Genomic DNA, 60,948 nt, shown 5'->3' with positions numbered 1-60,948 from the left:
TATTTATATTAACATGGGCTGGGATTTTTAATTGCCATTTTAAAATAAATAAATATTTTGAAATCTCTGTCTTAATATCTAATTCAGCTAAAATTGATAGGTATAATTCACAGAAACAGAAGTTCTTCAGGGTATTTCCAAGAATTTTTCAAGAACATGAGGCAAACGTACAGGTGTGTGAGTATATGCATACAGGATATGTATGCGTGCATATGTGAATATATGTACAACACGTTACGAAGCAAAACGTTTGGCGATCATTGTTCTCTGTGTAATCACATGTCCACAGATATGTTTCAATGTTTTTAAATTACAAAGTTATGAAGAATAAACATGTACAGAGAAGGGAAAAATCACTTGTAATCTTATCGCTGAGAGATGGAAGACAGTTGCTACTGACATTTTGTCCTGTTTTCTCTCAGTTGTGTTTCTGCACATATTTCTCTGTGGTTGATACCTTCTGAATATAAGCTTGGAGTCCCATGTAGTGCCAGCCCACAGGTCCAAATGTGGTCTCGTGCAGTCTGTCTGCATGTGAACTTGGCTGCTCCAAGGCGCCACGAGCGCATGTTCACCTGCTGGTGATGCAGCCCAGGCTCCTGGGGTGTGCCCGTCTCTCTCCATCTTTCCAGGGCTTTCAGGGAGCCTTACTTGGGTAATCCCAGTTACGTCTGGGTTGTCACCTTGTGGGGTCTGGCTAAGGTACGTCTCCAGGTGCTCCTTCCTGCCACGCAGCAGCCCTCAGCCCTCCTACCTTGGTCCCTCCTGGCCTCTGTGGGCTGGGAGGGAGCCTCTCATCCCCTGAAAGGTGGCCATGGCCTTGCAACACTCTGCTCTTGCTCTGCTGACCTCTGCTTGCCTGGGTCAAGGCCCCTGTCCTGACCTACCACCAGCTGACACTAATTTTAGGCCCCCATGGTGTCCACTTCTCTAACACCTGGGGCAGGGCCAGCTCTGTCACAGTCACCCAAGACCCCCCACCCCATCTCCTCTTGTGAGAGCGATGAGGAAGCCTGCCTGGTCCATGTTCAACTCTCAGAGGGAATGAGCCGATAGAGCTGCATAAGACCCTTGGCGAGCCATGGTGTGGCTGGGACCTCAGAAAGTCTAGAGAAGTGGCTAGATCCCCAAGCCCCACAAAAAAGCACTCCAGACTGTCCAGGAGAGCATCAAGCTTGATCTGCCCAGAGCCCGCTGGATCTTGGGGGTTGTCCAACTCCACAGATTGGCCTATCTGCCCTCAGCTTCAGTGGGACACTGTATCCAACTCCACTGATACACATTTAAAAATTGAGGTACAGGGCACCTGGGTGGCTCAGGGGTTGAGCATCTGCCTTCGGCTCAGGTCGTGATCCTGGGGTCCTGAGATAGAGTCCCCAGTTGGGCTCCCTGCAGGGAGCCTGCTTCTCCCTTTGCCTGTGTCTCTGCCTCTTTCTGTGTCTGTCATGAATAAATAAATAAAATCTTTTAAAAAATTGAGGTACAGTACACTGAAGTACCCAGATCTTAAGTGTAGAGTTCAGTGATTTTTGACAAATATTTATATATCTATGTAGCTCACACCACAATCAAAATATAGAACACCGTCATCACTGCTGGAAAATTCTATCCTTTTTCTTTCCACTCTAACTGCTCTCCCTCCCCAAGCAACCACTGTGCTGATTTCTATTCCAAATTATTAGGTTTTTGTGTTTTTTTTCTTTCTGGTTTTCTTTTCTTTTAAAAATATTTTATTTATTTATTTGAGACAGAGAGAGAAAACACAAGTGGGGAGGAGGAGCAGAGGGAGAGGGAGAAACAGACTGCTGAGCAGGGAGCCCAATGCGGGGCTGGATCCCAGGACCCCAGGATCATGACCTGAGCTGAGGGCAGACACTTAACCAACTGAGCCATCCAGGTGCCCCTCTTTCTGGTTTTCAACTTCATATTAATGTATCATAAACTATGTGCTCTTTTGAATCTGTCTTGTTTAGCTATAACACACTTTTTGGAGATTCTCCCTTTGCATCAGCAAACCATTCCTTTTAAAATTGTTGGGTGGTATTCCGTTGAGTGAATACACCACTGTTTATTTATCCATTTTCTTGTTGAGCATTCCAGTTGTTTCAATCTGCAATCAACATTGTTCTCCAAGGATTTGTGTGGATACGTCTTTTCATTTCTCTTGGGTCAATGCAGTGGGGTGGAATTGCTGAGTCATCAGGTAGGAGAATGTTTAACATTTTAAGAAACTGCCAAAGAATTGTCCACAATGCTTGTGTCAATTTACACTTCCACTAATAATGTATGAATTCCACAGCCCAGCAAACACTTGGTCTTGTCAAGTCTTTTTATTTTTTTAAATTTCTATTTATTTATTCACGAGAGACACAGGAAGAGAGGCAGAGACATAAGCAGAGGGAGAAGCAGGCTCCCTGCAGGGAGGCTGATGTGGGACTCGATCCCAGGACCGCCAGATCACGCCCTGAGCTAAAAGCAGATGCTCAACCACTGAGCCACCCAAGCGTCTCTTGTCAAGGCTTTTAAATGTGAGCATCTCTAGTGAGTGTGTAGTAAACCTTGTAACTTTAATTTGGTGTGCTTGATTGTGTATGTATTTGTTTTTGCTTACTGCTTTATTCCAAGATTTGAGATGGTTAATTTGTGTTCTACTTTTTTTCTGTATAGCTTTATATCATCATCTATTTTTGAAGCATTTAAAAATGATTGTGTACTTTATTTTTAAACGGCTGCATAATATTTTAGAATGTGAATGAATCACGTATCTTCTTTTGGCCATTTTAGGTAGTGGAGCATGGAGGTTAAGACCATGGGCCTTGGAGCCAGATGTCTGTGTTTGAAGGGCTTCAGGAAGGTGACTCTGTCTCTCAGTCTTTTTCGGCAAAACTCTCAGAGTTTGTAAGCATTGAAGGAGAAATGCATGTGAAAACCATAAAAGGGTAAGCGTGCAGTCACTGCTTCTTTCTATTAGAAACCACATTGCCATCGTGCATAAAGCTTCTCTGCTTTTTAGGATTACTCCCTTAGGATCAGTATTCAGAAATAAAATTAACTGGGTCAGTGGATGTGAGCATTTTTCAGAATCTTCCTCTTCTTCTTTTTTTTAAAGTAAGCTCCATGCTGGGTGGAGCCCCATGTGGGGCTTGAACTCACAACCCTGAGATCAAGACCTGACCTGAACTCAAGAGTCAGGCACTTAGCTGACTGAGCCACTTGGGTGCCCCACATTTTTTTAGAATCTTGATAGTTATCTCCAAATTGCTCTTTGAAAGGTACTCATCAATCAGCAGCATATGAGAGTGCCTGTGTCACCACTGCATTCCCAGGAAGCAGCGACTTTTGCCAGAGTGGAATGTTCTACCTACACATGAGGGAAGCCATGTTAATAAAGCAGCGATTCAGTAACAGCTGTTCCCTGCCCCTCCAAGTATCAGCTAGCCATTGCCATAGTTATGCTGCATAACAAATCATCTCCAAATATCAATGGCATACAGTAATGATTGCTTATTTCCTACTTGTGGGTTTGCGGGTTGGCTGGTGTGGCTCTGCTTCATGCTGCAGGCAGGCCAGGCAACTGTGCTCCTCATGTCTCTTATCCTTCTCTGGGGATGGGCAGGGACATGCTCATCATGGGTAATGGTGGGGGCCGAGAGAGGGCACACCTCAGCACACAAACATATTTCATATTTTTGCTTGAATCATATCTGCTCACAATCTATTGGTTGCATGAAGGAGATAGGAAAGTGCATCCCACCCACGATGAGGTTGTGGCAAGGATGTAGAAGGGCTGAAGAATCAGGTTTAATAATTCAGACTACAACTCCTGCTTCTGATTGTTGTAAATCAAATAAGTTTTTTTCCCCTTTATTTAAAAAAAATTGAGGTATAATCTACTATCACATTATATTAGTTCCAAGTCTGCAGCACAATCATTTGATATTTGTACATACTGCAAAATGATCACCACAGTGAGTCTAGTTAACACCCTTCACCACCTGTAGTTACATAGTATTCCTTTCGTATGAGAGGAATAAGAGGAAGGAATAAGAGTATGAGAACTCTTAAGATTTATTCTCTTAGCAACATTTAAATATACTATACCATATTATAAACTATAGTCTCCATGCTGTACATTACATCCCAGAACTTACTTATTTTATAACTACACATTTGTACCTGTGGACACCCTTCAACCATTTGGCCAACTGCTCCTCACCTCCCCTGCCTCTGACCACCACCAATCTGTTCTCTGTATCTATGAACTCAGTTTTAATTTTTAGATTCCACCTATAAGTGAGATAATATGGAATTTATCGTTCTCTGTCTGATTTATTTCGCTTAGCATAATGCCCTTGGAGTTCATCCATGTTGTCACAAATGACAGGATTTCATTTTTTTTTTTATGGCTGAGTGTGGGTATATACCACCTCTTCTTTACCCATTCATCCATTGATGGACATTTAAGTTGTTTATTGTAAAAAATGCTGCAATGAACGCGGGGGTGCAAGTATCTTTTTTGAATTAGTGTTTTTGTTTTCTTCAGATACATACACAGAAGTGAATTGCTGGATCATATGGTATTTCTATTTCTAATTTTTTGAGGAACCTCCATACTGTTTTCCACAGTGGCTGCACCAATTTACATTCCGACCAACAGTGCGCAAGGGTTCTATTTCCCTACATCATCACCAACACTTGTTATTTCTTGTCCTAAAATAAGTTTCTTAATTGGACTTGAAAGGATGGAAGAGATTTCTGTTTAATTCGGTATGTTGATATATTAGGAATTCTTATTTTCCTTTTTCAAAAGATTTTATTTATTTATTTGAGAGAGAGAAAGAGAGAGAGAGAGAGAATGATCAGGGGAGGGGCAGAGATAAGCAGACTCTCTGCTGAGCAGGGAGCCCAACGTGGGGTTGGATCCCAGGACCCTGAGATCACAACCTGAGCCAAAGGCAGATGCTTAATGATTGAATCACTTAGGAGCCCCAGGAATTCTTATTTTTCATATTTTGTCAACCCAGTGTTCTTTTAAAGAGAACTTATCAGGATACAGCGTTTTCTGTACAGTTCCTAATCATATGTGGTCTCTCTTCCATCCCAGGCGGCTCTCCATGTAGCACAACTTGACATACTGTGGTTTAGAGGGTGCTGAAAATGCTATGCGATCAGTGAAATGAATCTCTTAGATGTACTCCCACCTTAACCCTGCCCTTGAGTAAATTCAAAGGCAAAAAATTTATGAACACCTTCATTAACTTAGACAAGCTAAACTGGCTTTCTAGTCCAATTATTTTTTTCTTTAATTTTTTAAACTGGAGTTCAATTTGCCAACATATAGCATATCACCCAGTGCTCATCCCATCAAGTGCCCCCTCAGTGCCTGTCACCCAGTCACCCACCCCCCGCCCACCTCCCTTTCCACCACCCCTTGTTCATTTCCCAGAGTTAAGAATCCCATGTTCTGTCACCCTCACTGATATTTCCCACTCATTTTCTCTCCTTTCCCCTTTATTCCCTTTCACTATTTTTATATTCCCCAAATGCATGAGAACATATGTTTGTCCTTCTCCAATTGACATATTTCACTCAGCATAATACCCTCCAGTTCCATCCACGTTGAAGCAAATGGTGAGTATTTGTTGTTTCTAATGGCTGAGTAATATTCCATTGTGTATATAGACCACATCTTCTTTATCCATTCATCTTTCGATGGACACCGAGGCTCCTTCTACAGTTTGGCTATTGTGGACATTGCTGCTAGAAACATGGGGGTGCAAGGGTCCTGCCGTTTCACTGGATCCGTATCTTTGGGGTAAATCCCCAGCAGTGCAATTGCTTGGCCCTAGGGCAGTTCCATGTTTAACTCTTTGAGGAACCTCCACACAGTTTTCCAGAGTGGCTGCACCAGTTCACATTCCCATCAACAGTGCAAGAGGGTTCCCCTTTCTCCACATCCTCTCCCACATTTATTGTTTCCTGTCCTCTTAATTTTCACCATTCTCACTGGTGTGAGGTGGTAGCTCATTGCGGTTTTGAATGTATTTCCCTGGTGGCAGGTGATGTGGAGCATTTTCTCACGTGCTTGCTGGCCACGTCTATGTCTTCCTCTGTGAAATTTCTGTTCGTTTCTTTTACTCATTTCATGATTGGATTGTTTGTTTCTTTGCTGTTGAGTTTCATAAGTTCTTTATAGATCTTGGATACTAGCCCTTTATCTGATATGTCATTTGCAAATAGCTTCTCCCATTCTGTAGGTTGTCTTTGAGTTTTGTTGACTGTTTCTTTTGCTGTGAAGAAGCTTTTATCTTGATGAAGTCCCAATAATTCATTTTTGCTTTTGTTTCCCAGTTTTATGGGTGCCTTCATGGGTGAATCTTGCAAGAAGTTGCTGTGGCCAAGTTCAAAAGGGTGTTGCCTGTGTTCTCCTCTATTCTTGTCTCTATTCTTTATTCTTTAGATCTTTCATCCATTTTGAGTTTGTCTTTGTGTCTGGTGTAAGAGAATGGTCTAGTTTCATTCTTCTGCACGTGGCTGTCCAATTTTCCCAGCACCATTTGTTGAAGAGACTGTCCTTTTTCCAGTGGATAGTCTTTCTTGCTTTGTTGAATATTAGTTGACCATAGAGTTGAGGGCCCATTTCTGGGTTCTCTATTCTGTTCCATTGATCTATGTGTCTGTTTTTCTGCCAGTACCACACTGTGTTGATGATCAGAGCTTTGTAGTGTAACCTGAAATCCGGCATTGTGATGCCCCCGGCTCTGGTTTTCTTTTTTAATATTCCCCTGGCAATTCAGTCTTTTCTGATTCCACACAATTCTTAGGATAATTTGTTCCAACTCTCTGAAGAAAGTCCATGGTATTTTTATAGAGATTGCATTGAACGTGTAAATTGCCCTGGGTAGCATTGACATTTTCACCATATTAATTCTTCCAATCCATGAGCGTGGAATATTTTCCCATCTTTTTGTGTCTTCCTCAATTCTGTAGTTTTTAGGGTATAGATCCTTTACGTTTTTGGTTAGGTTTATTCCTAGGTATCTTATGCTTTTGGGTGCAATTGTAAATGGGATTGACTCATTAATTTCTCTTTCTTCAGTCTCATTGTTAGTGTATAGAAATGCCACTGACTTCTGGGCATTGATTTTGTATCCTGCCACATTGCCGAATTGCTGTATGAGTTCTAGCAACCTTGGAGTGGAGTCTTCTGGGTTTTCTATGTACAGTATCATGTCATCTGACTTCTTCTTTGCCAACTTGAATGCCTTTTATTTCTTTTTGTTGCCTGATTGCTGAGGCTAGGACTTCCAGTACTATGTTGAACAGCAGTGGTGAGAGTGGACATCCCTGTCGTGCTCCTGATCTTAGGGGAAAGGCTCCCAGTGTTTCCCCATTGAGAATGATATTTGCTGTGGGCTTTCCATAGATGGCTTTACAGATGCTGAGGAATGTTCCCTCTATCCCTACACTCTGAAGAGTTTTGATCAGGAATGGATGCTGAATTTTGTCAAATGCTTCCTCTGCATCTATTGAGAGGATCATATGGTTCTTGTTTTTTCTCTTGCTGATATGATTGATCACATTGATTGTTTTACGAGTGTTGAACCAGCCTTGCATCCCGGGGATAAATCCCACTTGGTCATGGTGAATAATCGTCTTAATGTACTGTTGGATCCGGTTGGCTAGTATCTTGTTGAGAATTTTTGCACCCATGTTCATCAGGGATATTGGTCTGTAATTCTCCTTATTGGTGGAGTCTTTGTCTAGTTTTGGAATTAAGGTGATGCTGGCCTCATAAAACGAGTTTGGAAGTATTCCATCTCTTTCTATGTTGTCTAGTCCAATTATTTAAGGAATCAGTACAGTTTAGTAAACATCCCAAATTAGGTTATTTTGGAAGTCTAGCAGTTCTAATGGGGTAACTTGCAAAAAAGATCCGTTCTTGCAGTAGGACCTGTGTGTGATTTTGCTTCTTATTCTCCTTGCTGCTCCCATTATCCCTACCACACTGAGCGCATTTAAGACTTTAATTCCAGACTGAAATTTAACTTTTTAAACAACCTAACACATCAACTCTAAGTTTCTACTTTGTTTTCCCTTCTGTTATTTATTGGATCCTGTATCTTCCCCTTTTTGGATTCTTGGGGGGCAGTTTACAGGTGGCAAGAACCTACACATGCTCAAAAATGTCTTTATATTGATCCCCACTTGAATGCTAGTTCATCTGGGTATTGGATTCTAGGTTAAAAATGTTTTCTTTTTTTCTTTTCAGAACATTATCTTCCGGTGTTCAGGGTTGTTGGTGAAGACGTCCAATGTCAAGCCGATTTTAATTCTATTGTGATAGCTTATTTCCTCTCTTGGAAAGCTAGTGGGGTTTTCCTCTCATCTTTGATTTTCCAAACTCTTACCATGCTGTGTCTCTTACCATGATATGCCTAGATTTCTGAAAATTCTCTTTCACTTTTCATTCACTCTGCTTGGTACCCAGTTAACCCTATTGGTATGAAGACTGGTGTCTCTCTTCAACTCTGAATCCCCACCTACAAACCCATTCTTTCTTTGAGTACTTTTTTACTTTCATTTTATCTGTTTTCTCTCTTTGGAACTTCTGTCATACAGATATTGGAATTTCTTGGTCTACCTTCCACATCTTATGACTTTTTAACTGACATTTTTCTATTTGTTTGTCATTTCACACTAAGCCTGAAGGGAATTCTTTGGTTTGATTTTCCATTCTTTGGTTACTAATTTCCCCTTACCTGTGTTGGTGTTAATATTCACCTCACCTATTCAGTGTTTGTTTTTTCTTAATTGAAATTAATTTTTCATGGATGAAATATATTCTATTATCTCTCTGAAGATAGAAATTATAGTTATTAGAATGTTTTTCTCTATTGATTTCCTTTGGTTGCAGTTTTTTTAATAAAGATTTTATTTATTTAATTGCGAGAGACACAAAGAGAGAGGCAGAGACACAGGCAGAGGGAGAAGCAGGCTCCCTGCAGGGAGCCTGATGTGGGACTTGATCCCAGGACCCTGGGATCATGACCTGAGCCAAACACAGATGCTCAACCCCTGAGCTACCCAGGTGCCCCTGGTTGTAATTCTTCTAGGTTACATTCGATGTTACCTTATTATGGTGTTGGTTTTCTCAAATGTTTGGCAATTCTTGGCCATCTGCCATCTGTAGATCTAAAAATCCCCACTAGCTTGCTTATTTTATTGATCATACTTGCTTTTATTGATTATTGGAGCAGGGTGGGCTCTACTCTTCTGAGAGTGTAGAGGTGACCTGACCTTCTTGAAGGGTCAGTAGTCACTGGGGTAGTCCCTGCCTTGCCTCTCTGAACTAAGTATTCATGCCCTCAGATTTAGCTTGGGGACAAATGCTATGTTCCAACAATGGTGATCTTTCTTTTTTTTTTTTTTTTAAAGATTTTATTTATTTATTCATGAGAGACACACACACACAGAGAGGCAGAGACACAGACAGAGGGAGAAGCAGGCTCCATGCAGGAAGCCCGATGTGAGACTTGATCCCGTGATCTTTCTTATCTTCCCATGCCATTATGAATTTTTTTCCTTTCCTTTTCTTTCTCTTTTGCCTTTTCTAATTAAACAAGACTTTTCTGTTATTTAATGGGATTTTGGTTAGGAGGGAGGTCAAATGGGGGTGCTCAGTCCTCCATCTGGCTCTAATCTGCATTTTTAGCAAAACAACTAAGTTTGGAAGTTTGAAACTAACGACATTAGGGCTGAGAGATTTCTTAATGTAAATATATTTCAGCAGAGTTAATGAAAACTTGGAGTGCTTACAAAGTTGGATATATTACATGTGTGACAAATTATATATAAACCAGATTTCATTTCCTGTTTTTTTCAATCAGCAAAGAAAAAATGGCAAGAAAACCAAGTCTCCTGTATTTTAGCTACTCATTTTAAGGGATAATGCATATTTAAACATTTTCAGCATTTGCTGTTGAAATGGATAAAACTTTACAATAAAATCCCCCCAAAGCATGAAGTTCCAGTCAGCAATGAGCCCCTCGTTCGGATATGGTCCAGCATTTGCCTCAGAGGGCCCGTCGGCCTGGATCTTCTGCTGTTAGCAACCACATTGCCATTCTTCTCACTCGTCTCTCATCACTATGGTGATTCTCGTTAAATAAAGTGAACAGTCCCGATCATGTGCACTGGCGCCTTGTCATTTTTCCTGTGGCTGTCAGTTTCCACAAAACAGCAGCCATCTAGTCAATAAATATTTGTTGAGTGCCTAGTATATGCTTGCTCCTCAAGGCACAAAGATCAAAAGGACAAAATGCTTTCCCTCTAGAATGCTCTCTATGGGGAAGAAAAGGCAAAAGACGTAGATACCGTGGATCAGAACGGACCCCAACTTTGTGTCTTTGTAGCTACTGAACTTAAAAATGTTTTATGTTTGTGTAGGTAGAATCCTTTCCAAATTATTTTTAATTTTTGAATGTGAGATAAATTACAGGGTTCAAAAATCAACTGCTATGAGAAATTGTTGTCATCTGCTATTTCAACTCTGCTCACACCTTCTCTGGGTAACCATTTTTATTAGATTCTTGTTTCTACTTCTAATATTTCCTTATGCAATTGTATATGAATATGTATTTTAATTTTGCTGTCCTATAAAGGGTGGCAGGCTCTATATGCACCAATATAGCCTGGAGATCTTTATATAGGGGTCCACAGAGATCTCCCTTGTTGCTTCTCCCAGGGCCTTAGAGTCCTCTGGGTGGATGTCATAGCACATTAACCAGCCTGTTATTGAGGGCCACTTGGGATGTTTCCAATCTTTTGCCATTCCAACGAACGTGCCAATGAATAATCTGGTACGTCTGCCATTTGTATGCATGCAGGGGTGTTTGCAGAATCAATTTCCAGAAGAAAGACTGCTGCCTCAAAGGGTACTTGCATCTATAATTTTGGCAGGTTTTGCCAGCTGTCTCCCCTTACAGGGGTTAAACCATCTTATTCTTTTCCAGCAATGTCTGAGAGCATCTCTTTCTCCCCCGTGGGAAAATTTCTAATCCTTCCTTGTCTTCTGGTACCAAGTAATCCCACTTGCACCTTCTCTCCACAGTGTTGTATTAGTTGCCAGGTATTATCCAGGTTTCTATTAGCACAAGTAAAGCTGCTCAGAAGTAGACAGTGTGTTCTATTTGCTTTGAGGTGCAACCAGATGAGGAATCGTGGAAGGGAACCCAGAATGTTTAAGGGATGATGTGGAGCACCGGGTGGCTGGAGGCCAGGTCCAAGCTGCTGAGCTGTGGGAGGGAAGATCAGAAACAGATTGTGGAGAACTTGTGCTGCCATACATCAAGAGCTTTGGATTTTTCCTGCAGGCCATGGGCAGCCGCCGAAGGTTTCCTAGTGGAGGGAGGAGATGGTTAGAGCCATGTCCAGGCCGATTTTAATTCCAGTGGCCTGTGCAGGATGCAGAAGAGACTAGTGACTATACTTTTTTTTTTAAAAGATTTTATTTATTTAAGAGAGAGAGCATGAGTGGGAGAGAGACAGAGGAAGAAGCCGACTCCCCGCCGAGCATGGAGCCAGACATGGAACTTGATCCCAGGACTCTGGGATCCTGACCTGAGCAGAAAGCAGGTGTTTTTCCAGCTGAGCCACTCAGGTGTCCCACGACTTTTTGATTCTTAGCACAGACCTGCTGTAGTTTGGTGTGGTAATAAATGTGTAATATTGCTGTTTGGCAGTTGTCTGCACATTGCATGGAAGGGTTCTGGGAGAGAATCCCTGAACCAAGAAGAGTAATTTCTCTATTATGTGTCCTGACTGGAAGCAGTGGAGGGTCACTTTCCCACTTGGCTTCTCAAGAGCCATCCTCATCATTGCCATTCAATGCACAGTCATCAAAACATCGAGTCACTTCAAGCTCACGAAGTGGCCAGAGCCTTTGAATCAACATTTCTTATCTATCCCCTCATCTTGTGATATTATTCCCCACTTTTGGGTGAGAGACGATCCCAGGTCCCAGACGCCCATGAAGAGCAGGTGTCAGATCCGAGACAGGAAGGCCAGCCTGCAGAGGTTTGCTTGGCTGTTCTCTACCCACAGAGTGGCCTTGGCAAACCCCTTCCTCCTGGAGAGTGCTGGGAGCCGCGATGCTGTGTGCGGTTTCCATAGCAGTGGGCCGCGGGGACAGGCGGCCAGGTGGCAGGCCTGCTGGGCTCGGTGCTGGCTCACCTGCTTTGCCGTTGGCAGCCACCCCCTTCGTTCCTCTAGCTGCTGGAGCTACAGAATGTCTTTTGTTCCTCCCTTTGAGTTTGATCTCTGTATCAGAGGACTTTAAAGTTCTGAGCATATAAAAAGTGTGACTTTGTCTCCAAGCGGATTGAGTAGCAGGAATCCAGAATGCCAGGGTGGAAAATTACTGGGGGATGGCGTGTCTCTCTGGAGCGAGGCTAGAACTCAGGGTGGGGGGGTGAGGTCAACTCTGAGCCCTGAGCTTTGGGCCAAAGGCGGCAGGAGGAGCCCCTGGTGGTGAGAAGAGAGGCTCGCTCCCCAAGGGACCCAGGGATCGTCCTCACCAATGCGATGGGCACCAGGCTGTTTGGATTCAGGGTCTGCCATCTTTGTTTCCTCTGATCTCTTCATTTAATTAACTGCAGGAGATTATGCCTTGTTGTAGTCAAGAAATGCTGGTTTCGTCACTGTCCCTGGTTTTCCAGGGAGGACCCATTGTCACAGGATTCCAGGAATTGAGAGCCGTGGGAGGGAAGGGAAGGATCTCAAGTGGGAAGGAAGTCAAAGTCAGGTGCAAGTTCATCTGCGCTTTCTCGGCCAAGTGCTACTCGTTTCAGCAGGCTGTGTGTGCTGTGTGTGCTGTCCTGTGGTGTTGGGACCGGCCAGCTCCACAGGCCTGGGACCCCGGTGGCCCTGCCCAGCAGGCAGGACCAGACTCTGGGATCTGCTGTCTAGATAATTGTGTTGGACTGGAGCTTTATCTAAGGAGTTAATGCGTAGAAGAATTCCACGACAGGGTTGGAGACAAAGGTCCAAAGTCAAGGGCAAGGACTCTGTTTTGAGAATTGAAGATGCTCTGGGCGAGTTCCAGCTGATACTGTCATGAAGGCACCAGTGGCAGGAGTAGCTAGAACATGGAGCAGAGCAAAGCTCCTCTCACCTGCTGCAGACCCCAAAGAAGTGACCTGAAGCCACCTGTTCTTCTGGGACATATTGAAGAATCACCAAACAGAGGGGAACTTATTTAGAAAAAAACTCCATTTAAGCCTGCCTATGAGTCAAAGCAGTTTTATTTTGTTCTTGAGGGGCGAAATCTTCTTTGTCCTAATCATCTGCAGTTAAGTCATGAACAGAGACCAGGAAATTCCCTTTAGTAAACCCCCAAACTAATTAAATGCATTTCTCTGGTTTGCATTCTGACTAGGAAAAGGAAAAGGGAGAAAGGAAAGAGCGGGTAAATTGGCCTGTCCTCGTATTCTTTGGGCAAGTATTCTTGAATGCTTATTGCATTTTTCGGCCTGGAAGTAGGCTCCCAGGGAAGCTGAGTTTGCTGGGGTTTTGGGGAAGCAAGCAGCCAACCAGGTGCTAGCTGGAGGCCTGAGGATCTGGCCTTGTTCAGGTGAGGTGGCTGAGGAGGAGGGAAAGTTGAAGCAGAGGTGCAGAGGTGAGAGAAGGAAGCTCATTCCAGGCACAGAACTGGGGGCTTATCTGTTGGAGTAAGAGGTATGGGGAGAGACGGGAAGAGCTTGCTGGCATGGGGAGTGGACTTCATGCTACACACAGGAGAGGCCTTTAAACAGAGGAACGGGGGGGCCTGGGTGGCTCAGATGGTTCAACATCTCTGCCTTCGGCTTGGGCCATGATCCAGGGTCCTGGGATCGAGTCCCACACCGGGATCCCTGCTCAGAGGAGAGTCCGCTTCTCCCTCTCCTTCTGGCTGCTGCTCCCCCTTCTTGTGCTTCTCTCTTTCCCTCTCTGTGTCCAACAAATAAATAAAACCTTAAAAAAAGATAAATAGGGGAAGGAGACTTCTCAGAGACCATGCAGCTGGTGGATGGGATGAGGAGGACGAATGTATCATGGGGACAGAGAGCCCAGTGACATGGTTGTGCTGAAGCCAGAAGGAAAGAGGTAGAGGCAGAGAGGACGGAAGGCTGGGTGCAGATTCGAGATGGGATGGGCCAGCTGACTGGGAGTGTGAGGGAGGACACCCCTGGGTTTCTGGTGTGGACAGGTACAAGGCAGTCCATGCCATTCACCAGGATGAGGACCCAGTGGGAGGGCATCTTTGTGGGCATAATGGTGGGGGCCGAGGGAAGGAGAATGATGAATTTGAGGTTAATCAACGCTGTCAGGGAGTGTATCAGTTGGGGCCTATACAGAATCAGCCTGTACATGAAAGAGACAGACAGAGAGGACATTGATTTATTCATTGCAAGGCTTACATGGCTGTAGACTGCCGAGACCGGTCTGAAATCTGCAGGGGAAGCAGTGAGGAAGGGCAGACTGAAACCATCAGGGAGGAGCTGACACTGTGGTCCACAGGCTGGATTTCTTCTTACTCAGGAAAAGTTGTGCTTTGCTGAAGGCACGTCCAGATTATCGAGGATCATCTCCCTTACCTAAAGTTAACTGCTTGTAGGGATGAATCATGTCTGCAAAATACCCTCACAGCAACATCTAGACTAGTGGAGAGTTGAATAAACGGGGCAGCAGGACAGTTAAATAAGCTTAGCCAAGTTGACACATAAAACTAACCATCATAGGGGTTCCTGGGGGCTCAGTGGGTTGGATGTTTGCCTTCGGCTCAGGCCATGTTCCCAGGGTCGTTTGATCGAGTCCTGTATAGGGCTCTCTGCTTTAGAGGGGAGTCTGTTTCTCCCTCTCCCTCTGCTGCTCCCCCTGATGGTGGTCTCTCTCTCTCTCTCTCAAAAAAATAAATACAATCTTAAAACAAACAAACAAAACACTAAACTCATAGTTGGCCAGCCACCAAATTGTGAAATATTGAAGTAGTTGGAGATGAACAAAGTGACGAATGTGTTCCTCCCATCCCAAACTCAACCATGGTTGAGTGTCTCCATCACAGATGGGAGGAGGACTTGGCCGGGAAATAGGCACTGGGGGTCTCTAGCATTTGGGGAGGACAGGAAGCCATGGGTCTTAGGAGTACCTAAGGAGAGTGTGAAAGTCATGGACACAGCAAGAGAAGGGTAGCCTCTGGGAACACCATGCAGAGGGGACAGGACAGGCAGGGGATGAGGAGAGAGGATATGCTGGAACCTTGCTCTGCAGAATCCCAGCAGAATCCTGTGAGCTTGTGCAGGGCGAGTCTAGAGAAAGTGCCCAGGAAGACAGACTGGGTGAGCAGGAGAGGGACACAAGGTGTGCTTGGACAGGGAGGAATCACCTCACCCCAGCCCACCTTCAGGGAAGGGCTCTGCTAACAGCAGACTCTGGGGATGTTGAGGAAGGAGAGGTCAAAGCTTCTGCTCTGGCCACGGAGAACAGAGGCCACAGCTCTTTGGCACTTTTCTCAACATTCACCTTTATGAGTTTCTGGCTGAGCAGGGTTGTCCTGGAGCCTCATTTGGGGCTTGTGAATAGGCATTTGAGGATAAGAGTGCTATGGGGAAAGAGCCGAGTAGACAGTCCATGGCAAGGAGAAACGTGAGGATGAAAGGGGACCAGTGAGTCCTTCCGAGAGGGCCTTTTGCAGACTTTGTCTATGACTCAATCTCATGCTGCAACCTGTTGTATATGAGGGTGGGCTCCTGGGTACTCCTCTATCTCCCCCACCCCATAATATGCCAAGACCTGGAGGGCAGTGACACAGATTGACTGTTAACTGGGTGTGTGTGGAGTATCTGGGCACGGCGCTAGGCTCTTGTGATTTGCAGGAAATGTTGGAAGTCACCTGGTCCCTTCCCCCAGAGCAGGGTCTTTCTTTCAGAAAGAATCTTTCTTCTTAACACATGGGAGCCCCAGGACACTTGCAGGGATGGCAGGCACTCTCTGAAATCACTTCAAACGGGAAGAACATTTTCCCTAATGAGCGACTTGTCTCCCGGACCTAGAATTGCTCGTTTCTGGTTTGCCTTCTGAGGCCAGAGGAACAAGTCTCAAGAGAGCTCTTTATGTAGCTCTTTATGGAAACAGCTCTCCTGTCTGCCATCCTCTCTTTCTGGGGCCTTTTTCTTGGTCTCTTTGGCTGCTCTGATGACAGGTTTTAGCCTCCCACTGTTCTGGGCACAGTCACCCGAAAGTCCTTATGTGCTGTAATAAAGAATTCATCTGCTTTTTGTCTTGGGTTGCTGGGATGAAGCTTCTGAGGGCTGGGAATTTCTGAGTGATGGGAGAGTTTTTGTTATTCATGGTGGCCCTTGGATCACACCTGAGTTTATGCTAAGGCAATGACCTCGGGAAGACCAGCCTTGTGATTAGAGGCTTAGGGCTTTGAGCTAGGGGATAGAAGAGGGGCTGGAGGTTACATTTAATCACATGGATAATGATCCAATCAACCATATCCACGTAATGAAACCCTAATGAAAACTCTAGATATTGAGGGGGCCCTGGGTGGCTCAATTGGTTAAGTATCTGCTTTCAGCTCAGGTCATGATCTCAGGGTCCTGGGATTGAGTCCAGCATCAGGCTCCTGCTCAGTGGGGAGTCACTTCTCCCTCTCCCCATATTCCTACCCTTACTCCTGCTCTCTCTCTGTTTCTCTCAAATAAATAAATAAAAATAAAAACAAAAACAAAAATACTCTAGACATTGAGGTTCGGGTAAGCTTCTTTTTTTAAAATTTAATTAATTTATTTAGTTATGATAGTCACAGAGAGAGAGAGAGAGAGAGAGAGAGAGAGAGAGAGGCAGAGACACAGGCAGAGGGAGAAACAGGCTCCATGCACTGGGAGCCCGACGTGGGACTCAATCCCGGGTCTCCAGGATCGTGCCCCGGGCCAAAGGCAGGCGCCAAACCGCTGCGCCACCCAGGGATCCCTCAGGTAAGCTTCTTGGTTGGTGAATGCCTCTAAGTGCAGGGAGGGTGTTGTATCCTGATGCCGGGAGAGAAGACATGGAAGCCCAGTGTTTGGGTCTTTCTGAGACCTTGCCTTAATGTGTCTCTTCATTTGGCTGGTTCTTCTGATTTATATCCTTTATAATAAAACTATAAGCCTAGTACTTTCCTAAGTTCTGTGAACCACTTGAGTGAATTAGTGAAACCGAGGGGATCATGAGAACTCCTAAATTTGTAACCAGCTGGTCAGAAATGCAGGTGGCCTGGGAACCCCTGAACTTGCAGCTTGCATCTGAAGTCAGAGAAATCTTGTTGGGGTCTGTGCTTTAACTTGCAGAGTCTGATGCTAGTTCTTGATGGTTAGCATCAGAACTGAACTGCAGTATTGCATCCTGGTTCAATAATCCCAGAAAAAGGAGTGCCTGGGTGGCTCAGTCAGTGAAGCGACTGCCTTCAGGTCAGGTCATGATCCTAAGGTCCTGAGATTGAGTCCTATGTTGGGCTCCCCTCTCAGCAGAGAGCCTGCTTCTCCATCTTCCTCTGCCCCTCCTCCTTGCTGTGTGTGTGCGCGCACACACACACACACACACTCTTTCTCTCTCTCTCAAATAAATAAATAAAATCTTAAAAAAAATCCAAGAAAAATGTGGTGCTAAGCATGCAAGAGGGCAGTATCCTTAACTCCTTGGTGAGAAAGCCACATTAGGGCAGCCTAGGGCCCCCCAGTACCATGGGCTGGTATGGCTCCCTGTGCCTTCCCAAGTGAGCTGTGGGCAAGATCGAGTTACTTGGTGATGAAGCTCCTTGGACCACCTGGAGGGGTTCAGGCAGGAGCTGAGTTCTAGATCTCTTCATTTCTGTCTGACACCTGCCTCCCCCACCCATGACAACACAAAACTGCACCATTAATGAATCTAGGAGACAGAAGAAAGCTCCAAGACTCAAATGACATTTAACTGTAGCCCAAAGCTGTCACAGTGGGGCAGCAGGACAGGAAGGGGGGATGAGGAGGAATCTGAGGGGGCAGATCCTGGAAGGTGACGACTCTTCCCTAAGGAGGCACTGCTGTGAATAGGATTGAAAATCAAAGGGAAGAGGTGAGAAGGAGTGGGTGGGCTAGGAGGGCACTCAGAAGTGGCCAACCCAGAAAGAACACCTTTGGGAAGAGGATGCATCCCTGGAAGGCAGGCCCAAGATCCCCTGGGGGCACCCAGCTGCTGGAGGGGCTGTTGAAGGGTCTCAGAGCTTGGGAATGAATCCTCTTTTAGTTTTACTTTGCTATTTTTTCCCAGGGTCTTTTTTTTTTTTTTTTTAAAGATTTTATTTATTTAGGAGCACCTGGCTGGCTCAGTGGCTGAGTGTCTGCCTTCAGCTCAGGGCGTGATCCTGGGGTCCTGGGATTGAGTTCTGCATCAGGCTTCCAGGAGGGAGCCTGCTTCTTCTTCTGCCTATGTCTCTGCTTGTGCTCTCTCTCTCTCTCTCTCTGTCAAATTAAGTAAAATCTTAAAAAAAAATGTTTTCAAAAGTGGGGGAAATTGTACCCTAACCTTCCAACACATACTACTACTACTACTACTACTACTACTACTACTACTACTATTACTACTACTACTAAATACCTTAGTTAAGTAGTTGAAGCCATGATGAAGATTACAAAGCAGAAATTTAGGACATTGGGATAGAAATAGCCAGAGAGAAAGAGATGGGTGGACAGTGGGTGGATATTAGGGACTAGTAGAAGTTAGGAAATAGAAGAAAAACCAAAACAATTTCAGAAATGAACAGGGGCACCTGAGTGGTCCAGTCAGTTAAGCATCTTATTCTTTTTCTGGGGGGGATTTATCTATCCATGGGAGACACAGAGAGAGAGAAGGCAGAGACACAGGCAGAGGGAGAAGCAGACTTCCTGCAAGGAGCCCGATGTGGGACTCAATCCCAGATCCCCGAATCACACCCTGAGCCAAAGGTAGACACTCAACCGCTGAACCACCCAGTTGTCCCTAAGCATCTGATTTTTTTTTAACATATTTTATTTATTCATTCATGAGAGAGACAGAGAGAGAGAGAGAGAGAGAGAGGCAGAGACACAGGTGGAAGGAGAAGCAGGCTCCATGCAAGGAGCCCGATGTGGGACTCGATCCCGGGACTCCAGGATCACGCCCTGGGCCAAAAGCAGGCACTAAACTGCTGAGCCACCCAGGGATCCCCTAAGCATCTGATTCTTGATTTCACTCAGGTCATGATCTCAGGGTCCTGAGATCAAGCCCCATGTTGGGCTCTGTGCTCAGTGGAGAGTCTCCTTGAGGTTCTCTTACTCTCTCATGCTCTCTCTCATTCTCTCTACAATAAAATCTTAAAAAATTTAAAAATGGGTACAATTGTAAATATTATTTTATATAAATTTTAACACAATAACATAAATCAATTAAAAATTATCTTTAAATAGCAAGTGATAGGTAGAGAAAACAGATAAGGGAGACTTAATAGATGCATTATTGGAATTTATGAGGAAGAAACCAAAAGAGTGAATCAAAACCAACATTTAAAAAAGTGTTTAAGAAAGCTTCCCGAAACAAAGATTTTAATCTATACATTGAGAAAGCACAATGTATTCCAGAGAAAATTGACACAGAATGTCAATGTTAATACCTATCTTAGAAAATGATTGGACTTTAAAGATAAAGACTTTTGCACAGTCAGGCAAAACTGTTACTTGAGGGAAAGAAAATCAGCTGGCATCACACTTCTCCATTGCTTAAAGTCAACACAGAGTCAGAAGACAGCAGGGTAACAGCCACAAGATTGCCAATAAGAGAAAATGTGAGCCAAGGGTTATTAGTCAAGTTAAACTGTATGAGGGCTAGAGACAAGTGTTAAACATTCAATAACCAACCACAGGGTTCCCTTGAGCACTTGTCTAAGAAACCAAATAAATTAAAAAAAGAAATAAAGATTTTATTTATTTGACAGAGCGAGAGAGCACAAGCAGGGGGAGGGGCAGAAGAAGAGGGAGAAGGAGGCTCCCTGCTGAGCAGAGAGCCCATGGGGCTCCATCCCAGGATCCTGGGATCATGCCCTGAGCCAAAGGCAGCCGGTTAACCTCCTGAGCCACCTGGGTGCCCCTATTATTTACTTTTTAATCAAGTTTTAAATTTTGATTCTAGTTTAGTTAACATACAGTGTACTATTAGTTTTAGGTGTGCAATATAGTGATTCAACACTTCCCTACATCACTCGGTGCTCATGGTGATAAGTGCCCTCCTTCATCCCCATTACCTGTTTACCCCATCCCCCACCTACCTCCCCTCTGGTGACTATCAGTGTGTTCTCTATAGTTAAGAGTTAAAGGTATTTTTAAAACTAGCAAATCAGGATTTTAAGCACACTTAAGTCAAAGGTAAACAAAGATGAAGAAACCGTTAGGCAAGCAAAGTAAAGAAAAAGAAAATGAATGTCTTAAATTGGGATGTAGAGGACAGGGAGAGAATGGGAAAGAGAGGGCTAGAATCACCCTTTCCCCCACTCCATTCATAGTGGGGAGATAAAGAATATCTGAAAAAGAAGGAGGCAAGAGTTGTTATATAAAGATTTAACGTATGGGCACTGTTCATGGCCTGTTAATCTGGTGGTGGCTAACGGGCTCCATTCCAGTGCTCCAGCAGCTCCAGCAACACTGTGGCAGACTGACTCATGGCTCTCAGTTTCAGGTCCTGGAGACACAGAGCCTGGGAGAAAAAGATTTAACATATAATTATTGCATAATTTTAGTTTTTTAAAATTATTTTTAAATATTTAAGTAATCTCGACACCCAAAAAGAATCAAGAATCTCATGCTCTTCCAACTGAGCCATCCTTTATGCATAATTTTAGTAATTAGCAAAATAAAAATACAAACCTTGCCAAAATTAGAACAATAATAAAATAATTTAATGTATATGTAGTAGGCAAGTACATTATATAACAGAATCAAGAAGAAACATATTTTGTATTATTAATTATAATTGCACTAAACTCATCTTTTAAGAGATTTTCAGATTAGATCACAAAATAAAACCTGTGTGTTGCACACTACAGACAAGTCTAAAACAAAGATTAAGAAAAGTTAAAAATAAAAGAATAGGCAAGGCATAATAGCTAAATGCCAAAAAAATTAGAGGTGTACTATTTTTTTTTAATTAAAATATTTTATTTATTTGAAAGAGAGAGAGGAATTGTGCAACCAGGGGAGAGGAAAGGCAGATGAAGAAGGAGAAGCAAACTCCTAGCTGAGCAGAGAATCTGATGTGGAGCTCGATCCTAGGATCCCAGGATCATAACCTGAGCGAAAGGCAAACACTTAACTGACTGAGTCACCCAGATGCTTCTAGAGGTGTACTCCTAATATAGTAAAGATAGACATATCTATACATTAAATAGCAGCAACTGTTGGAAAAACTGGTTAGCCATTTTGAAAAATATAAAGTTGGGTTCATACCTCACAATGCTCATGATGACGAGTATCAAATGGATAAAATTTTGTTTGATTTTGTTTGATTAAAAAAATGAGATCATAAAACTACTAGAAGATCACATGACAAATTTCTTTATGACCTTGGAATGGGGACATCTTTCCTATCACTCAAAGTTAAAAGCCATAAAATAGGTCTGATAAATTTCATTGTATTAAGAAGAAACTTCCATTCTGCTTCTGGAAATTGGAGTAGATACACTTTTCCCTATTCCTCCTAAGTATACCTAAACCTCCTGAAATACAAATATAAGGTGGAGAGGGACACCTGGGTGGCTCATCGGTTGAGTGTCTACCTTTGGTTCAGGGCGTGATCTCAGAGTACCGGGATCAAGTCCCACATTGGGCTTCCTGCATGGAGCCTGCTTCTCCCTCTGCCTGTGTCTCTGCCTCTCTCTCTCTCTCTCTCTCTGTGTCTCTCGTGAATAAATAAAATCTACAAAAAAAAAAAAAAAAGCAACCCAAATATAAGGTGGAGAGAAACAGGCAGAGTGACATAAGACCTCAATAAAGCCAGCTGTCTGTGTTCAAAGGACTGGGAGAGAGACAGCTTACCAAGACAGAAAATTTTTAGACAGTAACCACTCTATGTCAGCCAGACTCCACAGGAAAAATGACTCCCCGCCCCTCACCATCATCAAAACCTGTGTGAAGGGATCCCTGGGTGGCGCAGCAGTTTGGCGCCTGCCTTTGGCCCAGGGCGCGATCCTGGAGACCCGGGATCGAATCCCACGTCGGGCTCCCGGCGCATGGAGCCTGCTTCTCTCCCTCTGCCTATGTCTCTGCCTCTCTCTCTCTCTGTGACTATCATAAATAAATAAAAATTAAAAAAAAACATACAATGATCTTTAAAAAAAAAAAACAAAAAAAACCAAAACCTGTGTGAAGAGCCTAGACTTCCATACTTGCTGAGCTCTAATGAGGTACCCCAATCTATGTCTTCATCACTGGGTGGTGTCAGAGAAGGCCAAATGAGGACCTAGAATTTATTTATTTTTTTTAATTTTTCATTTATTTATTTATTATTTATGATAGTCACAGAGAGAGAGAGAGAGAGAAAGGCAGAGACACAGGCAGAGGGAGAAGCAGGCTCCATGCACCGGGAGCCTGATGTGGGATTCGATCCTGGGACTCCAGGATCGAGCCCTGGGCCAAAGGCAGGCGCCAAACCGCTGCGCCACCCAGGGATCCCAGGACCTAGAATTTATAGCAATGGCACCCTAGCACCCTGCTGTGTCAGTGGAGACTATGTGGGGAGCCTGGACCTCCACTTTCTCTCAGCAATAATAGAGTACCCCATTGCCTCCTTATTGGGGTGTTGTTGGAAGAGACCTAGGGGAGAGTCAGGAATTTAACCACTGCTCAGCAGTAATGAGACCATCCCCTCAATGTGTCAGTGGGGGGCTGTGGGGAACACTACTTAAGGTACCCCTCCTTGACCAGGCTGGGTGGTATCCATAGAAACTTAGTTAGGAGCTGAACTCATAAACCCTGCCCAGCACTATCAAGGAGCCCCTGCCCCACCAGGAAGACATATTAAGTATACATCAAAAATGACAGAACCATAAAATACGCATAGTAAAAACTGAAAAAAAAAAAAACTGAAAGAAAAGATATGCAACTCCACAACTCTAGTTGGAGACTTCAACACATAAATTAAAAAGACAAATTAGACAGAAAATCATTAATACCAACATTAAAAAAAATCATCAGTACCAAGATCTAATTGACATTTACACAACATTCTACCCAACACAGCAGAGTACATATTCTTCTCAAGCATCAGCAGATCATACACCAAAGTAGACCATATACCCTGGCAAAAATATTTCTAACTAATTACATGGAGGGATAAATTGCCTAATATAGATGTAGCTGGCAGATGGTCTTGAGAGATGGCTGCCACTAATTTTTTCCTTCCTTGTACCCCACATCACTTCTCCTTTCCAGAGGTAGAGTTAATTTCCCATCCATTGGGTCTGGGCTCCCTGTGATTCTCTATGACTGGTAGAACGCAGAAATGTTGTTCTCTGACTTCTCAATCTAGGCTTTTAGAGGATAGGCAGCTTCTTGTGTCCTCCTTCTTGACAGGCGGCCACCATGCAAGAAAGCTGACTACTTTGGGGCCACCATACTGTGAAGAAGCCCAAGCCAGCCACTTGAAGGGCCTACACAGGAAGCATGAAGACATCTGACAAGTAAGTAAAGTCTTCTTGGACTGTCCAGCTCAGCCCAGCTGCCAGCTGAACGCACCCAGGTGAGTAAGCCCAGCTGGGTGCAATCTGGGAAGAACCACTAAGAACCAGCTAAGCCCTTTTGACCCTAGAATCCTGAGGAACAATAAATCATTGTTTTTTTAAGCCACTATGGTTTGGAATGGATTGTTACATAATAAAGGTTGTGATCATTAATTCTAACATGAGGGATTTCCCGGCACCATCAAACAAACAATTCTCTGACACCCTCTAGGTGTTCTGTAGTTCAACTCAACTGTGACACTGTTTCCCTGGAGAGAGAGTCAGATCCCACAGGTTAAGGTCCTAGTCCTGCAAGATTGCTCTCTCCATCATGTGCCAGTGACAAATCCAAGTTATCACCTGTGCTTCTTCTTTTCTTTTATTTTTTTAAGATTTTATTTGTTTATTCATGAGAGACACACAGAGAGAGGCAGACATAGGCAGAGGGAGAGGCAGGGAGCCCGATGTGGGACTGGATCCCAGGACTCTGGGGATCATGCCCTCTGCCAAAGGCAGACACTCAACTGCTGAGTCACCCGGTGTCCCATCACCTGTGCTTCTGATTGGAGGTTCCAACTATCCCTTCCTTGGGTTTCTTTAATTTGCTAAAGTGGCTCACAAAATCCAGGGAAACCCTTTACTTACTAGAACACTGGCTTGTTATGAAAGAATAGAACTTATTCATCTCATGAATAGAACTTAGGGGGGATCCCTGGGTGGCGCAGGGTTTGGCGCCTGCCTTTGGCCCAGGGCGCGATCCTGGAGACCCGGGATCGAATCCCATGTCGGGCTCGGGGTGCATGGAGCCTGCTTCTCCCTCTGCCTGTGTCTCTGCCTATCTCTCTCTCTGTGTGTGACTATCATAAATAAATTAAAAAATTAAAAAAAAAGAATAGAACTTAGGAACAGCCAGATGGAAGAGATGCATCGGGCAAGGTATGGGGAAGGGCCACGGAGCTTTCATGCCCTCTCTAGGGGAGCCACTCTCCCCACATCTCCATGTCATCACCAACCTGGAAGTTCCCAGAACCCTGTCCTTTTTTAATGGAGGCTTCATTACATAGGCATGAGTGATGAAATCATTGGCCAATGGTAAGATTGATTCAATCTCCAGCCCCTCTCCCTTCCAGGAGATCAGGGGGCTGGGACTGAAAGGTCCAATATTCTACGCTGGCTGGTTCTCTCTACAGCCAGCTCCCATCCTTGGGTGGGGGTCAAAAGTCACCTTTGTTATGCTCACTAGTCTCATAAATTCTGAGGATTTGGGGAGCTCCCTGGGGGAGGAGGGAAGAGGGAATAGGACAAAGATCAAACACATTTCTTTTTATAAATCACAACATCATACATAGCAATAGACAATTTAAGCAGACCTTTTTCTTTTGTATGAAAAAGACCCAGAACCCAATAGAAAAATGGGCAGAGGAAATAGTTCATAGAAAAAGTAATGCAAATGGTCCTTAAACATCAAGAGATGCTCCATCTCACTCTTAAGAGGGATCCATGTTAGGGATGCCTGGGTGGCTCAGCAGTTGAGCATCTGCTTTGGCTCAAGGCGTGATCCTGGGGTCTGGGATCGAGTCCCGCATCCAGCTCCTAGCAGGGAGCCTGCTTCTCCCTCTGCTTCTCCCTTTGCTTGTGTCTCTGCTTCTCTCTCTGTGTGTCTCTCATGAATAAATAAATAAAATCTTATATAAAAAAAGAGAGATCCACGTTAAACTACCTAGACACCATTTCTCACAAGCCAGTTGGAAAAAAAACTTAACATTTGAAAGGACGTGGTGTGGCTGTAAGGAATTAGCTCGGGTGGTGAAGACGCAGAATTGTACAGCCCTTACAGAGAACGGTGTGGCATCGCCTATAAAAAATTCAAATGCATTTATCTTCTGACCTAGCTGTCCCGCCTCTGGGGCTCGGTTGTATAGATAGATATGCACAGGTATGACATGGCTTGTGAATGAGGTCATACACCATGGCGTCATCTGTAATGGCAGAAGGACTGGAAAGCATCCAAGGGCCTGTCAACAGGGAACTGCTTAAATAAACATCACCACTGTAAAACGGAAGGACAATGTGCTGTAGGATATAACAAGTGGAAAGGAAGGTACAGAATAGTGTGCAAATTATATTATCTTCCCTTTAGGAAAGGGTGAAAAACAGGAATAAATATATTTGCATTTCCTGATATTTGCAGAAAGAAATACAGAAAAAAAATGCCCAAAATGATTATGGATTGTGAACATAGGAGTTAGAATTTTCTGTGTATATATATATATATTTTTCTGTGTATATTTTGATACCTATTTTATACCTGTTAATGTTATTGTGACTCTTTTTTTTTTTTTTTAGAAGTAGGCTGGGATGCCTGGGTGGCTCAGTGGTTTAGCACCTGTCTTCGGTCCAGGGCGTGATCCTGGAGTCCTGGGGTCGAATCCCACATTGGGCTCCCTGCGTGGAGCCTGCTTCTCCCTCTGCCTATGTCTCTGCCTCTCTCTCTCTCTCTCTCTCTCTCTCTCTCTCTCTGTCTCTCATGAATAAATAAATAAAAATATTAAAAAAAATAAAGTAGGCTCCACACCCAAAATGGAGCCCAACCCAGAGATCAAGACCTGAGCTGAGATCAAGAGTCAAATACTTAACTGACTAAGCCACCCAGGGACCCTGTTGTTTTGACTTGTGAAACAAACATCCGACATACACAATTCAGGCCATACACATACACAATTCAGGGCCGTGGGAATGGGGAATGATGGTTGATGGGTATATAGTTTCTTTTACTGGTGGGGGAGGATGGGGTTTCTTTTGAGGATTTTGAACTTGTTCTAAAATTGGATGGTGGTGATAGTTGCATGATGGTGTGAATATGCTGAAGACCACTGACTTGTACATGGTAAATGGGGAATTTTATGCAATGTGAAGTATATCTCAATAAAGCTGGAGAAATGGAAGGTGCCCACAATAGTTCAGGGATGAAAAGAAGATATACACAAGATACAGCAAAGATTAAAATGATAGCAGGAAAAAATATGAATGACTCCATGCCCTTATATCCAAAACGTTCTAAAAACATCTGGAAAATGCAATTAAGAGATTGCTTCAAGAAGAAATAGACAACCTGAATGAATAGTCCAGTAACATTTAAAGGAACTAAATTATTAGCAAATAATCTTTCATACAGGAAACAATAGACTGAGGTGAGTTTTAAAAAAATATTAAAAGAGAAGATCATCTTGGCCTTTTTTTCTTTTCTTTTTCTTTTTCTTTTTCTTTTTTTCAGTAATCTCTATGCCTCGTGTGGGGCTTGAACTCATGACTCTGAGATTAAGAGTCACATGCTCCGCAGACTGAGCGTCAATGCTCCTAGATCATCTTGGTCTTAAACTGTTGGGGTCATAAAAGAGGAAATACTCTTCAGCCCATCTCATAATACTTAAAACCTGAAATACTAAAACTAGACAAGAAAATTAGGAGAAAAGTCAGTTATGGGCCAATCCACTTTTGAACATGGATGAAAAAGCCTTTTAAGTAAAATATTAGCACATTGAATCCAAGCAATATGTTGGTAAATATACCAACAATTCATGTCAGGGTTGTGACAGAAACTCAATGTTTATTTAACATTGGAAAGTTTACTAGTGAATCCAACACTTTAATGGGCAGAGGAATAAAAGTGCGGATGACCTTCTCAATAGATGCAGAAAAATAATTTGATAAAATTTGAAAGTCATTCATGATTTAAAACAAAACAAAACAAAACAAAACAAAACAAAAAAGCACCCAAACTCTTAGTAGATTTGGACTAGGAGAGGGTATCTACTAAGGAGCTACAGCAAGAATTACACTTAGAGGTGACAGGCTAGAGATAATCCTTAGCTGATCAGGAATAAGGCTGATACCCAGGGCACTGTTTCATTCAGTATTGTCCCAGACAGTGGGAGAGAGAAGAGAAAGAGAGAGACAAAGAGAAAGAAATTCTACCTATAAGAGTTAGAAAAAGGAAAAAAAAAAAGAGTTAGAAAAAAGGAGACCAAATAGTGGTCAAATAGCCAGGGCACAGTCAGAAGGTCGTGAACTGAAGAGAATATTAAGTGGAGAGCTCAGGAAGATCCCTAGCAGTGAGCACCGTAAAAGCTGAGCCACTTCCTCTTGCCATCCCCGAGGTACAGCAGGTGCGTTGACCCACCCAGGGTGCCTCCGACCACTCCTACCCAGACACCCCCACAGACATGCCTGTGGGGTCCCAGAGCAATAGGGGTGTTGGTAGCCAGCTTCTCGCTTGGCACCTACCTCACACGTTTGTACATATTTTAAAGACAGATTTTATTTTGTGAATAGGTAATACATTTGTATTGTCAACACAATCCTTTTGTGGCCAGGTGACAGATGGGACCCAGAGCAAAGAATAGGAAGCAGCTTGGTTGCATGGAGTATCATCAAGGGGTCTCAGGGCACCTGTTCCGTATCCCTCCCGCTCCTGCTCCATTTCTGGGCCTGTCCTACTGTGCCTTTGTCTTTTGACTCTGTCCCCTGAAAAAGCTGTGCTCTCTGGCCATCCCCTAGAGGAAGCAGAAGAAACAAAGATAATGTTTCCTTGAATGGTCTTCCCACTAGGGAAGACCCCAGGGTCTCCCTCTTCCCTGAGCCTGATACAACCATGAGGCCCATGGTGGGTCTTCCTAAACGCCGGGGAAGAGCTCCCCTGTGCTCTCCGCCATGGCCGCACCCCTGAGTCGACATTGTGTTCCCTGCATATGGGGACAGGCAATGACAGACCCCTCAGGGCTGTCTGCACCAGAGGCATGAGGGGATCCCAGAAAGAAGGTGGTTGAACTTCCTTGGTTGGTGGGGTACAGGTGAAGGGAGACACCATGAGGAGGGTGGTCCTGGCCTGGGGGAAGATGGAGAGGGGCATTCTGGTTGAACAGTGGTATCTGCAAATGCATGGTGGGGAAGTATGTTTGGGGCTCACATGATAGAGCCACCCTGGTCAGGGTGAATGGCCTGAACCTCCAAAGACAGAAAAGCCCTGCTGCTCTTACAGAGCATTCCCACCCAGCTATGTGGGTTCTCTCTCCTAGGGGCCTGGGAGGGAATGTGGTGGAGGCCTTGGGAGCTTTCTTTTATGTGGGTGGCTGAAAGCCAGGGGTCCCAGGATAAGGATGCCTGGGAGCAGAGACCCAGCAGCAACTCAGGTGCCTCTCCACTGTTCAAGGACCCTCAGAGGTGGTGGCTGGATGCCATCGTGGGCATGGGGCTGAGGCTGATGTGGGGGTGGAGACTCTGCTCACCCAGCTTCCTGACCTTGTGTGGCCCCAGAGCACTTCTGAACTGTATGCTGTGCAGATGCCAGCTGGCCCATAACAGCATCCCAAATTGTCCAGAGCAAAAAGGTGGTTCATTGTTGTCATGGCCTCAGATTTCAGGAGTGGGCAGCAGGCCTTGGGTTGTGATGGCCTTGTATTCCAAGGACAGGGAGAGGGATTGGTCCTCTGGATGTTGATGGATTCATGACAAACCTTAGGAGTTTGGGTGTCCTTGCCCTTCAAAGCAAGCCTCAACACAGAATTTAGCATTTTCATTCTGATTGGAATTTGTGGCTTATTATTGCTACTAGCACCATCCCGGCGAGTATGGCTTAAATGTCAAGATATATTTTTCAGGTACATAAGACACCAAAGATCACAGCTGTCTGGAAGAGTGAATTTTAATTAGCAAAGGGATCCCATAAAACCTCCTGAGCCCTGATGAAGCAGCCCTGCCAGGCTTTGTTCAGCCCTGGGTGTTTATTACAGACTCAGATGGCCGGCGATAGCGTCCAAAGGACCTCCGGAAAGCATTAGTGGGAACTGGTTTTAACTTTCAAACTTATCTGTCAAGTCCCTCATGCCAAATACCTCTGGAGAAAGCAAAAGGGCTACATAGAGGCACTTTATGAATAGCTAATAGTGTAGTGTTGCCTCCAGAGCCATCCACACACTGTGCTTCCTTTGCAGCTGATTTATATGGTGTAGGGAGACTCTGTTATGCTGCAGGACCCTTAGAATTTGTGACCCTTAGGGGTGTCACTAACCTGTGGAAGGGTGTCTCTTTACCGGCTCTTACCTTCACATCTGCTTTCTCCACCCTCACTCCCTGCCTTCCAGGCAATGCCAAAGAAAGCAGCGATGTTCTTCTTTGATATCAACACAGACCCATCCAGTTCAGTGACTGTCCAGCCAGCCCCACCCTGGGCCAGGCACTAAGACAGAAGTGGTGACATCTTGACCTCTGGAAAGCTCATAGCCTGAGGTGTAAGCACACAGGCTGTGACACGGGGTGATGACAAAGTGCCCCAGTGACGGTGTAATTGAGGCAGGCGTGAACATGGAAGAATGTGGTGAGGAAAGTGTGCGTGTGTGCGTGCGTGTGTGTGTGTGTGTGTGTGATGGGAAGGTGATGAGCTGGTTAAGTAAAATCTGGATTTGAGGAGAGAAATGCAATTTTGCTAGGCAAAAGAGGGGGTGTACCATTGACATTGCAGAAATTAAAGAGATTGTGAAGGAATACTTACTAATTTTTAAAAAAGATTTTATTTATTTGACAGAGAGGGAGAGAGAGAGAGTGCAAGCAGGGGGAGTGGCAGTCAGAGGGAGAGGGAGAAACAGGCTCCCCACTGAGCAGGGAGCCTGACTTGGCTCAATCTCAGGACCCTGGGATCATGACCTGGGCCAAAGGCAGAAGCTTAACTGACTGAGCCACTTGGGTACCCAGGAATATCTATTTTGTTTTTTAAATAAAAAGACAAGTGGCTAATGAACTCATAAAAAGACCCCCAACATCATTAGCTCTCATGGGAATGTAAATTAAAGCCACAGTAAGAACCACTTTACACTCAGTAGCATGGTGAGGATAAAAAAGTCAGATAACAAGTGTTGGTGAAAGGATGGAGGCATTGGGGGAGCCTTACACACTGTGGGTGGGACCATGAGACAGCGCAGCCAGCTGGGAAGACAGGGAGGGGGCTATTCCTCTCACGGTCAAATATGGAACTACCATAGGACCCGGCAGTTCCACTCCTGGGTATGTACCTGACAAAAATAAAAACATGTTCACGTGAAAACTAGTACATGAATATTCATAGGAGCATTATTCACAATAGCCCCAAAGTGGAAACAAAGCGAAAAATCCTTCTACTGATCCATAGAACAGAATGTGGCATGTTCATACAGTGGAATATCACTTGGCAAGATAAAGGAATAAAGTCCTGGTACATGGGACAGTGTGGATAAGCCTCAAAAACATGATCCATGGGAGAAGTCGGTGATAAATGACCAGCTATGTGATTCCATGTACGTGAAATGTCTGGAAGAGGCAAATCTGCAGACACGGAAAGTAGATTAGTGATTGCCTTGAATTGGGAGAGGAAAGGGAGGGGAGGCTAATGGGTATGGGTTTTTTTTTGGAGGGGGGAGGGTAATGAAAATGTTCTAAATTGATTGTGGGGCAGCCTGAGTGGCTCAGCGGTTTAGCGCCGCCTTTAGCCCAGGGTGTGATCCTGGAGACCCGGGATCGAGTCCCATGTCGGGCTCCCTGCATGGAGCCTGCTTCTCCCTCTGCCTGTGTCTCTGCCTCTCTCTCTCTGTCTGTATCTCTTATGAATAAATAAATAAAATCTTAAAAAAATAATATTGATTGTGATGGTCGTTGCATAGCTCTGTGAATATACTAAAAACGATTGAACTGTATACTGAATTTTTAAAAAAGATTTTTTATTTATTGATTCATGAGAGACACACAGAGAGGGCAGAGACACAAGCAGAGGGAGAAGCAGGCTCCCTCTGGGGAGCCTGATGTGAGACTCAATCCCAGGACCCTGGGATCACGCCCTGAGCCAAAGGCAGACGCTTAACCACTGAGCCACCCAGGTGTCCCTGTATATTGAATTTTATGGTATCTGAATTATGTCGTAATAACAGATTTTTTTTTTTTTTAAGACAGAGAGAGCTAGGGAGGAGCAGAGGGAGATGGAGACAGAGAATCTCAAACAGGCTCCATGCCCAGCATGTAAGCCCTGAGATCACAACCTGAGCTGAAATCAAGAATCGAATGCTTAACTGACTGAGCCGCCCAGGTGCCCTCAAGCTGTTATTTAAAAAACAGAATTCCATGGGCAGCCTGGGTGGCTCAGTGGTTTAATGCAGACTTCAGCCCATGGCGTGATCCTGGAGACCTGGGATTGAGTCCCATGTCGGGCACCCTGCATGGAACCTGGTTCTCCCTCTGCCTCTCTCTCTCTCTCTGTCTCTCTCTCTGTCTCTCTCATGAATAAATAAATAAAATAAAATTAAAAACAAACAAACAAACAAACAAACAAAAAACCAAACAGAATTCCCAGGACACCTGGGTGGCTCAGTGGTTGAGCGCCTGCCTTCGGCCCAGGGCATGATCCCGGAGTCCCGGGATCAAGTCCCACATCCGGCTCCCTGCATGGAGCCTGCTTCTCTCTCTATGCCTGTATCTCTGCCTCTCTCTCTCCCTCTCTCTCTGTGTGTGTCTCTCATGAATAAATAAATAAAATCTTAAAAAACCCCACATATACAGAATTCCCTAGCCAGTGGGAAGGGCATGCAGGGTGTCTTTAGGAATGTGGAATTTTTGGTGTGATGTATGAAGGGGCAGGGGTGGGCAGGGGAGCACACAGGCTGTGAGGCCTAGATTTCCTCTGAAGGCCACAGTGGGCCAGGGAGAAACAGGAATAGGGGAGTGGGCAAGCAGAAGAAAGAGTACTCCAGAATGGAGAGCAGGCAACTGAGGCCAGGGCTGAACCCTAGGCAGGTGCAAACCAGGTATGGGGAAGAGGACGTAGATTTGAGATCCAGGGAGAATGCTTAATCACAGTGGGATAGGGGAGGGCCAAGAACAGACCCCTGGGGGGCCCTGGGGACAGAGGGGATCCTATAGTGAGAATGGCCTCTGTGCCTCTTGCTCCTACCATTTCTGGTGACCTCATCAATGCATCCAACCTGGATGGCCTGAGTGTCCACCATGAATCGGCCTCATGCGCAGATAAGGATGGATGTCCAGCCATAGCTGTGTCCCGAAGAGGACAGGGGTCAGAGTGGTGAGCCCAGAGGTGGCGGGAGGGATCCAGGTAGATTTCCTAGACAGGAAGGCTGGTGCTAATCCTTTCACAGATTTTTCTTATTGATTTTATTTTCAATGGAAAAGATGGTGGAAAACCCAAAATAGAATCTGAAAACAAGCCAATAAATGAAAAGCCCAGGATCCCTGGGTGGCGCAGCGGTTTGGCGCCTGCCTTTGGCCCAGGGCGCAATCCTGGAGACCTGGGATCGAATCCCACGTTGGGCTCCCGGTGCATGGAGCCTGCTTCTCCCTCTGCCTGTGTCTCTGCCTCTCTTTCTCTCTCTCTCTCTCTGTGACTATCATAAATAAAAAAAAAAAGAAAAAAAAAGAAAAAAAGAAAAGCCCCTTGAACTGTCCCCCCTACCTTCAGGAGCTGCTTTTCCTTTGAGATCTGAGGTTCGGAGGTCGTGTCAGACTACTCAACTTCTTGGCAGCTTGGTGTCTTCATCTGTAAAATGAATCTGCCTCAGAAGGGCCGTGAACACGAAGTGTGACCATGTATGTAGGTCACTTGGAAGTGGGGTTGGGGTGCAGAACGGGGGTTGAACGAAGGCCAGCCCGAGGTCCCACTCTTGCCCTAGCATAGGCTGTTACTGCTTATACATTTGGAAGAATGAAGTGGGTCTCATCCTGGGTTCTTTCTTCCCTTAGCTGGGGGTCATGAGAGTTTTATCCTATTGCTACTGTGCGTACGTGTGTGTGTGTGTGTGTATGTGTCTGTGTGAGAGAGAGAATATCTTGAGGAGGCTTTTTTAAAGTGAAGATGCACAAAAGAGATTATTTGCTGAAGCTTCTATATATTTATTTTAATTAATTAATTAATCCTTATTTTTGTCTCCTTGTGCTATCATTGGAAAAAAGAGGGCCCTTCAGGCTTTTACTGTGGAAGTGTCTGCTATTCTTTGTACTTCCTGTGAGTTTTGCCTGATGAACATTGGTGCTATGCCATTTGTTATGTGGGCATCAGTATTCAGGTTGGGAACTGTACCCTTTACCATAACAAAGAGCCATTCGTTGGATTATTTAATGCTATTTATCCTGAATATAACCGTCTCTGTATTTTTTGGCTGTGTTTCTTGGATAGAAGTTGTTCATCCTTGTATGATTCTATCTCTATGAGTTCCTGTTTCAGTTATATCTCTTCTTTTTTAAAAAAAGATTTTTATTTTATTTTATTTGAGAGAGGGAGAGAGCGCAAGCATAAGCAGGGAGAGGAGCAGAGGGTGAGGGAGAAGCAGACTCCCCACTACAGGGAGCCCGATGCCAGGCTTGATTCCAGGACCCTGAGATCATGACCTGAGCCAAAGGCAGATGCTTAACCCACTGAGCCACCCAGGCACTCCTAGTCTTTCTATCATTTTAAGGCCCCATCCAGTTCTGTTGTGCTGATATGTCATTATTAGTATTATCATCATCAGTATTTTTAGTAAACTTGTGTGATAAGCTGAGGCCATCTCTAATATTGCAAGGATGTGCTAAACATCTCTGTGTTGGATTCCTGTTGCAGTCAGGACTCTGGTTGCAAGCACAGAGATGACCTGAGTGAGTAGCTGAGGGAATGGGGAGCATACTGGGTCCTGATCTGGCCCTGGGGATGGTCAAGCTCAGTAGGCCTGTGTGTGGGGATGGGTCTGGCTCCTGCACTCTTACTGGAATCTGGGACCATCATGTAACTTTCCTTCCCTTTGCTAACTCAGTGGGTGTGAAATGAAACGTCAATGTTGCTTTAATTTTAACAAGGGGTGAGGCTGTCTCAGGGTTTGTCTGGCCTGGTTGTTTCCTCAGTGGCAATCAGCTGTGTTTATTCCTCAGCTGGCTGCCCATGGGATGAGGATCGGGACAGCGGGGCCTGGCTCCTCTTTTCTCAAGAACACTCGGAGCCCATTTCCAACTATGCAGCAAAGGCCAGGAAGTTCTGCTCCCATGGCGGGGCCAGCTCTGTTTCTGCAGGCTGCCTGAAAGGGGCTGAGGAAGTGAAAGTGAAAATCCATCACAACTTCTGGAACAAACTCAAAGCACACGTTAGGCTGCCGGAACATGAGCAGGACTCGGCCAAACTCAGTGATGTTGTCAGAAGGATGATTCCATATTAGCAGATGCAGTCCTTGCAGGAGGATGGTCTTGGAGAATAGCTAATCAAAAGCCTGAGAAGTCTCTGAAAAGTATTTGTGTAGGAAGAGAGAAGGAGAAGGGAATTTGGGTTTTGTCTGAACTCAGCATCTTCTGTGTCTCTCTATGGTGGGGTGAATGGGCAGTCCTGCACTCCCGATTGTTTATTTCCCTCTTAGAAAGAGCTGTGAGCAAAACATGGCAAGTGGTACTTGGTGGGGTTGGAATATACTCGGGGAGTTTTATGGTGGTTTACGCAGTGTCTTGTACAATATCAGCTATGTCTTATACATTAATTTATTCAGGCAAAAGCCTTTGGATTTCTGGAATTCCTGAGTGTGTTTCAATTTTGTAAAATCACTGCAAATGGAAGATGGCTTATAAGATGGAAAGAAAATCTTATCTGATTAGTAATATTTTTTTCTTATTAGAAGGCTGGATTTTGTCTCTGAGAATCCTTGTCCTTCCCTCCACCTTTCTTTTTTAAAGTAAGCTCCAAGTCCAGGCCCCGATGCAGGGCTTGATCTCAAGACCCTGAGATCAAGACCTGAGCTGAGATCAAGGGTCGGATGCTTAAGTGACTGAGCCACCTAGGCGCTCCTCCCAGAATCCTTGGCCCCGGGTCTCCTGAAAAGTTAGGTGTTGAGGATCCCTTTGCAAGAAGCACCACAGAGGTTTGGTGAGAAAATTCTTACCTCACCATGAAATTGCTCTGTTCTGTTTTTCTTGTAAGTTGGACCTCACTTGCTTTCTTATTTTCCAGTAATTCCTCAAACTAGATGGTCCACCAAAAGCATCATTCTCTTCTTCCCTGTACTGTTGGGGGAGGGGTGGCACTTATACATTTGAAAATGCTGTTTTCTCTTGCCATTTCTCAACTATTAGGGGAATAGGAGGTGTGGTATGAATATGGTTCACCGTCTTGACTTGGACATTTCTGTTTGAATCTTTTAACTTCAAATATTTGATCCATCAGGATTTTATTTTAGTGAAAGGAGTACAGCTCTGCTAGGCATTAATTTTTGTTAGTATTATCTTTAATTGGTCACCTTTCCAGTTGTCTCAATGCCTTTATTGAATGACCTACATTTGCCGACTGATCTGATGGTTCTCCTCTCTCATATATTCAATCCTAGCTGTACTTCAGACTATTTCTTAACTTTCTCATCAGTTTCCACCCTTCCCTCTTGGTAGCTGTGCCACAAGTTCATCATGTCCCAGAGAGCATGCAGGTCCTGCTTTTTAAGGAATTTCCTAGATATTACTTAATTTTTATTCTGATAGATTGACTTTTTCCCCCAATGTAAAAAAGAAACCAAAACATTTTATTTATTTAACAGAGAGAGAGAGAGAGAGAGAGAGAGAGAGAGAGAAAACAAACAGGGGGAGCGGCAGAGGGTGAGGGAGGAGGAGACTCCCCTATAAGCAGGGATCCCAATATGGTACTTGATCTCGGGACCCTGGGATCCTGACCTGAGCTGAAGGTGGACGATTAACCAACTGAGCCACTAGGTGCCCCTCCCCCTGCTTTTATGTTATTTTGTTTCTACTTTTTATTTTTTAAAAAGGTTTTATTTATTTATTCATGAGAGACACAGAGAGAGGCAGAGACACTGGCAGAGGGAGAAGCATCCCCACAGGGAGCCTGATGCAAGACTCAATTCCAGGACCCTGGGATCACGCCTTGAGCCAAAGGCAGACCCTCGGCCTCTGAGCCACCCAGGTACCCCTGTTATTTTGTTTTTAAAATTGAAGTATATGGACAGCCCCGGTGGCGCAGTGGTTTAGTGCCGCCTGTAGCCCAGGGAGTGATCCTGGAGACCCTGGATCGAGTCCCACGTCAGGCTCCCTGCATGGAGCCTGCTTCTCCCTCTGCCTGTGTCTCTGCCTCTCTCTCTCTCTCTCTCTCTCTCTGTCTCTATGAATAAATAAATAAAATCTTTAAAAAAAATAAAATTGAAGTATAGGTGACACACAGTGTTACATTAGTTTAGGTGTACAACACAGAGATTCGACAAGTGTATATGTATCACAAGTGTGTTACCAGATTAGTAACCTTGCATTAGTAACCCAAATTTAGGAACACAGTCAAAGCTTTATTGGAGTGACAGGTGCAGCTGAAGGGAGACACAGACCTGACCAAAGTGTCAGACTAGCTCACTAGACAACTGCCAGGGATTTTTTTAAAGGGACTGAGGTGGGAAAGACTGATGTATGAGCATGTTGTTGTGGGGAACCCCAGGAAGTTGGGGCACAGGCGCAGTGGACAGAACATGCTTCCTCATGCATTGTGTTTCATTTGAATGTTTAATCTCCATCCTTGGGTGTGATTTTTAGTATGAGAATGAGGGGGAAAGTGGGTGCAAGTTCAGTGCTGGGGGCCATCTTGGCACAGACTGGTTTGATTCAGTCTTTGCCAGTCTTTGTAGTAAGCATCTTCTCTGCTGCCACCCCCCTATTCCTTCAAGATGTGCTACTCAAGAGGCTTAGAGCTTTAGCTTTTGTGGTTATCCTTGTTAATGGAGGTAGCCAAATAATGCTGGATTTTGTGGTCAGGGTTAAGGGGACCCGAGTCCAGTGTCTGCTCTGTTTCAAGTGTAGCTGCCATCTGTCACCATAAAATGCTATTACATTACTTTGACGATATTCCCTCTGCTGTACCTTTCATCCCTGTGACTAATTCAATCCGCAACTGGAAGCCTGCATCTCCTACTCCTCTTCACCCATTTTTCCCATCCCGCCTCCCCTCCCCTCCCCTCTGACAACCATCAGTTTATTCTCTGTGTTTGTGAGTCTGTTTCTGTGGACAGACTTTTAAATATCTTCCTTGTGGAAAACAAGGTGAAGGAAAAAAACCCACCAAAATACTATCCTAAACAAACAAATAACAAACAACAAAGAAAGAAAAACAAAAACAAAAAAAACCCAACCTCGAGCCCAACCAAATCCTGTTAGGACTTTGATTGGGATTGAATTAAACTTCTAGTTACTATGGGGACAATTGATATCTATGTTAGTTTCCTAGGACTGAGATAACCAATCACCACGAACTATGTGGCTGAGAACAAGAGAAATCGATTCTCTTGCAGTTCTGGAAGCCAAAAGTCCAAAAATCAAGATGTCAGCAAGCACTGTCCTTTCTCAGGTCTCTAGGGGAGAATCGGTTCCATGCCTTTCTCTCAGCTTTTGGTGGTTACTGGCAATTCCTGACATTTCTTGACTTGTATATACATCACTGCAATTTCTGCCTCCACTGTCACATGGTGTTCTTTCTGTGTGCTTCTCTGTGTCTCTTGCCCTCGTCTTACGAGGACACCAGTTGTTTTAGATTAAGGATGCACCCGACTCCAGTATGATCTCATCTGAACTAAGTACATCTGCAATGACCCTATTTCCAAATAAAGTCCCATTCTGAGGTTTCGGGGAGGACATGAATTTTGAGGGGACACTGTGGAACCTTGTAGAACATCTTTGCAATTTGTCTTGATATTGTATTCAAGAGCAAGTTCTCTCCAATTATTCCAGCCTTCCTTTATGTTAATAATTTTTTTTTCACGTAGCTTATTCCTAGTTAAAAATTTTTCGTCCTTTTTTTGTGAATGATATAGTTTCTTTCTTTTTTTTTTTTTATAGTTTCTTTTGTTACATAATCTAGCTGCTATTGTTTCTGTTTGTAACAAATTATAGGAGATAATTTTTGGATATACATTTTGGACATAAATTTGATAGCTCACGGAATACCTTTGTTAGGTTTCATGGTTTTTTTTCCCCAGTTAGTTCTCTTGAGTACTCCAGGTCTGCAATTGTGTCATATACAAATATCATCAACTCTTTTTGAATATTTAAGCTTCATATTCTGTTATCATATCTAATTGTGTGATCTTGCAGTTCTACAACAATGTTGCATGATGGTGGGGATCCCGGGGTGGCTCAGTGGTTTGGAGCCTGCCTTCAGCCTAGGACGTGATCCTGGTATCCCAGGATCGAGTCCCACGTCGGGCTCCCTGCATGGAGCCTGCTTCTCCCTCTGCCTGTGTCTCTGCCTCTCTCTCTCTCTCTCTCTGTCTCTTGTGAATAAATGAATAAAATCTTTAAAAAAAATGTTGCATGATGGTGATGATGGTGACCATCCTTAGTCCTGACCTAATGGCTTCTGGTTTTAGGGGTTGGTGGAGGGTAGATCAGGAGAACGTGTGCGTGGAAAGTCGCATTGCATGGAAGTGAGGCCAGATTCTGGCTAAAGGGGATATTTGATATCTTGACTGTCTCACATTACTTCTTATCTGGATGGAGCCTGGGTTGGTGAGAGGGGAGCTCAGGGTTTTTGGGCAAGGCGAGTCCCTCTTCAGGTCCACACTGTCAGCACTGGGATCAACCAGACTGCTTGGGTGCTGTTCTGCACAGGAGTGGACAGCAGCTCATGCCTGTTTTGCATCCAAGGCCCCTACTTTGGTCATAGCTCACTCTTCTCCACCTGATTCCATGTGGTTCAGGCCAACTCCAGCACGCCACATCTGGCTGGTCACTCTATTCCATTCCCCGAAAATGACAATTGGTGCAGGGTGGGGTGGTGGTGGAGGCTGTACACTTGATTCAAATCAGGCCTGCAAGGCATTTTTGGGACTTTCTTAAAAAAAGATTTTATTTATTTATTCATGAGAGACACACACACACACACAGAGGCAGAGACAGGCAGAGGGAGAAGCAGGGAGCCTGATGCGGGACTCCATCCTAGGACCCCAGGATCACAACCTGAGCCGAAGGCACTGAGGCACTCAACCACTGAGCCACCCAGGTGCCCCATTTTTGGGACTTTTAAAGAGAAACCCTCATGGGATTGAGGCAGGGAGGGGGTTGGCCTGAAGCTGCTGGGGTCACACGTGAACAGGCTTACTGAGGCTCCAGCCAGCACTGACAGGATCAAGTGGTGACAGCATCACTTGCTCATCTGAATCCAGCCACGCCTTCAGCCAGTTAGTTACTCTTGGATTTTTCAGTTACAAGAGCCAACGAAGAGGTTTTCTTGTTAAGTCATCTTTTTTCTCTTTTAAAATATTTTATTTATTTATTTGAGAGAGAGAGCACAGAGGGAGAGAAAAACAGATTCTCTGCTGAGCAAGGAGCCCAACACAGGATTTGATCCCAGGACCCTGAGATCATGACCTGAACCAAACACAGACACTCAACCCACTGAACCACCTAGAAGACCCTTGTTAAGTCATCTTGTATTAAGTTTGCCACTTTGGACTAGATGACACTTGAAAAATACCCACCCTGTTCATCTGAATCCTAAGTCAAGCCTGGGAAGTTGGTCAGACCCAGAGCTGTTCTCATGTGGTGTTCATTACAAGGGAGGTCAGGGGACACTTCATGTTCACTCATTCAAATAATATGTATTATATTTAATATAAAATAATACTATATAAAAGTGCTCTTTAAGGCACGTGGGATACATCAGGATGAAAACAGACAATGTGCTCTCACGGAGCTCACATTTTATTGCAGGAGGGTGGGTAATAAACACTAAACATGATTAATGAATAAATTATTTAATATGCTAGAATATGATTAATGCTACAGAAAGACAAAAAAAAAAAAAAGAGCAGGGTAAGGGGGATGAGTAGGCAGGTTTTGGTATTTGAAAGGGTGGTCAGGTTGAGCCCCATCGAGAAGATAAATTCTGGGCCCAGGTAGATGAGGGCGTGAGGTCCATTACTGGTGGTAGAGATGGAGAAGCACGGGGGTTTGCTGAGGATAATTAGGAGCTGGGCTGGTGGGACTGCAGGTTGGGCAGGATCCTTACCCTGAGAGAAGGGTAAGGGGGGGATCTGAGAAGATGCCCAATTCTGGACCATTTGACAGATGGGACAGGGCTGCTGGAGCAGGGAATTCCTGTCCTGGGGCAAGAGCTGGGTGTGTTGCATCTTGGGGATGTCCAGATGATCTGAATGGGCCCTGTCTGGACCCTAGTGGGTTATTTTTTTGCCCCTAGCCCCTTGGTTGCTGGCTGAGTCTGACCAGTGTCCATTCGTATGCTGGGGTCACTTAAGCTGCTGGAGCTGGGCTGGACACATATGTGCCTGACCTCACCTCTGTCCAGCTCCAAGTGCCCTCCCACTGTCCCCTGACAGTCCTCTGTTCCTGGCTGTAGTCAGGCCAGGCCCAGTCTTGGATGGGACCTTGGAGGCCTCAGTCTCCCTCTTGGGTGGCCTGGGCAGGCAAATTCAGAACACCCAGGCAGAGAGTGCCCAGGGGCAATCCCCAGGGGTGTGGGGTGGGGAGGGCATTTCCCCAGCCTTTCCTCTCTCCTCTCAGCCAGAGCCCGTGAAGTCCAGGCTCTCCGATCTTGTGTTTGTTGTTCACATTTCTCTGATGGATTTATTTGCCCTCATTTACATAAAAAATACCATGCTCCCCATCCTAATGAGTGGGCCCATCTGGCGGTACAGGCTTGCTCTCTGCTGAGAGCCGTGCGGGCCAGGAGCTGTTATAATTAGGCTGTTCCCTTCCAGGATGGAGGAAAGACTGTCCGAGTGGACTCTTGAAGCCGCCCCTGGCCCAGGGCTCTCTGCAGGGGCCCAGAGCCGGCACCCCAGGGCTGCAGGCTCTTCATCTGCATGCCCATCTGTGCGAGCCGTCTGGGCCACCCCTCCTCTCCCAGACTGTCCATGCCTGGGGCAGGGCTTGGTCACTCCTGAAGAAGGCATTTCATAGTAATACTACAAAATCATGCTGGGAACAGCCTCATAGCCACTTGATTAAGCTGGTCCCAGGCAGGAAAGACTTGAATCCTGTGATTTGGTGTCACAGAAAGCATCCTCTGGAAACTCGGCTCTGGGCAGTGTTTAGCTGTGCAGTGTGAGAGGTGACACTGCAGATAATGTGCTCCGCTATCTCAGCTGTCACTCTGATGACTGCCACATGCATCCCTCACTCACATTCTGCTGCAATTCCCAGTGGTTCCTGCCCACTCTTCTGTGCCAAGTGAGCTCTGCACTGGCCTCAAAGAAAAGGTGAGGGGTTCCAGCCTCTGGGGATGGGGACCTGAGGACATAGGCATTTAATATGGTGGTCTGACTGCTAGAAGAGGGTGGGGGTTGAGGGAGGGAACCTGGTGCCAGAAGACCATCTACATCCAACATGAGCAGGTCCTCCTCAGCTTGAGCATCAGGGTGGCATCTCCGAGGTCTCCTTGCTGGCACACAGAGACCTTCCACCCCAGGCGGCCTTCAGGCTTGGCCTAACTGTGGCTGTCTGGCTCCACTCCTCCCCCTGTTCTTACCCCCAGAGTAGTTCCTGTGTGCTTAGCACTTCTAGCCTCAAAAAGCCTCATTTCTAATAATGGGGTAAAAGTCCATGCCACTAAGTGGGCAGTTTCCAGGAAGGGGTGATGGAGCAGAGAGGGAGGGAGAAGCAGACTCCCCACTAAGTAGGGAGCTCAATGTAGGGCTTGATCCCGGCACCCTGGGATCACGACTTGAACAGAAGGCAGGTACTCAACCGACTGAGCCACCAAGATGCCCCAAATTTTTTGCATTTTATGATGTGACATCTTCTGATGCTTTGCTGGCTGGGGAGAGATCATCTCATTCATTTCTAGAGATAGGGAGCAAGTTGCCTGTGAGCACGCCTTTTATATGCAAACCAACCGATCAAAGCCCTTGCCCCAATCACCTTCTTAGCTGACTGTCACACACCAAGCAATATCCTCTCTGCCCTGAATCATCCCAGGGCCAGGTACCAGACCACTAGGGACCTAGAGCCCAGAGCCTGCCAAAATTATGCATACTATCCAGTTGCTCAAATTTGCCATCTGCCTCACCCTTCTTCCCTCAGAAACCATGATAGGGGTTCTGGCCATGCATCCTCTTGTTCCTTCTGCCTCCTAACTGGCCCAGGTCCGCCGTGCCCTGGCATGCCTTCTTCCCTTGGGCATTATAAGTAGTAAACTTTTCTTTCAAAGAAAGCTATCTCTGCATTGGTTATCTCACCATATCCCACTAAAACAAAAGCTCAGGTACATTTTGCCTGAGCCACCTTTCCCATCCTAGGCCATATGCTCCCAAATCTCAAGAGGGAGCCACTATTCTGATTTCTATCACAACAGAGTTTTGCCTGTTCTTACTGCTTTTGTGTCTGGCTTCTTTCACTTGGTATGACGAGACTCGCCCATGTTGCTGAGAAAACCTCTCTCTCTCTCTCTCTGGTTTAGTAAGAATTCCATTATATGTATAGGCCACAATTTATTTACCCATTTTTTTTGTTGATGGGTATTTGGTTTTTGACTATTTACTGCTAAACAGGTTTTTTCCCTTTCCGTACCTGTTTCTGATAGAATTTCACATCTCATTGTCGGTAGACTCTTTTGCAATTAAGAAGTAAATAGCAAGTATCTTACCCACTGTGATTGGACTGTCTTATAGTCTGTCTCCTAGAGGCTGGTGCCCAGTGGCAACGCTCTCCACCCATTTAGCAAATAGTTCTCTGGAGCACTTACCGTGTGCAAAGGTGCTGTCCTAGGTGCTGGACTCCCTCCCAACAAAAAATGCTGCATTCCAGCAGCGCTCTTGGTGATGGGCAGAACAGATAGTAAACACTTTCTTTTCTTCCTGAATCTTTCCTAAATCATTTCAGGAAATAATTCACACTAAAGAGAAAATAAAGCAGGGTGAGGGTGTACACTGTGTGTGTGGAGGCAATTACTTTAGGCCAGGTAGTCAGGGCAGGGTCATCTGACAAGGTACTTTTAGAAACTGACATCTGAATGCAGTAGGACTGAAAGCTTTCTGGGGGAAAAGCATTCTAGGTAGAAGGGAACCATATATGCAAAGGCCCTGAGGCAGAAATGTACTGTCTTAAGGTGCAGCAAGAAACTTAGAGGGGCTGGAGAAATAGAAGTGAGAGGAAGGGCAGTAAGGATGTGATCTTGTGGCCCCGGGGTAGTAGTTTATCCAAATGTCTCAGTTTCCTCATCTAAAGAATAAAGGATGGGGTGCCTGGGTGGCTCAGTTGGTTAAGTGTCTGACTCTTGATTTCTGCTCAGGTCATGATCTTAGGGTCATGAGATTGAGCCCTGCGTCAGGTTCTACACTGGGCATGGAATTTGCTTAAGATTCTCTCTGTTCCTCTACCCCTCCTCATCTTTCTCTTTATCTAAAAAAAATAAATAAAGAAAAGAGAAGGAATAATAATAGTTCCTAGCTGGATTGTCAAGTGGATACATGAAGTAATTGTATCCAGACCCCCTGGCACCTTCTAGTTCTCAAGAAAGGGAAGCTGTGATTCTCAGGCCTTTCTAGCACTCTGCTCCCTGGGCCTCTTGCAAGTCTGTTAGATTAGCATGCGTTGTAATTAATTCTGTGTCTGGCTCTCCCTCTGGTCCAGAAGTTGCAGACTGGCACTAGTCTGAATCAAGTTTATTTTGCCCAAAGGGTAGTTTTTTTTTAAAAGAAAATTAGTTGCCAAATGTTAAAATTTGGGAGGGTACATAGAAAAATCTGGGTTTCTGGCTTTTCCTGATGAGTTAGAAGATCTAGCCACTCTGGGTCTGAATGTTCACATGGCCATGATGGGCTGCTTCTAGATTTACGTCTGCACTCTCCATTCTGCCAGGGTTCCCACCAGCTTCTTCTCCCACATCTGTGTTTCCTGGTCTCTGATGTTATCTAAGATTCTGAATATCACTGAAGACCATGCATTCCTTGAAGGCAAAGACTGTGTATTTCTTTTACATCTTTGTAACCCTGGAAGGTCTTTCTCATTTATAGGGCCTGGCACAAGGACACAGACAGTGGTTCAAGGATTAAATGTGTGAACTAATAAATAGTCCTTCAAGTGTGGTCTGTGGAGGGTGCCTGCCTTCAGCTCAGGTGGTGATCCTGGAACCCCTTGGGGTCGAGTCCCACATCAGACTCCCTGCATGGAGCCTGCTTCTCCCTCTGCCTATGTCTCTGCCTCTCTCTCTCTCTCTCTCTCTCTCTCTCTCTGTGTGTGTCTCTCATGAATGAATAAATACAATCTTAAAAAAAGTGGGGTCTGTGCACCCCTGTGAGCCCCAAGATCCTTTCAGAAGGAAGTCAAAACTATTTTCATATTAGTAATAATACATCATTTGTCTTTTTCTTCAGGTTGACATTTGCCCTGGTGGTATGAAACAATGGTGGGGGAAAGCTGCTTTTGCCCTAACTCATATCAAGGTAGTGGCTCCCAAATGGTTTGGATATAATTGTATTCTTTATACTCTGTACTCCAGGTTAAAACACAGGAATCATTGTTACTTAAAAATGCCCCTGGGGCACCTGAGTGGCTCAGTCAGTTAAGTGTCTGTTGCTCAGGTCATGATCCTGGGGTCCTGACATGGAGCCCCTGCTACTCCCTCTCCCTCTGCCCCTCCTCCCTGCTTGTGATCTCTCTCTCTCTCTGTCTCAAATAAATAAATAAAGTCTTAAAAACGAATGTCCTTGAGGAAGAAGTAAAAAGTTTTGATTTTATTAGATCTTGACCCTTGAGTGCATGACTTTTTGGTATTTTGTGTCACGAGTTGGGAGGTGCACAGAAAGCATTTGTTACATTCTGAAACACAACAGTGATCTTGAGGAAAAGTATCTGTACAGTTGCTTGAGTTGTAAAATGAACTAACCACTTTTTTCACAGAATACAATTTTTACTTGAAAGATTGACAGATATACTGTGGTTTTCAGATTTGGATGTTTGAAAGACATTCTTCTGAAAATGAACAAAGTGAGCCTTCCTCTTCAAGAGAAATGACTGATAATATTTGTGGTCAATGATAAAATTTGAACTTGCAAGCAAACACTAGAATTTTGGGAAATGTGTACCAGCTGCTGTCACTTTAAGAGCTGCTCAATACTTAAAGGCTCTTCTGAGGAGATTAATGATGATATTAATAAATATCACTTAAATACAGGTTTCTTTAAACCTGTTGTTTTAAGAAACCTGTCAACATTTGGAATATATGCATGGCTCAGTGAACCAACATTTTCTGAATGATCATGCATCATATTTCTGTTGGGAAAGACAGGTCTTCCACTGTGGCTGTCTCCTACTCCTTATGGGCTAGGGCTCACGTTGCTTGCTGTGGAGTTGTGTGCTGTGAGTAATGAAGTATTTTTTTCTCTGACCCAGGGATTTCATGTCTTTTGCCAGCATCTGTGAAACAGTAACACATTAATCTATTAGCTTGTAAGTAGAGTAAAATCAGATCCCTGTCCTTACAGTTATAAAATCATAATGAGCAAGAGACCCATTCAAAGTACAAGATAAACGAATCAATTTTATTTTATTTTATTTTTTTAAAAAAGATTTTATTTATTTATTCATGAGAGGCACAGAGAGAGAGAGAGGCAGAGACACAGGCAGAGGGAGAAGCAGGCTCCATGCAGGGAACCCGATGTGGGACTCGATCCGGGTCTCCAGGATCATGCCCTGGGCCAAAGGCAGGCACCAAACCACTGAGCCACCCAGGGATCCCCAAATGAATGAATTTTAATGGAATAGAATAAAAGAAGTTTATCACTGGGGTCCCAGAGTTCACAAGACAACCAACAGGGCTCCTCTTAGGGGGAGGGGATGAAGTGCAGACTCCCTGCATCCCTGAGAATGAGGAAGTGCCTCTTTGACTTTGCACCCTGAGTGCTCACTCACTCTCCCTCTGGCCTTGGCAACTAATCTTTAAGAAACTGATACTTGTAGAGTTCTGGTGTAGTATCAAGTAAGAAGATCCATTATTCCTGAGAAGGCTATTAAAACACATTTCTCTTTTTCTATTCGCATCTCTGTGGGAGTCTAGAGTTTGTCCTTATACTTCAACCAAACAACACATCACAGCAGACTGAACAGGCAGGAACAGAGATGAGAACCCAGCTGTCTTCACTTAATCCAGGCATTAAAGAGATCTGCAAAACTGCCAAACAATGGCATGCTTTGCATTACATTTTTTGGTTTGTCTTGGAAAATATAATTAGCATTTATAAAAAAATGTGTTATTTATATAAGCATGCAAATGAGATTATTATTTTTTAAGTGAATTGATGAATGGATGCTTTTAAAATATCTCAGTTAGGGATCCCTGGGTGGCGCAGCGGTTTAGCGCCTGCCTTTGGCCCAGGGCGCAATCCTGGAGACCCGGGATCGAGTCCCACGTCGGGCTCCCGGTGCATGGAGCCTGCTTCTCCCTCTGCCTGTGTCTCTGCCTCTCTCTCTCTCTCTCTCTGTGTGACTATCATTAAAAAAAAATGTCTCAGTTAAAAATAATAAAAATTGACAGACATAACTCACGTAAGCAAAAACTCTTTGGGGGTTCTCAATGTTTTTTAAGAGTGTAAAGGGGTCTTGAGACCCAAAAAGTTTGAGAACTGCTGGTTTGAATATTTAACAGTTATAAATTGAGCTAACAAATTGGTAGATAAAATATGTTCTGGCTCGAGCCTTGAAAAATATATCTTTAAAATGGCCTGGAAAGCCAGATTTAAATTTAGTATTCTTGGAGTCCTCAGAGTTCTGTGCTGGAATGTGGAGGAGGGGGAGCCACCTTTTTCTTCTTACCCCAGGCTCCAGGACTCCTGAAAACAGATGATATTTGGTCATGCCTTAGGCCTATTGGTGGTTCACTCTCTAGGATAGGTCCATGCAAGAGACCTGTGCTGGATCCTGAAGTGGGCTTGGGCTGTTTGTGCAGGGAACTGTGAAGTCGGGGTGGGGGGACCCAAAGCATGGTCCAGAGGGTGAGAGAGTGGACTCTGGGTGAGCAGCTCCCCTTGATCATGTGACTACCTCATTGTATGAAAAGGGGCATGGCTAGGAGAAGGTCTGAAAGGAAGGCACATCGTAAGTTCTAAAGGAGGGTGCTCTTCCTAGCAGCTGTTATGATACTTATCCCATGGCATAAAGGCTTGCTTATTGAATGGAAGGTTCTAGGTCAGCACTGGAACTTCTGTTCTCTGTATCTGCCACCAAGGCCCTTAGTGATTCTGGTCTTCCTTTTTTTGAGTGTAAGACTAAGGAGGTTGGGAGAGTGCTCTCCTGGAGGGTCATGTTCATTACAAGAGTCTATGATTTCTGAGTTGCTGTTGAGACCTTGACAACTTTTGAATGGATTTAACTGATCGGTTAGAGGAAAATGTGCTTTTTAAAAAAATGAATAAAATGTTTATCAAAGTTTCTTTCTTAAGTGATGTTGCTGTCTATTTAGCCCAGAAACCAAGGGAGATAGGCTCATGCTAAATATGAAAATAAGACTACTTCTCTCCTGCTTAAGCATCTTTCATATTGCTCAAAGAATATATGTATGTTTTTAATCCAGAGCATTTTACTTGTTTATTTAAAAGATTTTTATTTTTAAGTAATCTCCTCACCCAACGTGAAGCTTTAGCCTCAACCCCAATATCAAGAGTCACCTGCTCCATCAACTGAGCCAGGCAGGTGCCCCTAATCAATTATATTTTAATCAGTTACATTTTCAAAGTGAATTTTATTTTATTTTTAAAGATTTTATTTATTTATTATGAGAGACACAGAGAGAGGCAGAGACATAGGCAGAGGGAGAAGCAAGCTCTTTGAAGAGAGCCCAGTGTGGGACTTGATCCCGGTACTCCAGGACCACACCCTGAGCTGAAGGCAGATGCTCAACCGCTGAGTTACCCAGGCATCCCTCAAAGTGCATTTTAAAGGGTGCAATCATCATACAAGCAGCTTTCAGAAAATAGCTTGTAAGTGTAATTTTTATGAAATGGCCATTTACTCCTACTAATTTTTACCAAATTTTCATATAAATGTTACATAGGACATGCAGGACCTGAGGGCAATGTCTGGACATGGTCTGTTATAGTTAAGAAATACTTTGTGAAGCCTGTTTTGTTGAATTCAATGTGGGTGAAAACAAGGAAATAAAGAGCACAGACTTAGCTTCAAAAAAATACTCTCTCCTAAGAAAGTGTCTATCCATCCATCCATCCATCCATGAATTCATCTGTCATATATTCCAACCATCCAACCATCCATCCATCCATCCATCCATCCATCCATCCATCCATCCATCCATCAATCCATCCATCCATCTATTTGTTCCATTTGTCCATCCATCCACATGTGCATCTAGCAGATATTTGAGTGTTGGCCTCTGAGAGAAGCTAAGCCTGTAATAAGTCATGAAGAGACAAAGTGGTGGGTGATTAGAAACCCAGGGATGGGTAAACCAGCTCTGCCCTGGCCCCCTTCCTGACAGTTTAATAAAGGAAGTCACTGCAGCCTGACAACAGTAGGAGAGAGAGACTTGATCCCTTAGCCACAGGAGCAATGTGGTTATTAGTTCACCAGGAAAAAAAAAAAGTCAGAGTCATGTGACTAGGAGCAGTATTAATTTCTCATATAGATTCAATAACAGAGAATGAATCTTCACTCTGCAACAAGACTTGGCTTTGGATGTTTTTGAACTGAGCAATCTGCATCCCAGAGAGGAAGACCCCATAACTCTGCCAACCCAGAACTATCCCTAACCCTAGAGTGAGCAGACCATGAGGAAAATACTTCTCTGTTTTTCCCAAGGCAGGGAATGCCCAATGGTGGCCGAGCTTGGGTCTCTTCCACTTACAAGAGGGGGAGGGTTGCATGTAAGGGAGTGGGGTATACAGATGAACCAAGCTTGAGACACAGACCACCCTTGGGGCCAGGAAGGTGGGCTCTGTGTCATCTAAATTCAAAGGGAGGATCCCCATGGAATGGTGGAGTGTCCACCTCCAGGGAAAGGAAGCTGGGAGAAGATAGCATGTGTTTACTTCCCGGTCACCCATGGGATCTGCTGCCCATCTCATCCTTGGATCGCCAACTTGCCTCTAGGACTCCCTGCACCCTCCCATTGCTAATAAGATGGCACAGCTTGTTCTCCATGTTGGGGTGGATTTTTGCACCAGCTGTTGCCACACCCTGGAGACCTGGCTCTTTCCCCTGTGTTAGGCTACCTCGTGTAGTTGGAGAGCAACTTTGGCTCCTCCTCCTGTTCCTTTGGGCAGGGGTCCTGTCAGACCTTCTGTCTGCTCATCCCTGCAGTGCCACAGCCTCAGCAGGGAGATGTGATCAATAGGTAGCAGAGTGTTGGCTGCAGTTCTCCCAGACCGGAGGCTCGTGCTTGACGTCCCTTGCTGCTTAGTATTTACCAAGTAAAAGTCATTGCCCTGGAGACGTGGAGTTTATTGACACTGAAGGATGAACACTGTCTGGTCTGCAGGTCTGCAGATAAAGCCTCTTGTGTTTCTGGGCAGAGTCTCTGGGAGAAGATGTCGTGGCTCTGAAGGCTGGCAAAGGGACCAGCCCCTACCCTGGTGTGGAGGAACGGCCTGGGCATGGGAGGAGGCACCCTTTGTGCTCTGAATGACATGGCACCTGGTATGTGTAGGGGTGATGCTGCTTGCAGGTTGCCCTGGATGGATAGTCCTAACTTCAGGACTCCTTTTCTTCAATTTCCTTTTATCTGGGCCCACACTTCCCTGTTGCCACCCCCTGTCTCCTGTGTCAGGCTCAGCCCTAGTTTCTGGGAGGGAGGGTTAGGGATGCCCTGGTCCCATACTTGGGGCATCTGCTGTTAGGATTGCTTTCGACCTTAGTGGTTGGGGCCCCACCCTGGGTCCCCTGAGCCCTCTACACTTCTGGGTATCTTACTCCAAACTGTCTCAGTCTCCCTCTGGTGCCTGGAAGCAGCCAGGGCTGCCAGGGATGCTGAGGTGGGGCACCTTCTCCAAGCCTGTGAAGGCCCTGGTTCCTATTTCTCCTCATTTGGCACTGTCTGACCCTGTAACCAGTGTGTGGGGTTGACCACATGCCTCAAAGAGCTCTGGAGACTCAGGCTGATGGTTATTCTGTGGGACCTGTGGTTGAGCCCTGGTTCCAGGAAGGTGGCCTAGTGAGTGAATGGCTGGTGTGGTCTTCCTTCCGTGGAATCATGTGATGTTGGGATGCCAGAATTGTGCTGACATGCTGATTTGGGGGTGACACAAATGGCTTACATGGACAGAGGCCCCATTAAATATATCTGTCCAAGACTTGTTGAATCACTATGTACATCTGAAACTAATGTAACATCATGTGTGAACTCTACTTCCATAAAAAAGCAAACAAGCAAGCAAACAAACAACCCCCACCCCACCCCCCAAAAAAAACCCAAAATATATTTGTTCAGGGTCTGTAAGCCCTAGAGGCAGCCTCAGCAGCAGCAACCCACAAGCTACCTACTTGGTCTAGTAAACGTCCAACCAACCTGCTACTTTCTTCCACCACCTGCTCCATTTCTAAGCACAACACAGGCAGACTCTTGGCAGCTTGGGGAAGGTGATCCCTCCCTCACTAACTTATTTCTTGCTGCCATCACCCTTCTTTTGATCAGAGGAATCCTGATGGCTTCCAGGCAGTTCATCCCTCCTAATGTCCAGTTTCCTGGGAAGCTTCCTCTGGATGCACTCTTCTCCACCCATCTCTGTACCTGGCACTGAGGGACTAAAGGACTGGGCACTGCCATGCCTCTGTGTCCCCGTGGCCATCTGCACCTGCCACCACCTAGGCCTGCATCTCTGGGCAGCTGCGCCCTCTGGGTGCTCCCTGTTGCCATGGCTAGCCGGCCTCAGACATGGGTGCCAGTGAGGACAGGTTCCGTATATGCAGGGGCCATGGAGTGGAGGCTTCACATTGGTGACAGATGCTTCCTTCCAGACAGCAGATAAAGGTCGCTCCTAAATTCCAGAATAAAATCATCCACTTATCTGGAAAATGTCAGAAAGAAGAACGGCTGCCCTTAGCTGAGCTGAGCCCTGCAGGGTTTGGCAGAAAACTGAGGAGGGCAAGCCTCTTGCAAGGTGAGGCTTGGGAGAGTTTGCTCCCAGTTCAGGGAGGGAGGGCGGGGTGGGGGGGCTCCACTCCACCTGCAGGCCGAACCTGGGCCCCAGCTTGTTGAGGCTGGGGCAGGGGTGTCAGGGAAGGTGGCAGCCACAACGGCGGTGGGGAGATACACACGTACTCCTGATCTGGAGCTGGTCAGAAGAATTGTTTTGCTTGCCTCACCCACGGTGATAAATTGCTAACATCACATCAAAGGCAAGATATTCAGGATCTCTGAAGAGGGCTGCCCTGGGCTGACATCCTGCTGTTACATAGGCGGGAGCTGGGGAGGAGCGCCCCTTGGAGGGTCTGGTGCTCTCCTGCTCCCTGGGCCAGCCTGCCTCCCTCTCTGCTGGCCTGCCTGACTGCATGGGCATCCCAGCTGGGGGCTCAGTACTCAGCTGGAAGCCCTCCCCCAGGGCAGGCAGGCTCCAGGTCAGCCCACACATTCCCACCTCTGTGCCTTTCTCTCGAACGGCTCCCTTTCTGGACCCCTCCTGTCTTTTCCTCTCTGTGCTGCCTGCTTCTCACCACTAACACAGCTCTGCTTGGTTTCCAGGAAGTGTGTGTGTGGGGTTTCCTTGCCTCAATGCCAATCACACCCACCTCTGGCATCTCTTCATCTATGCATCTTGGTCCTGAGTTGGATCATGCCAGGAGCCCCACCCCTCCTCGGGTCTTCCACACCTCAGTAGATGCAGGAGAACCTGAAATGCCACACCATCCCCTCCTGCCCAATGCCCTGACCACAGGTGATTGCCCAAGTCAGCAGATGCCCCATCACCGGCTCCTTGTAGCTCCCCTACTGGGATTGGTTGGGGGTGCTGGAAATCCCTAGACCGGGTTCCAAGAAGGCTGGCCTGCACGGAAGGTCAGGTGCCAGGAAAACACTGTGGGAGGAATTGCTGTAGAAAGAGTTCATGTGCCTGTATCAGGCCGCTCGGGTTGGGTCCTTAAGCAATAGAAATTTACTTCTCCTGGTTCTGGAGGCTGGTAGCCCAACATTAAGGTGTAGGCAGGGGTGGTGGCTTCTGAGGCCTCCTTCCTCCACCCGTGGATGGATGTGTGCTGTGTGGCTTCCCACTGTCTTCCTTCTGTGCCCATCTGGGACCTAATCTCCCCTTTGGATCAGGACACGATTCATGCATACGTGACCTCTTCTTACCTTAGTCACCTCTTTAAAGACCCCTTCTCCAAAGACAGTCACGTTCTGAGGTCTTAAGGGGTAGGGCTTCACCATGAAGATGAGGATTCATCCCAAAACAGTTGTGATTAACAGTTGCAATCAAGCCAGTACTGGAACAGTGTGCTCACTCTCATTTTTTTACAGATGGGGATGGAGAGGAGGAGAGGCGGGGAGGCACCTGGCTTGGCCCCAGGGACAGGGCGGGGCTGCTGATGGAAGTGAGTGGTCCTTCCTCAGGCCCAAGTCTGGGGTAAGCCCTGCTGCAGACAGGGCTATGGAGCCTGGGCCCCCGCCGCAGGGCCAGGCAAGCCCTCCGGAGGGTCTTGAGCGAGGAGGAGCTTCTAGGTCCGGAGCCAGCACACCCCCCTGTGCGTAGAGGATCCATAGTGCCCCTAGCATGAGATCTCATAGCCTGCTGGGGTGGCAGCAGGGACCAATCTGTCCTGCTAGGGTGGCAACATAGGAATGCTGTGTAGATGGGACTGTCACAAGCAGCCAGCGGCCGCCACACCTGACCCCTAGGGACAGCGCAGGTGACAGGGTGCAGTCTGGTGGTCCTGGTCCTGGGTGGTCAGAGTGGTGTGGACAGCTGTGAGAGCACCCCACATCTCAGGAGGGAGTTTGTGGGAGGCTGGAGGTGCTCCCTGAGCAAGGGGGGGCCACTGGCCACTGCCACTGTGGTCCCCCTATTGACGGTCCCCACCACTGATCTCATTCTGATGAGGTGGGACATGCCCTTGTCAGTACTCATGATGTGTCCTTGTGTCTCCATCACTCACCTTTCAAAACCCATAGCTCTGTGTGGACATTTGTGGAGAAGATATCAGACTCTCTTCTCTTAAACTTTCAGATGGACATGTAGCTTTCACGAGAAAGATGCATTTCTATCATAATATAAATTAACACATATATGGGCACGTGCACTTATTAAGATTCAGAATGTTGTCCTGACCTGAAAGACAAGTGTTTTTTATGAAGGATGGTGTGACGCCAAAGGCCCCCAGCCTGCATTTGGTGTTGGCATGAGAAGCTGCCGGCACCAATTATTCACTGGATGCTCAAAGCAACTTCATGAGGCAGATCGCACTCTTATTCCCATTTTATAGACAAGGAAATTGAGGCCTGGCAGGGTCAAGCACCTTCCCAAAGTGGCATGGCTAGAGTGCCCACACCAAGCCTCAGCTACCAAGCTGTGCTGTGTGGGACAGTGGGGACCCACAGGCCCCGGGACTCTGGGAGGGGGAGTCACTGCTTCAGCCATGGTCTGGGCTCTATGGTGGAGCTTCCTCTGAAACGTCTGAGTGCAAATCCCAGCCTCAGGTTCTCATTTCAGGCTCCCGCAGACTCTCCTTGCACACCCCGGCCTTCATGTCAAAGTTCAAGCCAGCAGACAGACTTGATTAGATTTGACTTTATCCCTTGTTTTGAATTATTCATGCCTCTCTCCTAAATTCCCCAGGAATAATTTAATAACACACAGCAGCAGGAGGGCGCCTGGGTAGGTGGCTCTGCTACACGCTAACCCGTGATGTCTGCCCAGGACCATCTTTCCTTTAAAGCAAATCCCTCCCTGAGCACTGAGGGCCTGAGAAGCCTGCCTCGGCAGCGCAGACCTCCAGGACCCTCCATTGTCCTGTGTCCCTGGTCCCCAGCCTTGTGTCCTGTCTCTCTGCAGAGCTGTGCACAGCACCTGGCTGTGTCCGGGACCCCCAGGCTCTGCTTCCATCATCTGCAGTCTGGGCCACACTGCCACTGCCCCACAATGTATGGGATAAACTCTTCTAGCCACAGTGCTCTCTTGTTTCAGATGCTTCTGGAGCTACTGTCCTGTTTCTCTTGGGCAAAGGCCCAAACCTTTTCGCTTGGCATTCGGGGTCCTCTGCAACCCTGGCCTCTGGGGTCAGCCACATTCCCTTCCTGTTCCCCATCGTGGGGAGCTGCTTCAGGGGCTAGACCACCTGCGGGTAGTTGCCATCCTGCAGGGAAGGCAAGCCAAGCACACATGCCCGGGTGGGCTGACACCTTTCAGATCACCTCCTTCTCACAGCTCAGTATGGGAAAGAGTTGTTCGGGGCACCAGTCCAAGGATCCTCAGACAGTCGCTCCTGCCCTGTTGGGTTGCAGGGTCCTGGTCCTCCTGGCAAACACACCCTCTATGTTGTCTGCAGGGACTTTAGCCATGTTGCCTGCTTGAGGGCAGCTCCTTCCTCAGGAGGAGCGCAGGGCCCAGCCAAGGGCCACTGGCCCTGATGCCAGAGCTGAGCCCAAGCCTGGGCCGTGGAGGGTGGGCAATGTCATGCACAAAGAGCAGAGACTTGGGGTGACCAGAGGCTGAATAGTGTCTCCCTCCCCCATGTTGTCCACATTCTAATCCCTGGAACCTTTGAATATTACCTTATTTGGTAAAAGGGAGTTTGCAGATGTGATTAAGGATCTTGAGATGGGGAGATTATCCTGGATTATGAGGATGGCTCTAAATGTGATTAGCAAGTGTCCTTGTAAGAGGGGAGCTGGGGGAGACTTGAATGGAGAAGGAGATGTGGTGGTTGAAAACAGAGATAGGACGGCATCAAAGCAGGAGGGTCTTTTCAAAGCAAAAAGCGACACTGTGAAGATGGTGGAAGGCCACCAGAGGCCAGGCAGCCGTAGAAGCTGAACAACTTAAGGAAGTGGATTATTCTTCCCTGGAGCCTCCACAGGGAACCAGCCTCTCAATGGCTTGACGTTAGCCTAGTGAGACTGATTTTGGACTTCTGACTTCTAGGACCACAATAGAATAAATATGCATTGTTTTAAGCCACTGAATTTGTGGAAATTTGCTACAGTAGCCATAAGAAACAAGCATGGTGACTATGCTCAGGCTGAGCCAACAGTATAAGAGGCAGAGAACTAGTACAGTGGAGGACATGATTGTCCTCTGTGCAATCCGCTGGGATCTCAGTGTTTGGACATCAATTCTGGACTCTTCATGGAATGAGGGACAGAGACAATTTGGAGGAGACTGGCCACCTTTGGGGAGTATTTGTCCAGTCTATGTTCTCTGAGAACTGCTCCCCAACCCTCCCAAGGTTGGGTTGGCACAGCTAAGCTTATGCCATGTGGCCCCGTTGCCTTGGCCACACTTGGTCTGACCAGGGTGGACAACTGACCCCAGCTCAGTCAAACAAGTGCTTTCTCCTGAGGATCTGTAATTGAAGCAGATTCTTGTTGAATCTGGGCTAGTCAATGAACCAAGGTCAAGCGAACTCAGGTCCTGGGAGCTGTCCTGCATCACACGCTCAGACAAGTGGAGAACAGAGGCGCTGAGGGTGTGCTATGAGCTGCCCCACGCGGGCACGCATTTGTTCGTGATAACCTCTCAATTCTTTCTTCTTTGCAATTTTTTATTGAGACACAATTCATCTATTAAGAAAATACACTGCATATATTAAAGCATACAACTCAGTGGGTCTTAGGATATTCACGATGTTGTGCAACCACCACCACTGTTTAATTCTGGAACATTTTCATCACCTCCGAGGACCTCCATGCCCATCCACAGTCAGTCCCCGAGTCCTCCTCCCTCAGCCCCTGGCAACTGCTCATGTGCTTTTCTGTCTCTATGGATTTGCCTGTTCTGGACACTTCCTATAAACCGAACCACAGGTTCACCATGTGGACTTTGTGGCTGTCTTCCTCCACTCAGCACAAGATTCTCGAGGTTCATTCGTGTTGTCACCTGGTGAGCTTGGTGGTTCCTCTTGGTGGTTCCTCTTGGTGGCTCAATACTGTTCCCTTGGGTGGATAAGTTTGTTACCCGTCCATCAGCTGGTGGGCATCTGACTTGTCTCTCCTTTTTGCCTACTTTGAACAACACTGCTGCGGATGCCTGTAGACATGCTTCTAGGTGAGCGTCTGTCCTGTTCTCCTGGGTAGGTCCCTGGGGCCCGAACTGGTGGTTCTATGGTGACTCTGCTTAACTCCTGTCTCTCATCTTCTGAACATCTGTGAGATCCACAGCGCCATCTTCATTCTCATTTCTGACATGATTTTCTTGTACCTTCTCCATTTTTATCCTGCTCCAGCTCTGCAGGGCTTATCGATTTTATTTTGCTTTTTAAAGAACAAACTTTTGGCTTGGTGGGAACATTTTACCTGTTGCCTGAAAAAGTTAGTTGGTGTCAGCTTATATTTTAATCACCTCTTTCCTTCCACAGACTTTGGTTCATTTTGCTGTTATTTCCAACCTTGCCTTTTGTAATACTTCTGTTCAAAACCGTGTTTCCCAGTAAGCATGGCGTCAGCTACAATCACCCAAACTTTGATAGCATTTTTCATTACCACCCTGTTCAATGTATTTTCTGACTCACATTGTGATACCCACCCCCTTTGATACATGAATTAGTTCAAGATGTATTTTTCAGTTTTCAGACAATAGGGCCTGGCCTCGATCCCTTCGTGAAGCTATCAGAATGTCACTTGGGGTCTCGGCTGCCTTCTCTGGAAGTAGCAAATGTATTTGTTTTCTTCCCTGCGTAATAAATCACAACAAATCTAGCAGCAGCTTACAACAGTTGTTCGTTAGCTCACAGGTGTGTAGGTCAGAGGACTAGGCTCTCTGCTCAGGGTCTCATTGGGCTGAAATCAAGGTGTCATATGGGCTGCCTCTCACCTGGAGCTCAGTGCCAGCTTCCAAGCTCATTTGGATCATTGGTAGAACTTATTCTTTGCATTTGTGGGTCTGAGGTCCCTGTTTCCTTGTTGGCTGGCAGCCAGGGGCTGCCCTCAGCTCCTACAGGCTGCCTGTGTCTCTTGCTGTAGGCCTTCTGCATCTTTCAGGCCAGCAAAAGAGACTCTCTCCTACACGTAGAATCTCCTTTGCTGGGAAGAAACTTGTCCCTTTTAAGGGCTCACCTGATTAGGTCAGGCCAACCAGGCATACTCTCCCTATCACAACATCAAGTGATTTGGAACATTAATCACACTTGCAAAATTCATTCCTCAGAAGTGGCTACCTGAATATTTGATGGAATACCCTGAAGAAGGTGTGTACACCAGTGCGGAGGGGTCCTGGAGCTGACTTCGACTTCTGACTACCAACATAGGGTTTACCTCCTGGGCCTCCCTCCTCCCTGAGGATCTCCCAACCTGGCTCAGGAATTCTTCATTATCTTGTTAGCTTTCTGATGCACCCTGACAGATTTAAAAATATTTGGTCCAATTGTTCTGCTTTTTCCCAGTGGAATGGTTGATCCCAATGACATACTACTACTGATAGCAGAAACTCCTTTATTCCTGATTAAAACAACAAAACAAAACAAAAAAATCCCCCTAAACTCTCAGGAATAAAAGACAAATTCCTTAACTTGATAAAGGACATCTTCCAGAAATCTCAAGCAAACGTCATATCTAATGGTGAAATATTAGGCCAATTCCTATTGAAAGCCAGGATTGAGATAAATTCAAGTGCTTTTCATGGCTTCTAGTTGAAATATGGAGTCATGGCAATAAAGAAGCTAAAATTGCAAAGGAAGGAAACAGAAACTGTCATTATTACAGTTAGATATGCCCCTCTATCTAGAAAATCCAAGAAGACTCAGTCACCTGTTAAATTACTGGAGTTAATTAGAGAGTCCAGCAATATGGCAAACCAGATCGACACGAAGAGTGGTAACGTTCCTCACGGCAGCAATAACTAGAGATGTGATAGAAACACATCATGCCAGTTACATGAGCTTCAGAATCTGGAAAATACCTGGGAATGAATCTGGCCCAAAGTGGGAGGATTCAAATGTTGGGAATCACAAAACCTCTATGAGGAGCACAACAGAAAATCTCAGTCAATGGTGAGAAACATCTACTCAACTTCTGTCCTGAAGACTTCTTGCTCCTCAGGGAAATCACAGCCAAAATCTCAGTAGGGGGGATTTTTCATGAAGTTCCTTAACCTGACCTCAACATTCATAAGGAAGACATCACAGGCGAGATGAATGAAGTGCTTCTGATGAAGAATAGTAATGGGCTCTCCCAGAATTCTGGGATCTCTAGAGCTTGGAATCGTGTGGTGTTGGCATGAGAACCACAACAGCCCTGGGGTTGGGGTTGATGATCCAGAATGATCCAGAATGATCTAGAATGATTTGTGCATACAGCCTCTGGGAATTCAATGCAAGACAAGGTAGCATTTCCACTCTGTGGGAAGATCATTTTCCTTTCCTTTTTTTAATAAATAGGGAAAATTGGTTTGTTGTCTCGGTCAGGGCATACTCAAGAAAGGAGAAGAATATTTAAAATAGAAGGGGTTACCTGGGTGGCTCAGTGGTTAAGCGTCTGCCTTCAGCTCAGGATGTGATCCCTAGGTCCTGGGATTGAGTTCCGAATGGGGCTCCCTGCTCAGTGGGAATCTGCGTCCTCTTCTGCCCTTCCCCCCACTCATGTTCTCTCCTATTCATGTCTCTCTCTCAAATAAATAAAATCTTTAAAAGAATAAAATAAAATAGAAGGAATGGATACAGGGTACTGGTTGCACAGGTCATGGGAGAGCGGAGAAGCCAGCAGGGGCCAGAGAGGCAGCCCAGCCCGCCGAGGTGAGGGGACACAGTGGGTTGGGGTCAGCCAGTGGGGGTTGGGAGCATGGTGGGCTTACCCAGGGACAGCTGGAGTCATGGAGTGGGTGTGGTTCTTTCCAGAGAGGCCACCTGGGCAGAGTGGGGAGGGGCAGGAGCATGCTGGCTGTGCTTTTCTTCTGCCCTCCAATCCAGCCAGAAGCCAGGTGGCCCGTGGGGTCAGCTCCCTGTGCGATGGGGCTAAGCCAGGGCCCAGAAGGAGCCAGAGGCAAATGGGCCAAGATGGAAAAATAAATAAATTAGATCTTACCTCATGGCTTAGGAAAAAAAAATTCATATCAGTCAAAGACCTAACAGAAGAAACAAAATAAAGTATTAAAGCGCGTAGAGAATACAGTTACCAGCTTGGTGTACATAATACTATAAATAAAGGACACACCAGTGAAAAATCAACCACAGGGGCATCTGGGTGGCTCAGTGATTGAGCGTCTGCCTTCAGCTCAGGTCATGTTCCTGGGGTCCTGGGATCGAGTCCCGCATCGGGGTCCCTGCACGGATCCTGCTTTTCCCTCTGCCTGTGTTTCTGCCTCTCTCTCTGTGTCTCTCATGAATAAATAAATGAAATATTAAAAGAAAAAGAAAAATCAACCACAACGGAAGGCTACAGTGTATAATATGAAACCGAAAATCTTCTTTCTGACTACAGATGCCAGAAACAAATGTAACACATGGCAGACAAGGAGTAAAACTCTGTGACATATAAAAAAAAGGACCAAGGATTAATACTAGGATATGTACACAGTTCTACAAATCAATAAAGAAAAGACAAAGCAAACCACAAGGAAGACTGGCAATTCCAAGAAGAGAAAATTTGGGAAATGCTAAGATGGGAAACTTCAAACATGCTGCTGGCCGACATCACTAATTATGGGGAAACTGCAAATTAAAACAAGAGTGTGAAGCCATGTTAGGTGAGTGCAAAGGATAAAGTGATAATTGCTGACATGAATATGTGATGGAGACTAGAGCATGCCTCTTTTCCTCACGTCCTGTTACTCAGTAATGACCAGACTCCACACTTAGTTGCTCACAGGGCCTCCCAGAATCAAGGCTGAGTCTCATGTTCTCCTTTGCAAGCAGGTGTGGCCACATGATTAGGTTCAGGCATTGACATGTAAGGAGAAGGGTGGAGGGGCAATTTCTGGAATCTTCCTTGAAAGCTAGCCAGTGGGTACCATTCATCCCTTCCCCCTTATCCTTTCCTCCTTCCTAAGGTTGGGAATGCAGCTGTGATGGCTGGAACTGCAGCATCAGTCAGAAGATCTAGG

The 60,948-nt window shown here is 45.6% G+C and overlaps 1 non-coding gene across 1 annotated transcript; it reads left to right on the top strand.

Annotated features, from left to right (window-relative positions):
* Positions 1–20,633: 20,633 nt before the first annotated feature.
* Positions 20,634–20,757, top strand: LOC121496377. Its single transcript, XR_005989198.1, has one exon. It is a non-coding gene; the product is annotated as a small nucleolar RNA SNORA54 (small nucleolar RNA).
* The last annotated feature ends 40,191 nt before the right edge of the window (positions 20,758–60,948 follow it).

Source organism: Vulpes lagopus, chromosome 7, assembly GCF_018345385.1.
Source record: "Vulpes lagopus strain Blue_001 chromosome 7, ASM1834538v1, whole genome shotgun sequence".
Taxonomy (NCBI): Eukaryota; Metazoa; Chordata; class Mammalia; order Carnivora; family Canidae; genus Vulpes; species Vulpes lagopus.
Note: the sequence above shows the minus strand (reverse complement) of the source record. Positions and strands in the feature narration are given on the sequence as shown.